The sequence below is a fragment of the Melanostigma gelatinosum genome, assembly GCF_949748355.1.
Source record: "Melanostigma gelatinosum genome assembly, chromosome: 18".
In the NCBI taxonomy this organism is placed as follows: domain Eukaryota; kingdom Metazoa; phylum Chordata; class Actinopteri; order Perciformes; family Zoarcidae; genus Melanostigma; species Melanostigma gelatinosum.
The window spans coordinates 22,263,401-22,335,489 of NC_136651.1; the positions used below are offsets into that span (position 1 = coordinate 22,263,401).

General features: G+C 42.3%; 3 protein-coding genes across 3 annotated transcripts in view; 2 read left to right on the plus strand and 1 right to left on the minus strand.

Moving 5' to 3' along the window:
* Positions 1–10,859: 10,859 nt before the first annotated feature.
* On the plus strand, positions 10,860–24,887 carry derl2 (derlin 2). The gene is made up of 7 exons (XM_079288787.1): positions 10,860–10,995; positions 19,728–19,793; positions 22,108–22,181; positions 22,404–22,497; positions 23,623–23,818; positions 23,933–24,023; positions 24,350–24,887. The coding sequence occupies exons 1-7, from the start codon at positions 10,903–10,905 to the stop codon at positions 24,453–24,455; spliced, it is 720 nt and encodes a 239-aa protein (XP_079144913.1). The 5' UTR covers positions 10,860–10,902; the 3' UTR covers positions 24,456–24,887.
* A 1,238-nt stretch (positions 24,888–26,125) lies between these two features.
* LOC306792834 (SWI/SNF-related matrix-associated actin-dependent regulator of chromatin subfamily B member 1-like) lies at positions 26,126–42,911 on the plus strand. Its single transcript, XM_079290174.1, has 9 exons — positions 26,126–26,256; positions 29,534–29,645; positions 31,219–31,327; positions 31,774–31,911; positions 33,319–33,446; positions 33,577–33,743; positions 34,773–34,963; positions 35,174–35,305; positions 40,687–42,911. Exons 1-9 carry the CDS (start codon positions 26,167–26,169, stop codon positions 40,724–40,726), a joined length of 1,107 nt encoding a protein of 368 aa, XP_079146300.1. The 5' UTR covers positions 26,126–26,166; the 3' UTR covers positions 40,727–42,911.
* Positions 42,912–52,630: 9,719 nt separating this feature from the next.
* Positions 52,631–72,089, minus strand: part of LOC306792207 (stromelysin-3-like) — a 72,261-nt gene continuing 52,802 nt past the window's right edge. The window contains exons 6-8 of the mRNA XM_079289254.1: positions 56,750–56,954; positions 53,858–54,118; positions 52,631–53,739 (exon numbers count right to left, since the gene is read on the minus strand). Coding sequence (XP_079145380.1) covers positions 53,612–53,739; positions 53,858–54,118; positions 56,750–56,954 — 594 coding nt within the window. The 3' untranslated portion in view covers positions 52,631–53,611. The remainder of the gene's footprint in view (positions 53,740–53,857; positions 54,119–56,749; positions 56,955–72,089) is intronic.

The window sequence follows — 72,089 nt, forward strand, 5'->3', positions numbered from 1 at the left end:
TTTTTTAAATTGCACAAAGCTTAATAATTCAAAAAGTTGAAAGATTACAAATATGAAGTCATATCACACCTCTCCTGAAAGAGCTGAACATTTAGATATTCTAACGGTTTCTGTAGTTTAAAAGAATTCCAGCGGTAGTGATATTTGTTGTAGTAGTAGTAGAAGTTGTATAGTTGTAGTATAAGTATTATTAGCAGTATAAGTATTAGCAGCATTTGAATAAGTACTAGTTGTAGCAGTAGTGATATTTGTCGTAGCAGTAGTAGTAGAAGTTGTAGTCGAAGTATTAGTAATTAGAAGAAGAAGTAGTAGAAGTAGTAGTATCAGTCGTCATAGTAATAGCTGTAGTAGTGGTTGTAGTATTTAATATAACAGTAGTAGTAGAATAAGTAGTAGTAGTAGTAGTAATAGTAAAGTCAGTTTTTGAAGTAGCAGTAGTAGTAGTACTAGTCTAGTAGCAGTCGTACTAATACCTGTAGTAGTATTAGTACTGGTAGTAGCAGTAGTAGCAGTTTTGGTATAAGTAATAATAGCAGTGGTAGTGGTAGTAATAGCAGTAGTGGTAGTAATAATATTTATGGTAGCAGTAATAGCAGTAGTAGTAATAGTAGCAGTAATACTAGAAATATTAGCCGCAGCAGTAGTAGTTGTCGCAGTATTATTAAGAGCATTATCTCAACAAAAAAGCCTAATTTTGAGCTAAACGTTTAAATACAGTTAATCCATGAGGCTTTTATTTTGAAAGGGTGGGACTGGGTGGGGGAGGGAGGGGGAGAGGAGACATATGCAGAAAGTTGGTTTTCCTCTCAATTAACGGCTTCTGTGTCAAATGTGGAAATCTGTGGGATTCCACAGTACTTTTTCTACGACAAGGACAAGATTAGCTACTTCTACATCCAGAAATGATGCATGAAGAGTGAAGATTGTGGACACAGTGGCAAAATACAAATGTTTTTTTCACAAGAATCTCAAGCTGCTCTTCACTCTAGTGGTGACGTCACGCACTCTAAGCTGTGCAATACACATCCATTATAAAGTCAGAAAAGGGTTGAAAAATCATAAAAGTTAAATTGCTGCAGTTCAAAAAGTTTAAAAGATATCAGAAAGCTGAATTATGCGGCAATAGTTCAGGGTTTTCTCAACATTTGACAGTTGAAATGGTGTCTGTAGCTGAAAGTATGAGGAAGTTGAAGGATTTGAAAGTTGAAGAAGTTTAAGAGGATTTGAAAATCTTCTCCATAGAAACCCATTAAAAAAAAAGTTGCTAAAAGCTTAATAATTCAAAAGGTTTAAAGGTTAGAAATATGAACAGATATGGCACCCCTCTGCTGAAAGAGCTGAACATTTTGATAGTTGAACGGTTTCTGTAGCTTAAAATATGAAGGAGAAGAAGAGTTTAAAAAAAAGGGGGACGGAAGAAATAGTGGAACTAGAAAAAGCATTTCCTGCTGAAAATGCGTTGGAATGCTGAAAACTGAAATTAATCGCAAAAATATTGCTGAAAATAGATATCCAATTCAAAAACAAATTGCAAAAAGCTTAAAAATGTGGCTGGACTGGCGATCTAGAAATGGGGTACCGTGTTCTGTGGAAGATGTTTTTGAAGCAAAATTTAACATTGGTCTCTATGGAGCAGAAAGTTGGTTTTCCTCTCAATTAACGGCTTCTGTGTCAAATGTGGAAATCTGTGGGATTCCACAGTAATTTTTCTACGACAAGGACAAGATTAGTTACTCCTACATCCAGAAATTATGCATGAATAGTGAAGATTGTGGACACAGTGGCAAAATACAAATGTTTTTTTCACAAGAATCTCAAGCTGCTCTTACTCTAGCGGTGATATCACGCACTCTAAGCTGCGCAATACACATCCATTATAAAGTCAGAAAAGGGCTGAAAAATCATAAAAGTTAAATTGCTGCAGTTCAAAAAGTTTAAAAGATATCAAAAAGCTGAATCATGTGGCAATAGTTAAGGGTTTTCTCAACATTGTAACGTTGAAATGGTGTCTGTAGCTGAAAGTATGAGGAAGTTGAAGGATTTGAAAGTTGAAGAAGTTTAAGAGGATTTGAAAATATTCTCCATAGAGAAAATAAAAAGCTTAATAATTCAAAAAGTTTGAAGGTTAGAAATATGAAAATTCATAGCACCCCTCTGGTGAAAGAGCTGGACATTTTAATAGTTGAACGGTTTCTGTAGCTTAAAATATGAAGGAGAAGAAGAGGTGGGACGGAAGAAATAGAAGTTGAATAAAGATTCGAAGAACAATAGTTGGAATGCTTAACAGCATTCCAACAATTATATTGAATAGATCAGCCCTGTTGTCACTGTTACAATACAGCTATTTGTGTCAGTATCGGCCAGACATCAGTATTGCTGTCAGTGCATAGTTACTGTACAAACATGGACACTGACTGTGAAAAAGATCCGCTCCGTGTGTAGATATAAATAGCCCATTCTAAGCGAACGAAAAACACGATTCTTATTTTCTATAGATTATGCACTCAAGGAAACACTTAAATGTTATATTTACCGCTGCCAGACCCCTCTAAATATTCATCCAGCAATCGTGGCTATACGTACCTATGAAAAAGAATGAGTCGTAATTCGTAGATTATTAAGATAAGATAAGATAACGGCACATCCGTAGTTATTTTATTCCAAAGGACGATCTTTTCCTAAATCTAAAAAAGTGTTTCTCGATTGCTTCCCGGATCTTGTTGCTCAAACCCAACAGAGTTGTTTCCTGTGAAGATGGAAGTTTATTTTGAAGACTGTATAGATGTAACCAGGGGAAATTGACATGCGTCACTGGCTTTCTTCGGGAAATGCACGAAAAATTTGTAACTTTTCGTAGGATATCAAACCAACCGATGTAGGAGGTTACATTGAAATGTTACACACTGTTCCTTTCAGTCAATTTGGAAATGTTTGAATTGTTGGTGGTATTTTGTCAGTTGGCTGGAGTAGTGTGAATGCAAGTCTTTGTATGGGGACAGCCCATGTGTATAGTACTGAGCACATGCTCAATGGACAGCAATGGTGAGCCTAACTTGTTTGTAATGTTGAACACGGTGGAGGTTTTGCGAAATCGTGATGTCTCTACCGGCAAAGCCGTGGTTAAATCAGGCATATGACTCTGAGGCTCTTATAAGATTGCACCGGGTAGACAGACAGGCTTCTGTTGTCCAAAACCCCTGTTGCACTGATGTGTACGGGTGGGCGCACACTCATTCACCTATACACACACACACACCCACACACACCCCCAGGCGTGCTTCTCGGTTCATGAGAAGGGCAAGGGGAAGCCCGAAGTTCAAGCAGAGGGGGCGCCACCATGTCGGCCGGAAAGAAAGAGGCACTAAAGCAGGTGCCGGACAGGGGGGCAGATTGCACTTACGATTCATCCGGGAGGCCGGGGGCAGAGGCACTCGAACACGTTTGGGCCATTAAAATAGTTAATCATTATTCTAGAGCAGGGATTCCCAAAGTGGGGTGCGCGCACCCCTGGGGGTGCGCGAGCTGCCTCTAGGGGGTGCGCGAGAGGAAAAATGTAATGGCGGTGCAGTCCTGTCTCCTAAAAATTACGTTCCCCCAAAACTAAAATGCATTCTCAATTACGTTTTACCACGAACGTATTTTCTCCCTGATTACGTTTGTGTTTGACGTACAAATACGTTTCTCATCAACATATCTTTGCTGTACTCCAGTCTTTATTATTTTTCTGTGATCTGCCTCGCCTCTACCCCGCCACCCACAAGTTATTGACCCGCGGCCTGTTCCGAGGGCTGACAGACCTGACGATCGGGTGCCTCACGGCGGGGACGGCTGGAGACCTCGCGTCCCAGCGCCAACGAGTGAGCGCCGCCACTCGGAACCATAAAACCAAGTCCCGGATTTCACCCGGGGGACATTCTGGAGGTATTGTGACCGGGTGATGTGCCTCGTTGCTGGGGAGGTATGAGCCGAGAGTGGCGGGGTGTTATGGAGGTATATATTACAACTCGGTGTTGTTCCCGTGCGTGGATGAGCGCATTTCTGCCGAAGACAGGCGGCGTGTTGTGGTAGTATTCTGACCGCGTAATAGGGAGAAGGAGAGGCGGTGGTGGAGAGGGAACAATGTTAAAGAGATGGTGGAATGTATGATTGGAGAGAGAGAAGCGAAAAAGTTGGACGTGATCCCGGTGTCCAACAACACTGTCGCGCGCATCGATGCTTTGTCCGAAGACATCCTGGCTACATTAGTCGGTCGCGTGAAGAAGAGTGAGTTTTACTCTCTGCAAGTAGACGAGCCTACAGATGTGGCCAATCTGGCCAATCGTCCGTTACCTTCGTAACGTTACGTCTGTTACCTTTTCGAAGGCACGGTGCAGGAAGAGTTTTTGTGTTTTTTATCTTGTAAACAAACGCCACGCGCGAGCAAACTGTTCTCTCATTCGTCCGATTTTTATGCGGCTCTGTTGCTTTTTTTTTTTTAAGGTGTGTGTGTGTGGGGGGGGGGGGGGTTGGGGGTGCGTGAACCCGGTCGGGATGTAGAAGGGGGTGCGTGGCCTAAAAAGTTTGGGAACCGCTGTTCTAGAGAATAGTAAGGGAACTTCCAGACAAAGTCACAAGACCGAGTCAGCAGTTCTAGGAAGATGGTAGGGCGTTAAGGTCATTAGTTAGGCCCCGGGGTACATATAAATAAACTTACCCTTGACAGTGAAGTCACGGAAAATGCTGACGGGTTCATATAAAAACAAAAGAATACCCGGCTTTCTGAGATTACGCTGGAGTAAGGGGTTTTTTGGTGTAATCAATCAAGTGATGTTTGAAATTCTGTTTGAAGATATGTTTGATGTGATGTGTAGGAATCCGTTTGAAGTCAGAGATCTGAGCCCCGGACGAGTATAAATAGGGGCAGTATTGAAACAGCAGAGGAGTTCGGGGTTGTGAGGAGCGGTGAGGAGTTGTGCGGAGTCGTGTGAGCGATCAGGCTTCTCCGTGCAGGCAGAAGCCTGCACGGAGGTAAAACTTTAACTTTTTGCAGATCTCCGGACTTTGAGAGTCCGAGTTTTTAAGAATACTTAGAAGATTTTTTGAAGTTGAGTCAGGAGAGAAAGCTCACTCGGTCTATTCCTGCGCTGGGTTAATCATTAACTTTTTCCTCCGTAGGCTACACAGCCAGCCAGTCTGCTGGCTGAGTGAGTTTTTAAAGATCATTTGTCTGTAAACTACTCTGAAGGGGTTTTTGAATACTTAAGTGATTTTTCTTACATTGTGATTAACGATTTTTTCTCTGTATTTTGGACCAAGATACTTGTACAAGATACAAAATACTTTGATTTAAATGCAAATAAATAAATAACGAATTAGTTTCTTCGACCAAGTCCTTTTCTTCATATTTTCTTGAGAAGCCAGCCCAGAGAGGGGTTACGCGTCAGCAGATCCCCTTCGGCCCCTGAGGTAAGTTGTGTTTGATCCAGCTCGGTACACTACTGATTGCATTCTTGATATGCACAAACCACACGGATAAAAATAGAAATAATACAAAAAAAAAAATTAATTCATTCATTTTTCAATTTTTTTTATTATCGAATTAAAAATCGTGAGGGGTCACCCCCCAGATTCACGTAACAGTAACCTCATAAAACCCTTTATTCACGAGCTATCACTAGTCCTCTACTGTTTCAAAGAAGTCCAAATATTGGCAAACTGCACAGGTGTGGAAAAAATGTGACTCAGCTAAGCACAGGATTAACCTCGTTGCACCCTCCACCCAAATCTCCGACTCACGTTTACTGCTGCTGGAGCTCTTCCTCCTCTTGTTGTTCCTCCTCCTCCCCCTTTTACTCATTCCTAATGCACCACAGTCTCACATTAACTGCAAAACAAGGCATAGAAAATAGAGGGGTTTTTACCTTAACATTTTTATTACAAATTTACACTTGCCAAATTGTTTTAGAATACACATTTTCTCAGGATTTAGTTATGGGAAAGGGTAATGTCCACAATTTTACATGGAAATGAATGCACCCTGGATAAAAACATTAATAATACGAACGTTAAGGAGAAATATGTCCTGTGTAAATAATGGCCTAATGTTGCTTTTCTCAATATCATATGAACACAGTTCTTGGGGAAACACAGAAAACGTATTTCATCAAAATGTTTAAACAGCAATATATTATAGAGGTGCAATCAAAGAGCTGGCACGTTACTTTGTTGTTGGAAAGGATATTAAAATGCTTGGATCTCTGAGGGCCATATTGACCTCTATACTTTGCACATGCAGAATAGAAATAATTAAAAAACAGCTGACTTACCTCTAGGTGTCAAGTCCTGATAGTTGCCATCAAAAAAGTATCATGTATGAAGAAGACAGACCAGCTGCTGCTATTTCACAGACTGTGCGCCTCAGACTGCGCCACTTCTTATTGTTTCTATTCTCAACCTAAAGCAGCTTATTACCTTTAATCTCATCAGCCACTGGTGATGTCAGTGAGGTTTGTTTATTCAGAGTCAGTGCTTTTCCACTGGCAAATGAGGCCAGCGTACACCCATACCTTACCTTGTAAGAGCAAGCACTTTTCCAACATTTATTCATAAAATTCTACAGCAGCAGAAAACATGTTACAACAACTTTCTGTAGTGTAGGTTTATTCCCCAAATATCCAAAGTAAGAGTTGGGCGCCAGACAGTCAAATAATCACAATTCTACATTGACTCTTAAAAAAGATGTTACTGTAAACCAGTTGGCGAGATAGCCTGAATGGCCCGCTATCCTCGTTACAAAATGCAACCCAAATGATAGTAATCAAATCAAAAGGGTATTGTTCAGACTCAAAGTACATCTTTCACACAAAATGCCCATTAAATCATGAGAAACACATTTTAAATTCTGTGACCAGATGTGTCCCTTAAGTTATTAACTTAAATGAGGACTCCAGAAACTGAATTAACCTTTAAATTATCTCCACCTTTAGCCCCTTTCACTCCTCTGTTCTCCTCCCTGCTGCTTTGGTTCGTTGATTTTCCCTCGCTTGGGGCAGCGTCTCACTCCTAACCTGGAGGGTGCAACCCACCATTTTCCAGCAGAAAACCATGGCCTCAGACTTAGAGGTACCGAGTCTCATTCAGACTGTAAAATGAAATAAACATAAAAAGGTAGTAAAAGGCCCATTTGGGTAAGAGTTACCTCAGCCATTAGAAATGAAAGGGGCAAAAAACAATAACATTAATTCATTTTATACAGCCCAAAATCACAAATACCCCTCAGAGGGCTTTACAATCTGGACAAATAAGACATCCTGTCCCGGGACCCTCACATCGGAGCAGGAAAATCTCTCCCAAAAACCCTTTGACGGGTAGAAAAGAGGAAGACACCTTAGGGAGAGCAACAGAGGAAGGATCCCGCCAACGGTAATGATTAGTGGAGACAAAAGGGCTGGACCCAAATGCAGGGAGACATGGGAAAGGAGGGTAGGATCAATGTAGATTTAATGGTAACAAAACTGTATTAGACACAAAAAAACATGTGAATCAAAATTCACAAAAATTCCACGAAAATAAAACATCCAAAAAAAAAACCAAGGAGCACAGCAGAAGCGAAACAGGGAACATACTGGGGAGAACTGGCAGGCAGACAATCTGGCAGGCAGACAATCTGGCAGGCAGACCAGGTAACACCAAAGACAAACCATCACTGAGCCAAGGGACACACAGGGTTTAAATACACAGGGAAGGTGCAGGTGATTCGACACAGCAGGTTTCAATTAAGGGCGGGGCAGACGATTACAGGGGTATGACATAGACAAAGGCAGGAAATAAAGTGCAAGACACAAGAGGCAGGGACCATCTAAATAAAACTGAATAAATAACTAGACCAAAACATAAATCGTCACACTATCAGGATGGACAGAACTGTGATAAATGTCATGTGTACAGAATGAAGAACATAACAGAGTTACGACACATTCAATGCATATGACAGAACCACGGTAGGAGGCAAGGCCATGGTCCAGATATAACCAGGATCCACGGAAACCTGCAAGGTGAAAAAGCACAAAGACTGGGGAAGAAGCAAAGTCAGTAATGTGCATTAATGGGGCATGGATTCATACAGAAGGAGAGAGAGAAGAGGAGAGAGGAGCTCAGTGTATCCTAGGAAGTCTATACCTATAGCTGCATATCTAGGGGCTGGTCCAAGGCAAACCTGAGCCAGCCCTAACTATAAACCTGAGCCAGTCCTAACTATAAACCTGAACCAGCTCTAACTATAAACCTGAACCAGCCCTAACTATAAACCTGAACCAGCCCTAACTATAAACCTGAACCAGCCCTAACTATAAACCTGAACCAGCCCTAACTTATAAACCTGAACCAGCCCTAACTATAAACCTGAACCAGCCCTAACTATAAACCTGAACCAGCCCTAACTATAAACCTGAACCAGCCCTAACTTATAAACCTGAACCAGCCCTAACTTATAAACCTGAACCAGCCCTAACTATAAACCTGAACCAGCCCTGACTATAAACCTGAGCCAGCCCTAACTATGAACCTGAGCCAGCCCTAACTATAAACCTGAACCAGCCCTAACTATAAACCTGAACCAGCCCTAACTATAAACCTGAACCAGCCCTGACTATAAACCTGAGCCAGCCCTAACTATGAACCTGAGCCAGCCCTAACTATAAACCTGAACCAGCCCTAACTATAAACCTGAGCCAGCCCTAACTATAAACCTGAACCAGCCCTGACTATAAACCTGAGCCAGCCCTAACTATGAACCTGAGCCAGCCCTAACTATAGACCTGAGCCAGCCCTAACTATAAACCTGAACCAGCCCTAACTATAAACCTGAGCCAGTCCTAACTATAAACCTGAACCAGCCCTAACTATAGACCTGAGCCAGCCCTAACTATAGACCTGAACCAGCCCTAACTATAAACCTGAACCAGCCCTAACTATAAACCTGAGCCAGCCCTAACTATAAACCTGAACCAGCCCTAACTATAAACCTGAACTAGCCCTAACTATAGACCTGAGCCAGCCCTAACTATAAACCTGAACCAGCCCTAACTATAAACCTGAGCCAGTCCTAACTATAAACCTGAACCAGCCCTAACTATAGACCTGAGCCAGCCCTAACTATAGACCTGAACCAGCCCTAACTATAAACCTGAACCAGCCCTAACTATAAACCTGAACTAGCCCTAACTATAAACCTGAACCATCCCTAACTATAAACCTGATCCAGCCCTAACTATAGACCTGAAACAGCCCTAACTATAGACCTGAACCAGCCCTAACTATAAACCTGAGCCAGTCCTAACTATAAACCTGAACCAGTCCTAACTATAAACCTGAACCAGTCCTAACTATAAACCTGAACCATCCCTAACTATAAACCTGATCCAGCCCTAACTATAGACCTGAAACAGCCCTAACTATAGACCTGAACCAGCCCTAACTATAAACCTGAGCCAGTCCTAACTATAAACCTGAACCAGTCCTAACTATAAACCTGAACCAGTCCTAACTATAAACCTGAGCCAGTCCTAACTATAAACCTGAACCAGCCCTAACTATAAACTTGAACCAGTCCTAACTATAAACCTGAGCCAGTCCTAACTATAAACCTGAACCAGCCCTAACTATGAACTTGAACCACTCCTAACTATAAACCTGAGCCAGCCCTAACTATAAAACTGAACCAGTCCTAACTATAAACCTGAACCAGCCCTAACTATAAAACGGAGCCAGTCCTAACTATAAGAGCTATCAAAGAGGAAAGTCTTAAGCCCACTCTGTAGTGAGTGTGTCTGCCCCTCGAACTGAAACAGGAAGCTTGTCCCACAGAAGAGGCGCTTGATAACTGAAGGCTCTGGCTCCCATCCTACTTTTTTAGACTCTAGGAACCACAAGTAACCCTGAATTAATGGAGAGCAGCTCTCGAGTAGGATAATATGGTACTATAAGCAGCTTAAGATATGATGGAGCCTGACCAATCAGGGCTTTTAGGTGAAGAGAAGGATTTTGGATTATATTCTAGACTTTACAGGGAGCCAGTGCAGAGAAGCTAATACAGCAGTAATATGATCTCTTTTCTTAGTTCTTGTTAGTAATGTGCTGCAGCATTCTGAATCAGCTGGAGAGCTTTAAGAGACGTATTAGAGCAGCCTGATAAGGAATCGCAGTGATCTAGTCTAGAGGTAACAAATGCATGAACTCATTTCTCTGCATCGCTTTGAGACAGGAAGTGCCTGATTTTTGATATTTGCTCCCCTTGAATAAGTCACTCTTAATAAAGGGTTGGTAAGTTGTAACTATTGGCTTTATTGACGGTTTACTGATGCTTATGGTGTTTTATATTTATACATGTTGGTAATCCATTCATAAATTATTGTAGGTTTACAGTTAAGCCATTTTAATAAGTCATTGTTATGCGCTCATAGTGTTGTCAACAGGTTTTTCCAGCTCAAGAATCAACCTCAGCTAAACCTGGCAACCCAACACACATTAATAAATGATTTAATATCCATAAATACCAAAGCCATTGGTTAATAGCACTTTAAAAACCTTTAAAAGTGGTATCTTATAACAGGTGTATAAAGAGGAAGTGGTACCAAGAGATCAACTTAACCTAATTGATGCATTCCTTTTGCAGGACATTTAATTTCCCATGTGAAGAACATTATTCAAATTCCAAAACCCAATTTGTCTTTTCATTTGACGTAGGTGGCTAATTGTATGATCAATTGAAAATGCATATCTTTTTTTATTCCACTTCATCCATGCACATTATTGTGCCAGGCCCGTTGATATCTTGCAAATGTGTCGAACGTGCATGAACGCACCACCCTTCGGCTTGTGGGATGACGTGTCAACAAAGTGCCGGAAGCTTCCAGTCTGTCCAAAATGGCTTACCAGACACTACAACAGGAGTACCTACAGATTCCTGTTGTTACCAGGGCATATACAACCGCCTGTGTCCTCACAACTGCTGCAGTGGTAAGATACATTCACCGTGTTGGCTCGGGCATAGCTTGTTGTTGCTTAAAATAGCTAACGTAACGTCGTTACTTTGCTGCTAGCTCGACGGGTTAGCTAACGCTATAGCACCTGTGAGAAGGAGACGTGTCGGAATCTGGTTGTCCAGGATGTTAGCTCTCTTATTCAAGTTAAGAAAAAAAACAGAAGCGGAGCTAACGTTGCCCGGCGCGTTTGATACATTTTAACAAGGGATCCAAAACTGTAAGGGCCCGTTAAGTTGCGTTTCTATCGGGTGACAGTTTACGGAAGGCTCGTCAGCTGTTTAGTCTTTTGCAGATGCTGCTATACAAGATAGTTAGCTACTCTAAACCCACACTAAACTTCTATCACAATCAACTTAAACATAACTTTTCTGTTTAGCCAGTATGTGTTCGTATTCCATAAAATATAATCCGGAAACCAATTTATTGTGTTTATGTCATCTGTTATTAGATACGTATTGTCTATCTATCTATCAGTCTATTACAATGCAACATATGTTAAAGCTGATCATATATTTGCGTAAAATCTGAATCTGCAGACGAAGCTGTCAAATAGATAGAATGGAGGTAAGAAGTACAGTACATCCATGTATCACATCTCAAGTTACATTCAAATACCTGAAACCTGTTCAGTGCTCAGTTAAATGTACTCTGTTCATTTCCCTTTTTACCACTGAATCATAATGGGGACAGATGGATTGAGTAATCTATTAAGACAAAGTGTGTGTGTGTGTGTGTGGGGATCATAAATAGACTGTTCTCATTACCATAGAACCACACTGGGACTAGTGTGGAAACGTAAAGGAGGTTTTGGTACCAGTGGTGGTGTTGTAGTCATAGTGTTGACTTTCTGAAGGGTTGATCATGACCAACACTACAATGAATTCTAACGTCTTAAATGTACGTAACCATCATTTGTCATCATCAGATAGATTGGAGTCCATCAGGGGCCAGTGTGTGTTCTGTTGAAGACATCAGTCAGTCCCTGGACTAACTACAGCACAGCCAGACGCACTTATTGTTGGAATGCTGTTCGAATCTTTATTCAACTTCTTCTATTTCTTCCGTCGCACCTCTTCTTCTCCTTCATATTTTAAGCTACAGAAACCGTTCAACTATTAATATGTTCAGCTCTTTCACCAGAGGTCTGCTATGACTTTTCATATTTCTAACCTTTAAACTTTTTGAATTATTAAGCTTTTTATTTTCAATGGGATCTCTATGGAGAATATTTTCAAATGGCTTTAGGCACACAGGTGTTCGCGATTAAGCCAATTAGTGATGTTGATAAACTCACAGACACGTGCGCACATACACTCCTCTCTCTCGCTCTCGCTCTCTCGCGCTCTCTCTCTCTCTCTCTGTGTGTGTCTCTCTCTCATACAGTCATTCAGGTCTTAGGGATCTTTAGAGGTCTTTCCCCCCTCCTCCACACACACACACACACCCCATTTCAAAATAAAAGCCCCAGAGAGTGAATTCTAACTGAACTGCTTGTGATGAAGCCTGTCATTTAATAACCTCTGTTTATGTGTGTCAAACATTATGATTATGTCTCCTCTCCCCCTCCCTCCCCCACCCAGCACCACCCTTTCCAGCCATTACTATTACTACTACTGTGATATTAAATACTACGACCAATACTACAGCTATTACTATGACTACTGATACTACGTCTTCTACTACTTCTTCTAATTACTAATACTTCTACTACTAACAATACTTCTACTACAACTTCTACTACTACTATAAATATCACTAATACTACTACTAGTAGTTATTCTAATGCTACTAATACTTCTACTAATAATACTTCTACTACAACTTATACTACTACTACAAATATCACTACTACTACTACTACTAGTACTTATTCTAATGCTACTAATACTTCTACAAATAATACTTCCACTACAACTTATACTCCTACAAATATCACCACTGATGAATTTTTTTAAGCCACAGAAACTGTTCAAATATCAAAATGTTCAGCTCTTTCAGGAGAGGTGTGGCATTTCATATTTGTAATCTTGAAACTTTTTGAATTATTAAGCTTTTTGCAATTTGTTTTTGAATTGGATATCTATTTTCAGCAATGTTTTTGCGATTAATTTCAGTTTTCAGCATTCCAACGCATTTTCAGCAGGAAATGCTTTTTCTAGTTCAAACACTTCTTACACACAGCAGCACAGCGAGTAGACCCGTGACCGGGTACAGTTCAGCTTAGTTTACAAGGCAAAGAATAGTGTCAAATCAAGCTGCTATACAGTAGAAGTGCTGTACATCATCAGGAGATTCATTTAGAGGCAGCACCTCAGTGTGTCAAGTTGTTCTAGTCGTACATCTGAAATGCCTCTATGGATGAATTAATTGATAGAAAAGTAAATTGTGAAGGTGTATGAGGGCTTAGAACATTCTGATGGTGGTATATGATGCCAATGCTCAATCATACCTCATTATTTGTTGCGGCATTTTTTTGGTTGATTTCATTTGTTACACAGATTTAGTGCTACATTTTTAAACATTTTTTACCACTCAATTTGATAAAGAGTGATCAAACATCCCTCCAAAATGCCATACAATGGCAGCAAGACCTTGAGGAACACATAAAGAAAGACACGCTCTGATTTGGTATCAAAGGTTTGACATTTGGGGAGGTTTTGGTGATTGAATTGTGAGCACTTCTGTTCTGGAAACTGCTGAGAAGCCCTCTCCCCCCTTATCGTCCGTATAGCTGGAGACAGCAGACGTCCTCTTTGGCCCCAGGTCTCTGCTGTGATCATCCTAAAGGTCCCAACAGCTCATTGTATACAGTGATGTCAAGTCTAAAAGAATATTCTCACTACAATGAAATGGCTACTATGGGGACTAACATCATCACACATCCAGTCATTCATTTAATTCCAAGACGGTTGAGAAAAATTTAAATACACCATTTTAGTAAAATTGTAGAACATCTACTCATGAAGTGGGCGTGTCTGTAAAGGGCAGACTTGTGAGAACCCATAGAACCATTTTCATTCAAATATCTTGAGATGAGAGGTCAAGGGACCATGCCAGTGTTTCCTTTGCCAAAATGTAGCCACACTTTGGATCCTTTTAGGCTGCTGGTTAAATGGGTTCCTTAGGTTAGCACCAGTTAAGTCTTCTGTTGTACCCTTCCATAGACAGATAGGTCAAATGTTTCTGTTGTACCCATCCATAGGCAGATAGGTCAAATATTTCTGTTGTACCCTTCCATAGGCAGATAGGTCAAATGTTTCTGTTGTACCCTTCCATAGGCAGATAGGTCAAATGTTTCTGTTGTACCCTTCCATAGACGGATAGGTCAAATGTTTCTGTTGTACCCATCCATAGGCAGATAGGTCAAATGTTTCTTTTGTACCCTTCCATAGGCAGATAGGTCAAATGTTTCTGTTGTACCCTTCCATAGGCAGATAGGTCAAATGTTTCTGTTGTACCCTTCCATAGGCAGATATGTCAAATGTTTCTGTTGTACCCTTCCATAGGCAGATGGGTCAAATGTTTCTGTTGTACCCTTCCATAGGCAGATGGGTCAAATGTTTCTGTTGTACCCTTCCATAGGCAGATAGGCAGATAGGTCAAATGTGATATCTTATATGTTAACACAAACACACCATTCATAAGTTTGAATGAAGACATTTCCATGTGTTCTTGTTAAACCAAGTGATAAGAGTTGGTTTTGGCAACAGTTAGTGCATGTTCACTCCTTCAAATATTTAGTGAATGAAGGTACTTGTAAACACTTCAAACCCAGTTTATATTTACCAGAGTATGCATTCATAAGTTTGAATGAAGACATTTCCATGTGTTCTTGTTAAACCACTGTTTTTGAAAAAAATAATTCTTGTTGTTATAAGTCCAAGGTACATTATCCAATCCGCACAAAACTTCTTATGCATGATGCTACTTCAAGCTTGAACATATTTCAATTGAAAAAAATTCAATAACTCATAGCGCCGCCTACTGGCTGAAGGAAATGTCATATTTTATATTTTTCTTCATACCTCCTAGCCAGGTGACCTGATGAGTTTCAAATTTGGTAAGAATAGCCTTAAGACATTGATGATGCATCATCATGAATATTGTGAGTTTTCGTTGCACGGTGTTGCCATGGCAACGCATCGGTGATAAGAGTTGGTTTTGGTAACAGTTAGTGCATGTTCACTCCTTCAAATATTTAGTGAATGAAGGTACTTGTAAACACTTCAAACCCAGTTTATATTTACCAGAGTATGCCAATCGCCTGTATTTAGAAAAACAGTGGGATGAACTCTATTTCCAATTTCAGTAGTCGACTCAGTGAAGAAACTGGCTTCTTTATCCGGCTTGACCAGGATACGACAAACATAATCACAACGAGCAATGGAATAGGAGTTACTTCTTTGAGACTAGGGTTTAATATATATTAGGGCTGCAACTAACGATTATTTTAATAATCAATTAATTGGGTGATTATTTTTTCGATTAATCGGATAAAAAATTAAAATAAATAAAAACATTAATTTCCAACCCTTTATTGAAAAACAGAACCGATCTTCAGAAAGTGCACAAACAGGTTGCTCCTTGAACATCCCTGAGCTGTTAAAGTAATAATTAAAAAACATACACATGTGCACAAAAATATGTACATTTTTGTTTAAAGGGACCTGAGCTGTCAGAACAATAAATAATTTATAAAAAATAAAGAAATACAAACCAGAAAACTTAACAGGATTTGTTTGAATGTCAGAACTTGTTCTCTACACTACACGCACAAACGGTCTGTTCACGGTAACAGTTGTTAAACTGCAGTTTTCAGGAAGTAAAGTGTTCCGTTCAAAACCAGACGTGTTTGGTCGTCAGTAGAAGCTCCACTTCACAGCAACCTGTGCTCCGCTCTGTTTTTCCTTTTTTTTCTCAAACATCTCCGCGACTTATCGAGTGGCGTAATAATCGCGCGACACAACGAATCGATAATGAAATTTGATAATCGATAATGAAAACAATTTTAATAATCGATTATCGATTCATTGTTGCAGCCCTAATATATATATATATATATATATATATATATATATATATATATCTATATCTATATCTATCTATCTATCTTTCATAGATGTCTATCTATCTATCTTTCATAGATGTCAATCTATCTATCTTTCATAGATGTCAATCTATCTATCTTTCATAGATGTCAATCTATCAATCTTTCATAGATGTCAATCTATCAATCTTTCATAGATGTCAATCTATCAATCTTTCATAGATGTCAATCTTTCATAGATGTCAATCTTTCATAGATGTCAATCTTTCAATCTTTCATAGATGTCAATCTTTCAATCTTTCATAGATGTCAATGTTTGTCAAAGCTGGAACCTTCATCTTAACATTATTAGGGCCCGGGCAACCGACGTCGGGCCGGCGAGGCCCTATTGATATTGTAAACGTTGGAGGACTTGCCATGCATGAAAACTCACCAAATTTGGGGACTTGTCAGGCCTGGTGAATATAGCCATCTGAAAAATAATGCATCTTTCTGTGTCCAGAAATGGCTCTCTAGCGCCCCCTACAAGTCGGACCGGCGACGCCCCTCTGCCAGTTTGTCCCATTAACTTGAAATTTGACACACATGTCCACTTGAGCTAGAGCTACAAGAAAGCCAATCAGACCCCTAAGCTCCGCCTACTTAGATTTTCCGCCATTTTGAATTTAGTGTAAAACACATTGCTGCGAACTCCTCCTACATGCTTCGTCCCATTACTACCAAATTTTCTGTGGATCATTACTGGATCTACCTCATCAAAAGTTCTCAAAAGCTTTCTGATATCTCTTAGCGTTTATAAGATATGGACCAATAAACTTTGTAGGGGCGTGGCTAAATATCAATACACAACTTCTCAACAGTTTGTCCTAAAATTGCAAATTTTGCAGCATATGTGCACATCGCGTGCTGTAACATACCCTGAGAATTGTTTTGCATTAAACCACTAGGGGGTGCTACAGCAAACCCGTGCTTTTTGTCACTTTTTGCCGATTTCAGCCTTTGTATTTTAACGAACTCCTCCTAGAGAATTTATGCTATCAACTTTTCCTTTGGTCAGGATGCTCTTAAGATCTTTGTGATTAAAAGTTATCAAAATCTCGCGCTTTCATCGAAGAACCTTGACGTGGCGTGGCGGTCATTTTGCCTCACTGTTTTTGAAAAAAATAATTCTTGTTGTTATAAGTCCAAGGTACATTATCCAATCCGCACAAAACTTCTTATGCATGATGCTACTTCAAGCTTGAACATATTTCAATTGAAAAAAATTCAATAACTCATAGCGCCGCCTACTGGCTGAAGGAAATGTCATATTTTATATTTTTCTTCATACCTCCTAGCCAGGTGACCTGATGAGTTTCAAATTTGGTAAGAATAGCCTTAAGACATTGATGATGCATCATCATGAATATTGTGAGTTTTCGTTGCACGGTGTTGCCATGGCAACGCATCGGTCGCCATGAAAAAGGAAGCTGATGGTTTAGTGTGTTGGGCCGTTTTAAATTGCTTCTATAGCGCCCCCTACAATATTTCAAAAGAGCAGCCCCAGCGCTACATTTTGGCTACATGTATGAAACGTGGTAGGCACATGTATCCTATGGCGACTTAAAAATAAGTCTCTTGGGACCATGCTCTAAACCCTACCGGAAATCTGCCATTTTCAATTTTGTATGAATTTATACAAGATTTCGACGACGCAGCCCTCGCGGTACTTTTCACTATCTATATATAAAATTTAGATGTATAACATTTGGTATACAGATGTATCACATGTAGACGGACAAAAAAGCCCATGGAGCTCTAAGCTCTAAACCCAACCGGAAGTCAGCCATTTTGACTTTAGTGAGGAAAAAAACACATTTTTGCAAACTCCTACACGCTGGCTCCGATTTCTATGAAATTTGCTGTGGATCTAGATCAGGGATTCCCAAAGTGGGGTGCCTCTAGGGGGTGCGCGAGAGGAAAAATGTAATGGCGGTGCAGTCCTGTCTCCTAAAAATTACGTTCCCCCAAAACTAAAATGCATTCTCAATTACGTTTTACCACGAACGTATTTTCTCCCTGATTACGTTTGTGTTTGACGTACAAATACGTTTCTCATCAACATATCTTTGCTGTACTCTAGTCTTTATTATTTTTCTGTGATCTGCCTCGCCTCTACCCCGCCACCCACAAGTTATTGACCCGCGGCCTGTTCCGAGGGCTGACAGACCTGACGATCGGGTGCCTCACGGCGGGGACGGCTGGAGACCTCGCGTCCCAGCGCCAACGAGTGAGCGCCCCGCCACTCGGAACCATAAAACCAAGTCCCGGATTTCACCCGGGGGACATTCTGGAGGTATTGTGACCGGGTGATGTGCCTCGTTGCTGGGGAGGTATGAGCCGAGAGTGGCGGGGTGTTATGGAGGTATATATTACAACTCTGTGTTGTTCCCGTGCGTGGATGAGCGCATTTCTGCCGAAGACAGGCGGCGTGTTGTGGTAGTATTCTGACCGCGTAATAGGGAGAAGGAGAGGCGGTGGTGGAGAGGGAAAAATGTTAAAGAGATGGTGGAATGTATGATTGGAGAGAGAGAAGCGAAAAAGTTGGACGTGATCCCGGTGTCCAACAACACTGTAGCGCGCATCGATGCTTTGTCCGAAGACATCCTGGCTACATTGGTCGGTCGCGTGAAAAAGAGTGAGTTTTACTCTCTGCAAGTAGACGAGCCTACAGATGTGGCCAATCTGGCCAATCGTCCGTTACCTTCGTAACGTTACGTCCGTTACCTTTTCGAAGGCACGGTGCAGGAAGAGTTTTTGTGTTTTTTATCTTGTAAACAAACGCCACGCGCGAGCAAACTGTTCTCTCATTCGTCCGATTTTTATGCGGCTCTGTTGCTTTTTTTTTTTTAAGGTGTGTGTGTGGGGGGGGGGGGGGGGGGGGTGCGTGAACCCGGTCGGGATGTAGAAGGGGGTGCGTGGCCTAAAAAGTTTGGGAACCGCTGATCTAGATCATCAAAAGTTGTCTCAATCTTTTTGATAGCTCTTTGCGTTTACAAGATATGGACTAATACACTTCTTAGGTGCGTGGCAAAATATCAATACACATAACTTCTCAACCATTTGTTCTAAAGTCCCAAAATATTCAGCATATGTGCACATCGCATCCAGTAACATACCCTGAGAATTGTTTTGCATTCGACCACTAGGGGGCGCTACAGTAAACCCACAAAACCTACTGGCTAAAGGAAATGTCTTATGTAACTCAGCTGGACTTGTTCCAAACGGTCCCAAACTTCACATGCTTGATAACACGCATGGCCTGAGGATGTCTACAAGCAAATTTTCCCTAATACTCACAGCGCCACATGCTGGCGAAAGGAAATCTGCGTTTTTTGACAAACACCATCCGATTTACGTGACTTTTACACAATGTGGTTTACACTTGATATAGAGCTACATAATGCACGCGTTCTGTAGCACCAGACAGAGGACGCAGGAAGCATCGGACTATTTGCAAAGCATCATTTCCAGCATCAGGCGGTCCACGCGGGATTAAACACGTCTCGCTCGCGGACGCGCAGGCCGGAGTCCCGCCGGCACCCCGACGCGCACATGACGAGGGCCCGTTCATCGCTGCGCGCAGCTTTAATTATTGTTTGTTTTGTCGTCTCTCACAGCAACTAGAGATCATCACACCATTTCAGCTATACTTCAATCCGGATCTGATTCTAAGGAATTACCAGGTGAGTAATGCGACCCTCAGGAGGGTTCAGGGTGCACACTGTAACATCTGTGTTTCAGCTGAAATGAGTAGTTCACAAGTTCAGCAGAAATGAAATGGCTTTTATTGGTCTGTTTGCTGTATATCACCTGTCCTGTGTTCTTCTCTTAGAAAAACCCAAATGGAAGACATTTATTGATCACATCTTTGGTTTAATGGTGGAGCCCCTATTACATTGGCAGAATACAGTTGGGTATCTGTCTGCGTAGATGGAGACCTTATTTTGAACCAGCCAATCAAATCTTGCATGAAGCAGTGAGGTCAACATTATATTCTAGGCAGAGCAGGTGGTCACACAATGCAAGAGCCAGACTCCAACACAACCACCGTGGCTCCCCTGCTCACGTCTCCTCATCTGACTTACAAACACTTCATATGGATTAAGTATGAATCAATAGATGTACAAATGAATTCATGAATAAATAAAAAAAAGAATAATTAAATGCTGAAATCAATGTTGAAATAGATAAATAAAGGTATAAATAAATGCTGAGATAAATACATTAATGTATAGATAAATAAATAAAAGTTGATAATCAAACGGGACATAAAGAAATGCATATCATATATTTATTTCTACATTTCTGTTCACCTACATTTATTCATTTATGTGTCTGTATGCTAATGAGGTGGGAGGTCTTAACCTCTGTCTAAAGCAGGATTGGTCACAGGAGTGTGATGGCTTCTGGTCCACTACTTCTGCCTTGCACAGTAACGTTGAAGTTGGCTAGCCCAGTGTTGCCAAATTAGCGACTTTCTCGCTAAATCTGGCGACTTTCCAAATCCTCATGGAAAATTATTTTGTCAAAAGCGACTAGCGACAAATCTAGCGACTTTTTCTGGTGTTATTGGAGACTGTGACGTGAAAACCCGTATCGTTCTGCAGTTACTGTCCTCAACTGCCGTGAGCCCATCCGCCGTCCCAAAGCACTCACAGGTCAGTCTCACAGCAGCCTCGCGCAGCAGTCCAGCTGCAGACTGAGCATAAATACAACAAACTATCGTTTTTGTATATATTATATAACTATATATACAACTTTATAAGCTGTGATATCAAATAGCTTTTGCGGCTCCAGATGAATTTTATTTGGTGGAAAATAGAACAAAATGGCTCTTTGGATAGAAAAGGTTGCTGACCCCTGACCTACCTCATTAACATACGGACACAGAAATACAGAAATGAAGGTGAACAGAAACGTAGAAATAGATTTATTTATTAATTTCCTGTTTAGCCATCAACTTTTATTCATTCATTTCTGTATTTATACATTTATGTATGCATTTATTTATTTATACTTATGACATTTTTCGTCCTCAATAACTTATCACCGTCAGCTGCTGTCAATCAGACACACCCTCACATCAGACACGCCCTCACATCAGACACGCCCTCACATCAGACACCCTCACATCAGACACCCTCACATCAGACACGCCCTCACATCAGACACGCCCTCACATCAGACACCCTCACATCAGACACGCCCTCACATCAGACACGCCCTCACATCAGACACGCCCTCACATCAGACACCCTCACATCAGACACACCCTCACATCAGACACGCCCTCACATCAGACACACCCTCACATCAGACACGCCCTCACATCAGACACGCCCTCACATCAGACACGCCCTCACATCAGACACACCCTCACATCAGACACACCCTCACATCAGACACCCTCACATCAGACACGCCCTCACATCAGACACACCCTCACATCAGACACCCTCACATCAGACACCCTCACATCAGACACGCCCTCACATCAGACACGCCCTCACATCAGACACGCCCTCACATCAGACACCCTCACATCAGACACGCCCTCACATCAGACACGCCCTCACATCAGACACGCCCTCACATCAGACACATCAGACACACCCTCCACCCGGCTGAGACCAAAAGGAGCATTTCAGATTTGTCTTCTATTTAACAATAAAAGTGTTTTTGACTACGAACAGGATGAAGTGAAATCATTGTTGTGTGATGTTACGTCTAATCTGTTAGAATATATTTTTTGTCGAAATAAGAACAATTTATCTTGTGGTTTTCTGAGATTGTGGTCTAAGTAAATATGAATAGTTGTATTGATTTTTCACACAATGAGCTGTGTTTTGATACAGACTGCTCTGATCGTCCATGTCATGTGACCTGTCTCACACCACAGTGAACAAAGCCTCTAGCACGACAGAAAGGTTGAACATGACCTGGATCTGTGCATCTTACTGTGTAAGTTGTGTACAGCTGAATGTTTTCTTTTTCTAGGTATGGCGACTAATAACCAACTTCCTGTTTTTTGGTCCAGTTGGCTTCAATTTCCTGTTCAATATGATTTTTCTGTATCCTTCTCGGTTCCATGTCTCACTTCATCTGGCATGTGAAGTGTGGTTGCATACGTTCTGTTTGGCAGGGGAAGGCTCGATGTGATGGGATGAGGACACGTGTCACATGATAGAGATACCTTCTGTAAGATGCACAACACAAACAAGGATGATGGGCATTTCTTTAGTGATGATTAAATGTGTGAAGTCTGTGTCGAGTTCCTTCACCGTTGCTTCCAGGTATAGATACTGCCGGATGCTGGAGGAGGGCTCCTTCAGGGGACGCACGGCTGACTTTGTCTTCATGTTCCTCTTTGGTGGCCTTCTGATGACTGTATCCTTCCTTTTAATGTTCCATTGAGAATCATCTCCATATGCAGATAGTGAGCGGTTCAATGACCACTAAATCATTCATTACTTCTGTTCACCTCAACATTGACTACGTTTACATGCACACTCTTATTATTCACATTATTCCCAATATGATAATATTCCAAACTTGATATGGTTCAAAGACATCATATTCCGTTTGGATGTTGTGAAACGGAGCGTTTTCAGATGATGTGTTGATGTTCTTCAGCTGTTAGGCGCATTCTCAGGACATGCCTCTCTCCTGAGTACCAGCAGCTCTGTGAGATGAACACAAACCAACTCGGCAACAGTTTAAAGCTGCAGTAGAGGAACAGCCTCCATCTGTGGTTGGAAGGAGAAGCACAGCTACTTTAAGCATTGTGAAGGACTTGGATATCACTTCTCCATAGTTTGATGTGATCGACATGTTGTGGCCTCGACTCATCAAACAGCCCAGAATGATGGGGCTGAGTCACGAGGTCATTTTCCGTTCATCAGAATACACACGGCTGCATGTCAATTGGAATATTTGTTTTCATCAGCCATGTAAACAGCTTATTAGGAATATTTTCTTTTTTGGAATAAGGGCAAAAACCGGAATATTTGGTGCATGTAAACAGAGTCTCTTGTACAGCAGATGGTGCCCTTTTAACTTTCACTAATATTGTGTGTGTGTGTAATGGCGTTATTGTGGGCCGCCTGCTGCATCTCTTCATTGCTCCTTCATTATGGGATACCAGGCCGGTAGCTCCTTAGCTGCACTGCACTTGTACTGTGTAAAGGAAAGGAAGATTTAATGAGACGTTGCACCGGCATCTTTGCCGCTAAATTGAAAAAGTGGTTTTCTGATATGCTGCTGCTGTGTGCAACACTTTTGTCGCTTTTCATATTCATATACCAGTGGTGTACCATATGCCCATTGGCCACTTCTGACCATCACTGACCTCATGATAACTAACACGTACTGTATATTTCTCGTTAAGAATCATTTCTTCATCTCATCCAGACTGAGTTAACTATGTTTGTGGAGTAGCTCTCCTTATTTGGCACCAGCATGGCGACACAACAATCACTTTGTTCATAGACATGTTCTTTAACAAGGTGTCAGATATTTGGCACATTTGTAAGCCTGGTGTTTCTGGGCCAAGCCTTCACCATCATGCTGGTGTACGTGTGGAGTCGGCGAAATCCAAACGTTCGCATGAATTTCTTTGGCCTGCTGAACTTCCAGGCCCCCTTCCTTCCCTGGGTGCTGATGGGATTCTCACTTCTGCTGGGAAACTCCATCATTGTTGATCTTTTAGGTACCTATCACTTTCCTCTGCAGTCCTTCTGTATTATGTGCTGAAATGGAACTGGTGTGGTTGTTGGTGTACAGTGTCATACTGTGTGTTGAAATGTTTTTTACCATTCTTGAGGTATCGCTGTTGGCCATGTGTACTTCTTTCTGGAGGATGTTTTCCCCAACCAGCCAGGTGGTGGAAGGTGGCTCAAGACCCCGTCTATCATGTGAGTTTCTGCTTTCTTCTCACAGTTCTGCTGAATAAAGCCTAAAGCTGTAAGGTTCAACATACAGTTTGAAAGTGTATGAATGAATGAATTGACCTGCATGTATTTTGTCCTTATGGTGGCTAGAGGAAAGCTTGCAGAGTGTCCACAATGAAAAGAGTCTGTCCTCTGGGCAGCCTGGACCTGCTTAGGGAGTTTCATGGCCATCTGCAATGAGATTTTGTGCACAGAGTATACTTTGGCTTGATGGCGGCACTAGATCGTGGGTGTTCAATCAGAAATCTTTGGAAAATCCCTCATGGTCCTCCTTTGCGTGTCTCCCACAGAAAGATGCTGTTTGACACACCAGAGGAAGATGCCAACTACAACCCTTTGCCCGAGGAGCGCCCGGGAGGATTTGCCTGGGGAGAGGGACAGCGCCTTGGAGGTTAAATATGGCCACAGATGGTGTCTGATTGTCAGGTCACTGTCAAGGACATTCCCTCAGAGAGATGACGTGGACGAACAAGCTCTTTGTTTTTGACTTGTTTCTTTAGTTCTGGATGAAGATTGCCAGATGTAGAGATGGCGTCTGGTGTCTCTGTATATGGGCTTATATCATCCCCAGAAACTCTTCTTGATGCCAGATCCTCGCTCTAAGACTCTTTGAGAGAACACAAGCTCCTGATGGAACTCTGGATTGTGAGCCTTTGGCCTCCGCTGATGTTTTTTTCAATCTAAAAAAAAAAAAAAGGATACAAAATAACTGTCTTATAAAGAGAAAGCAATGAGAGCAGTAAAATATCTACATGAATCTATTCAGATGGCGAGTGCATTCTTTTTCTCATTTCACTTTTTAAAGAAATAAATGTGTGTGGCAAATGATGCTTTGGTTTCATCTCTTTGATCTGTAGAAGTATTGCTTGAAACCAAAAACATCTCAGACTGATTGATACGTACAAATAGCATTGTTGTCTTGTAACTGCATTCTCTGTTCTCACAGCAGCTCATTGTGATATCAATATCAAGATTTGTACTATTTTCTCAACTCCATCTTTTCCTCTATCAGGTGAAGCTTTCACAGCTGTGCTCCTTTGTGTTGTATTTGATACAAACAGCCTTAAATCAGATATGTGTAGTTACGTCATACAAAGGGGTGAGTCTTGCCAATGCTATTGTTTGTGACAACCCCTCTGGGTTTTTCTTATGGATTTTCCACACATTTTGAATTCTGTTTTGTAAATGTTACCATGTGATCTGGTTTGTGGGAAATGGATTATGAATCCTGGTAGATCATATTTGACCTGTTTGTTGCTCGAGAGAAGAGATAAAAGAAGCGAATGAGATTAAGTGTGAAATGCATGTCAAATTAGGAGGATTGAAAAGCTTTGAATTATGCTTGCACTGGAACAAAAAATACATACAGTATATGGGCCTAATTTGAGTTTCTACTCATCTGTACTATTGTATAGTGGGTTGAGATGAGTAATGGACTGTAGTGAAGTCATAGGTTTTTATCTATTACAACTGGTTATTCTGTTGTATTTTGCACTTCTCAATAATCTTAAAACTGCTATACAAATGGAGTTGTAACCAACATAATGCACTGTATTTGAGTGTAACGTTAACATTCATACATCTAATTCCTACATGTGTGCTTGATGTTTTATTTTGATCTCACTAAATATTAAGTATTTATTGTAATATAGCAAATGGGATTTAAAAATTGACTAATCTCCAATGATATTGTCTGCGGATAAACGTGGGTTAAAGCTAGTCTCACTTTAGATCAGTAGGGGGCGGTAGTGGTCTTTGGAAATGGTTCCTCTACATTGAAACGAAGAGTAAGACCGATGGAGCGTTCGTTATTTTCGAGAAAGAACTTCAACAAAGACTTAGAAATCCACATGACAGATGTGGATCAATACCCTTTCTAAAGAGGGACGTGTCCAGCTTTGGTTGTAGTCTTAGTATGTTTTGCTTTCTCCTTATGCAACTATACACCTATTTGGTCGACATTGTCCTTGCTGGGGTTTTTTAATGCAGAAAACTGAAGTGAACGCAATTGTCTCGGACACCCTGATTTCCCATTTTTATCACAGGTCACAAACGCATCTGGAGAAGAGAAGGCTGCTTGAAATAGCTGCTGAATGACTGCGTGAAGATGCAATTGGCTCTTAGTAAAACGTTTGGCCAGAAACCAGTGAAATTCCAATTGGAGCAAGATGGAGACTTTTACATGGTTGGGTCAGAGGTATGTGACTATCTATTCATTTACTCTGAAAGCTTGGTACCCTAACGTTAGCCTCAGTTATCTATTCGTCTGGCTAGTTGGTGCTAGCATGCTAACCCAGCCCCATTGATGGTTTCTTAACAAAGAAATACCTAAAAGCGAAGAACGGGGTATTATTGGCTAAAGTACGGCCAGCACCCGGCAGGTGAAACAGCATTTATATGTTCAAAACCAAATAAATAAGTTAACGGAATATCGTGTGCTGTCTTGCAGTAACGTTAACTTGTAATTCCAGTCTAGTATAACGTTAGCGCGTTGTTTTAACGTTACATCAACATGAAGTAACGAGCGAGCTCCCTCAGTCCCTCAGTCTATTTGAACATATCAATTGTAAAGCTGAACCATGTGTGTACAGTAGTGACGCCTCTACGTCACTGTGTTCTACTACCACGGGGTGTTTGAGAGCAGGAGCGCTGACAGACCAGGTCTTGGGCCATTAAAGAGTGAGCATTAAAGGAGGTCTACCCAGTCAGTGATCTGAGTCTTTGCTTTGAGGTGCTCACTGTGTCTCACTGAACTACATGCTCTGGAACAAAGAGCTTCTTGAACACTTTGATTTGTGTTGACATCCACAATATGAGAAGAAGGCAGAGCCCCAGCACCCCCACCATGAAGCGTGGCGCTGCTTCACTGCAAGCAGGCCCGTGAAGGCTGAACGCACAGAGACACTGGCGATGTACCTGTGTCTGTAAGAGGACTTCAACTGAGGAGGAGGTCCACCCGTGTACAGCTGATTGAGACCTATGCACATAGAATCAAGGCTGGAACTGCTGCCAAAGTTGCCTCTTCCAATATTTACTTGAAAGGAGGCCGACTCTTATTTAACCTTTTTATAACCATCTGTCTTTTTCTCTGGTGATCAGTGTAAAAAAAGACTTATTATAGAATATAAACCATGACAGGGTCAGAGGGGAGTTGATACTTGTATAGTATTATATTTGCATCATATTTAGCATGTTTGTGTTGTCCCGTAAGACAGACAGGAGGGTGTCACTCGTTTCAATTTGATGTTCCAATCGGATTTGATGAGCCAGAAAGACGGGCCTCAAAGTGGAGAGCCGCGTCTACAGACACGCATGTCTTCTACAAATAGAAACAGGACTGTATGCTTCTCTCATCATTGGATAACAAACAAGGTGATTCACAATTTCAATACTTTTCGTCCACATTTTTAAAAGAAATTTCAAAGAGAGCAAATTAGGGAATTTCTTTCGACCCCAAATTTGAATTTGGTGTTCCTGATCCTTCTCTCTGCATCGAGCTGCCAATCTGCCCGTCTGGTTGTAGAGAGAGTCTAGGTTTATCCAAGGTGGTTTTATTTTGTCCCTTGTCCTCACTCCGCCGATCACCTAGCTGGCCTTCCTTAACCGCTTATTGAGAGACTGGTGACCTTCAGGTCGTGATGCAACCACCTGGTCACGAAGAACAGAACACCGAGTACTGCAGCATGATGGAAGACCTGTAGGAGCCTGTTGCAGAAAGAACAGTCTGCTCTGTCCCACCCTGAAGAGGGCTTCAGTGGTGTGAGTCCAGTCCAGTTTACTGATTTGTACCCCAAAGTTCTTTCACTTCACTTCCTCTCCCTGGTAGCAGCACAGGGTGCTCCTGTTCCTCTGTAGCGCATAGCTTTTACTGATGTTGAGCTTCAGGTGACAGAAGCTCTCCATCAGTCCTCTGTACTTCTCTGTCTCTAAGTGAAGACAGCGTGTTTTTGACTGGAAAAGATTCACTGTAATCACACACGTCAATATAGTGATAACTTCCAAAACCATACACTTACTACCTTTTTTTTTAAATTCAAATCCTTCAAAGTCTTGTAATATGAGAGGCCTGACGGACGTGGATGTAAACTGCAACTTCACTGGTTGGCGAAGGGGTTAGGGTTAGGGTAGTGAGGGGTCAGCCACTTCTCTACAGCCCCAAGTTCCATGTTGTGCCCACTGTCGGTTCAGCAACAACAGACCAAACACAGACTCCACATTGTTCCTCTTTGCAAAGGACAATATCTCAGCTGCTGAAGTTGAATACTTCACAATATCCAGTAACCAATAACCAGTAAAACTGCTTTCTTTGTGAAGTCTGTAGATTCGTCCATTTGTAATGCAGAATGACCTCTTGCCTTAATTCAAGCTGTGGTCTGTTTGATGTCATCCGACATGTTTTCAATTTGTCTACTTAGTATCATTTGACAGAGGTCGAGTCTTCAGTTTATCCTCTGCAGATATTAGCATTACAAGCCATTAACGCCAAATATTGTTAAGGAGGGGCTGCACGGTGGTATAGTGGCTAGCACTGTCACCTCACAGCAAGAGGGACACGGGTTCGATCCCCCGATCCCGGGCGGTCCTTCCCCGTGGCAGCGTGGGTTCCCTCCGGGTTCTCCGGCTTCCTCCCACACTTCAAAGACACGCAGCTTAGTTTATTTGGAGACTCAAACTTGTCCGTAGGTGTGAATGTTTGTCTGTCTCTGTGTGGCCTGCGGTAACCTGGAGCCCCGTCCAGGGAGCCCTGCCTTCACCCAATGTCAGCTGGGATCGGCTCCTAAGCGGTTTGGATAATGGACTGGAATTGTTAAGGAGTGTGAATAGACTGCACTCCGCTGCATAAAAAATCACCTTCAAAATAAAAACACAGGATTTTTATTTTATTTTTTCAGGCAATGACCCACTTTTGGGTCGCGACCCACTAGTTGAGAATCACTGTCCTAACGGGAAGCTCTTTACCAGGCACGAGGAAGCTTCATCACTTTCAACCCATTTCCCGTTTTGCTCAGCACTTTTTACATTTTTTTAAAAATGTAATTGTTAATGAATAACTTCCCTAACCCTATATTAAACAGTAACAATATACCAAAAGTATTGAATTAGTAAATAAGCGATAAACAGAGATCCGTACTGATAAGTTTATTTTTGAAGAAGATATCTGTATTTACGGGGGGTGGTCATCCAATATGAGGGCACAGTTGGTTATCGTGGTTCATCAAACCACATTACAGCACGCGCTCATATTGTCAACTTGTAGGCAAAGAATGGGGTGAGGTCAGAAAGTGATGTTTGGTTTTGGTGGAAAGCCCCAATAAAAACATGTCTTAGAAACTTGTAGCACCACAAAACCTGGATGGTTAGTTTATTCTGAGGCCTTGTGTGCAAATATTAAAAACAATTTAATCTGCAGAATGCTTTTTGTCGTTTACTTCATTTTGGTTGACTAAAAGTAAAGATCTGCCTTTCTTCCCCAGGTTGGAAACTACCTGCGCATGTTCAGAGGCTCTCTGTATAAACGATATCCTTCTCTATGGAGGAGGCTGGCCTCAGTGGAGGAGAGGAAGAAGATCGTAGCGTCATCACATGGTGAGTGGTGTCTTTGTTTGTTTTTCACCTCTGGACACGTCTGTAATGTCCATAGGTTGTGTAAGATAAGATAGACTTTATTGTCCCGAAGGAAATTTGTCTTGGAAACATACATACAGTTTATAAGGTTTATATTTAATAATTGCAGCTGTAAACAATTTTAACAAAATAAATTTGAAGGAGTGACCACTCTGACTAGTGACTGGTCAACGTAGGTCGTGGTCACCTTGCTGACCCCTGCTGTCTGAGTCCTGTTGAGTTACTGCTCATGAAAACCATCAAAAGATCTTGAATAAAGAAAAGGACAGGGGATGCCGACTGTCAAATTCAGTGATGATGGCGAAACAACAGAACTGGAAAATCCTCCTGCTCACCTTGAACAAGTACAACTAGTTTGTAGGCTGGAGAACATTTGGAGACTGCAGCAGTATGAAGGCAAATCAATGTCAAACTCCGTGAGCATGAAGGAGATCTGTGTAGAGGTTCCTGCAACTCAAACAGCAGCTCACGCAAATCACCTTTGCAAGTGCGAGCTAACTTAAAGCCTTAAGGCCCAAAGCATGCCGAGAGCAAGGAGCTCCTGGTGCACCACGTCCATCGCTCGCTCGCCGCTTTCTGTTTCACACTACGTGGGCGGACCCAGCCGCCATTCTATCATATCTATCCAATTGAATTGGTTACAATCCTCGTCGTTGGATATCACTCCAGACACAGATGCTAGGTGGCGCTATACAGGTGCTTTTCAATCCGCCATTAAACACAACTCAATTACATCTCAGAGGTACATGTTGTACTTTTTACTCCTCTACATCTCAGAGGTACATGTTGTACTTTTTACTCCTCTACATCTCAGAGGTACATGTTGTACTTTTTACTCCTCTACATCTCAGAGGTACATGTTGTACTTTTTACGCAATTACATCTCAGAGGTACATGTTGTACTTTTTACTCCTCTACATCTCAGAGGTACATGTTGTACTTTTTACTCCTCTACATCTCAGAGGTACATGTTGTACTTTTTACTCAACTACGTCTCAGAGGTACATGTTGTACTTTTTACTCCTCTACATCTCAGAGGTACATGTTGTACTTTTTACGCAATTACATCTCAGAGGTACATGTTGTACTTTTTACTCCTCTACATCTCAGAGGTACATGTTGTACTTTTTACTCCTCTACATCTCGGGTACTTTTAATGTCCGTACTTAAAGTAATATTTAGCCGATTACATACTTGACTGAGTTTGTGAATGCAGGTGTTTTACTCGTAGTGTCAGTGATTTAAGTTTGGTTCATATACAAACCGTGTGGCGAGGGCGGCACTGTTCCGCTCTGCTACATATACTGGTGTTTGACAAAACACCACACAGGGACAACTGTCCAGCATACAGCAGAGCTACCATGTTTCACCCACCCAACAAAAAACATCCCAAACATTATGACAATGATAGCAACTGCATCAGTTAGACATCCTTCACAATTATAAACACAATGCATGTGAGATTCAGCAGTTAAGATATGAGTAAACGGTGACATGCTTCTGTGTTTCTGTCTTGGCCATTGTCCATCTGTAGCCACTAGTGTGACTCTGCTGAAGGCATCAGAATGTGAAGAGATCTTCGAGGGTAATGATGAGAAATACAAGGCCGTGTCCATCAGCACAGAGCCCCCGGCTTACCTCAGGTAACTTCAACGAGACTATGGCTCATTCAGCATTTGTTGTGTTCTTGTTGTTCTTGTTCCATTTTCATTTTGTTTCCATTGTCTCAAAAAGAATGTGATTTAAGATGCACCTTGGTCTCAGAACATGAAGGAGCAGATGTGGGCCAACAATACTTTTCACAGCACTGACATTAGTTGTACCATAGTTAGATAACAGTTCACCAATTTTACAAATGAAGGGAGTATTAAAAAATCTCAGAAAATAATCCTGATGAATTCACGGTGATGTCATCATCAGGGTTATCTCAGCGTGGGCTTGGAAACTACAAATTGATAACAGAAAGCCTGAGCCAGTCAGAAAAGTCAGGATCTCTTAATCTGTGTCTTGTGAGTCCCTCAATTGAGTGGAATCACAATACTTCATTTCTTGTCAACCCGCGTCAACCTTGTTTTTTTCCTTCTATAAGGGAGCAGAAAGCAAAGAGGAGCAGTCAGTGGGTTCCCACGCTGCCCAACAGCTCTCACCATCTCGATGCTGTGCCTTGCTCCACCACCATCAACCGCAACCGAATGGGCCGTGACAAGAAAAGGACCTTCCCTCTGTGGTAAGAAAGCTTTACAACAGAAAGTGCAACTGTGTGGCACAAGCTCTGCATCTCTGTTCTGTTGTGAAACAATATATCCTCAGGCTGAAGGTGCTCCTAACTGGCCAAGTCAGGAGAAAATCTCTTTCTAGAAGGATTCCACCTGCGTTTGTGGCCAGATAAATAGGTCTTTCAATGCACATATGGGCATTTGAGAGTGATATTAAAGGAATAATTCACCCACATAATGAACATTTGTATGCCAATTACACTCACCCCGTGTTAGCTTGAATTCTTGAAGAGAACTTTTTTTTTTTTGCATACCTCCACAGTTAACAAAAAAGACAAAATCTTGATTAATTGAGGTAAATGTGTGCAGCAAAATTGTATCAAAATATCTCTCACACAACTCTTGCAGTATAATCCTCGTCTAATTTATCCTGCGTAGGCTCATTACCTCCCAAACACACGCATCTGTGTTGCGGGAGGAAGCTTGTTAACATTGGCTGTTAGCAGCACAGCCCTGCAAAGCTCATGCTATTTCAGGTTGTTTTGAGCTTCATAATGATGCGTTCAAGAGACTATTTTGGTTATGCTGTGGAAACGCTGTGGACATACCCCGATGTCACGTCACATGGTAGCACATGCAGGTTTGATGACAATACATATCTTTGCTTTCTTCCCAACTGGTTTTGAATGGTTGAATAATGTTAAATTGGTTTGAATGTTAGGTTCTGTTGCTAAAATGTACGCGCTTGCTAGCTTGTTTCAGCTGCAAGGTTAAACATTTGTGATTGGGCAGTGGTTTGATATGTGTGTTGGGCCTGGTTGAGAGAGTTTGATAGTAGATAGGTAATGAATGGGAAGTCAGTCAACACGATGAATGGTAGCCCTAAATACTGGCCAACAGTACTTTTTTACTGTGCTAGCATTGTCCTTTAACAGCAATGCTACATTGTTATGGTACAATTCAGGCAGCAATGGTTAATTTAATTTATAAGAAAAAAAGAGGATTTGGTGTATGTATCATACCAGCTAGATCCCTGAAAGTGATCTCTAGAGAAGAGTAGGAACCCTGACTACGTCTTGGTCCTCTCACGTTGGACTGAGGACAGACTGAACGCTACAGTGACTCACTATCGCCTCTTGAGGTACAAATGGTATGAAAAGACAGGATGAGCCGGGGCTAGCTGGTTAGCATGCTCATTTCAGTAGATATCTCATCAACACAATACATAGCCATCCTTGACATCATGTCAACTGCAATATCTTCACATTCCGTTGATGATGTTAGTTAAAAAAAAATGTTTAAACCAAAATTCTGGCCAATCTTACACATTGCATCTTTTTTTGAAGACGATTCATAATTCCTCGGATCCACAATAATAATGCAACATTGAGGTTTTCTGTGTCTTGTGTCTTGCTCAGCTTTGATGACCACGACCCTGCAGTGATCCATGAGAACGCAGCCCAGGTAGAGGCGCTGGTTCCCATTCGTCTCGACATGGAGATTGACGGACAGAAACTGCGAGATGCCTTCACGTGGAACATGAATGGTTAATACATACGTCAACTAGCTTACCAACATCCAAAGCATACAGTATTGTCTACTGTTTAATTTTTCTGTTATGTCAAGTTATTCAATTTTAGAACTTTCTCTAACCCTCCCAATCTGTCCCTCTTTAGAGAAACTGATGACCCCAGAGATGTTTGCAGAGATTTTATGTGATGACCTGGACCTAAATCCTCTGGCCTTCGTCCCCGCCATTGCCTCAGCCATCCGTCAGCAGATTGAGTCCTACCCCACTGACAGCATACTGGAAGAGCAGGCAGACCAGAGAGTTATCATCAAGGTGCGTGCTGAACCAAAGGAACAACTATTCCTCAGGGAGTAGCAGGAACATACTAGACCAGGGTTTGTTAGGTCATTGACTTTAAGGAGAGAAGGAACATTCCGCTACATGAACAATAGTAACACTATATGAACATGAAGACCTTTCAAATGTGGAGAAAATAACATGTAAGCCTAATAATTACACTGGAATGTATTTCGGATACACTTTACTCAAATAACGTTCTTCAAGCCAAATTCTCTCCAAGATGGAGAGCTTGTTGTTCTCCAACGTTGTCTAAATATCTCCTCCCACTTCTCTTGTGTGATTATCAGATCAACCCTTGTTTCCCATTTTGTTTTAATGTTGATTGTATTTTCTTTGTTAAGTTACCAAAAGCTCAAGTATAGGTTACAACAGCTATTCCCAGCCACTGGCCCGGGCTCAGTAGTTGTCAGCAGAGTACCACCTAGAGGGCTGTGAAGGTACTGCCAAAGGCTTGTGTTGAATTTGAAAACAATACACACAAACAATACATTATTTTTTGGTAATTTACAAAACTAATTATTTTCATATATCAATGTGCTCAGGAATGAATAAAAAACATAGTACTTCAAATCAACAAAACATAATTGCAATGACCAGTTAGGTGAGAACATTGCAACACACCATCAGAGACGAACATGCTTTGCTGTTGGCTTGCTAAAGTTCCCTTTAGCAAAACGTGATGTGGGAGACAACCCTGCATCTTTTAAATGCTCCAAAGCATGTGGTGAGGAAATATGACCCTGAATACATTCAATTAGGATTCATAATGGCAGATGGGGATCGGTGATGGTAAGAAGAATATTTATATTGCAGCCACCCTCCAGTTCTCTCTCAGGTCAACACTGTTAGCTCTGTCTGTACTATCGCCGTTGTTTCAAGGTTACCACCGTTGACTGTGAGCCGCCGGCTCGCCTTGAATCCACTGTCATTTTGAAGACATATTGCTAACAGAGGATTAAATTGGTAAAAAACATGTAGTATTTGCTTTTCTCCATTCCTCAGCTGAACATCCATGTGGGGAACATTTCTCTGGTGGACCAGTTTGAGTGGGACATGTCAGAGAGAGAGAACTCGCCGGAGTCTTTTGCACTGAAGCTGTGCTCTGAGCTCGGTCTGGGCGGAGAGTTTGTCACCACTATCGCCTACAGCATTCGCGGTCAGCTCAGCTGGCACCAGAGGACCTATGCCTTCAGGTAACTCAGCCACTCACTGAACACACTATGATTAAGGTAGACATAGAATGTATTGAAGAGGTTTGACTTCAAATTAATACTACAAACTTTCATTGACGTTGGAGGACATACAGTCTTATTCCTTATTTTCTATACCCATTATGAGCTGGTGTACTTTGGTGTATTATGTTGGACTGATTCAGTACTGCCATGCTTGTAATGTGCTTGCAGTGAGAACCCACTCCCGACAGTAGAGATCGCCATCCGCAACACAGGTGATGCAGACCAGTGGTGCCCCCTGTTGGAGACCCTCACAGATGCCGAAATGGAGAAGAAGATCCGAGACCAAGACAGGAACACAAGGTGACGCAGTCGGATACAGATAGATTACTTCATTCATATATATGCACTCCATATGTACCTATTGCTACACGAGGTTTGTTGTTTCAAGAGCTGTTGCTTAAATGGCATTTAACAGAATAAAATTGGCCGCCGTATATTGCTGGCTGCTTGAAGAAGGATGTTCTTTTGTAAACAGAAGGTCTAGTACAAGAATGCTCAAATGTAAATTAGATGTCATTTGGATGGTCAAGTATTGATAGGCATAGTATTGAAACAAATGGTGCAATGACTAATTTGCAAGGTGCAAGTTAATTTAGTTGGTTTAACAAACTGAGTTCACAAACCGCAAGATATCTATGGCAAAACAATACCAGCATGCTCATAAGTCAATCAAAAGTGATTTTGGTTGCTGTAATTGACACTTCGCTAAGCTCCACACACGCAGTGAACCGCCACATCAACTGTTAGGTTTCAACCTAACAACCTGTGAAGCTAACGTGTATCACTATTGCACAACGTTTAACCAGGAACCAGCTCTAAATCCACTAAAGCAGCCTGAACATTACCAAAATCTGAAACCATTGATGACAGTCTATGGAACGGAATTGATAGTTGGAAAATATTCATTTAAAGAATAACAGTCATGCATAATTACTCAAATAATTACGTCATGATAATAATAATAATATTAAAAAGTTAAATAAACCACATTTTGCATTAAATATTTCTATTTTTAATGCAATCTGTAACTGCCATATATTGTCAACTGCTCCAACAACTACCTCCCTAAAATTGTTAGAGGGTGCTTAACCAAAAAAATATTTTAAAGGGGGTACATTATTGATAAAACATCACACAGGGACAAAGAGAACTACTCGTATAAAGTATGTGGGGGCAGGACAGATACAAGTTATCATACTCTCGTGTGTGTGTGTGTGTGTGTGTGTGTGTGTGTATGTATATATATATATATATATATATATATATATATATATATATATACATATATGTATGTATGTATGTATTGTTACGTGAATTCTGGGGGGTGACCCCTCACGATTTTTAATTCGATAATAAAAAAATTTGAAAAACTAATTAATTAATTTTTTTTATTTATTATTATTTCTATTTGGGTTATTAAAACTAGATTCCTTATGTAAATGTTTTCAATTCATCTGGAAATAATTAGTAATAAGCAAATAGGAGGCCTTTCGTGTGAAACCCACAAAAGTTTGAGCCGACGGGGCTCCGTGTCAATCATTGATGCGCAGATGACAGGACAGCCGGCTGGCGGTGCATCAACCCTTGCGATACACCAGAGGGACCCAGACTCCACGTGACTCTTGCCCGGCGGAGCTGGCCCCTCTCTGCATGAACCCCTGGTGCCGTAAGAGGTGGCGAGAAGGAGGGGATAGGCTTTAATCCGTTCCCTATATGATTTTCACACCTGACCGTGCGGGAGATATTGGGGAAAAAGGGTTCCCGAATTCTTCTCCCTGTTTTGCCTCGCGCACTGCTTTACTCTTAAGATTGACCTTTACCGGGCTCTAATATTGTACCGAATATTCTTTAATTGCTGACCACCAGCCCGGTCGAAGGCTGGCTTACTGTCTTATCTGACTCGATCCGCAGTAACTCACATGGACAGTGTAGTCTGTCGCTCTGACTATCATTTGGTTTTATAAGAGTCCAGTATTTACTGGTCTTTTCTATTTACTTTTTGTTTAGATTTTTCTTAATCCTTTCGTAATTGATAAGATCCTGCTTGAGAGCCCAAACAGATATAAAGCTCTTTCAAACGCAAGCCGGTCTCTCCCGGGTGACTTCTCTTAAACTAGAGCGAAACTAATTTGAATAAGTATCAGTGTGGTTTGTGCATGTAAAGAATGCAATCAGTAATGTACTGAGCTGGATCAAACACAACTTACCTCAGGGGCTGACGGGGATCTGCTGAGGCGTAACCCCTCTCTGGGCTGGCTTCTCAAGAAAATATGAAGAAAAGGACTTTGTCGAAGAAACTAATTCGTTACTTATTTATTTGCATTGAAATCAAAGTGTAATCTCTTGGTCCAAAATACAGAGAAGAAATCGTTAATCAAAGTATAATCTCTTCAGAGCAGTTTACAGACAAATGATCTTTAAAAGCCCTGACTCAGTCAGCAGACTGGCTGGCTGTGTAGCCTACGGAGGAAAAAGTTAATGATTCACCCAGCGCAGGAATAGACCGAGCGAGCTTTCTCCCCTGACTCAACTTCAAAAAATCTTCTAAGTATTCTTAAAAACTCTGACTCTCAAAGTCCGGAGATCTGCAAAAAGTTAAAGTTTTACCTCCGTGCAGGCAGAAGCCCGCACGGGGTTCGAGACTGCTCACACGACTCCGCACCACTCCGCACAGCTCCTCCGAACTCCTTCCAACTCCTCTGCTGTTTCAAAACTGCCCCTATTTATACTCGTCCGGGGCTCAGATCTCTGACTTCAAACGGATTCCTACACATCACATCAAACATATCTTCAAACAGAATTTCAAACATCACTTGATTGATTACACCAAAAAACCCTTACTCCAGCGTAATCTTTGAAAGCCCGGGTATTCTTTTGTCTTCATATGAACCCGTCAGCATTTTCACTGACCTCACGGTCAAGGGTATGTTTATTCATATGTACCCCGGGGCCTAACTAATGACCTTAACGCCCTCCTGCCTCTTTCTTTCCGGCCGACATGGTGGCGCCTCAGTCTTCCCCCTCTGCTTGAACTTCGGGCTTCCCCTTGCCCTTCTCATGAACCGAGAAGCACGCCTGGGGGTGTGTGTGGGTGTGTGTGTGTGTATAGGTGAATGAGTGTGCGCCCACCCGTACACATCAGTGCAACAGGGGTTTTGGACAACAGAAGCCTGTCTGTCTACCCGGTGCAATCTTATAAGAGCCTCAGAGTCATATGCCTGATTTAACCACGGCTTTGCCGGTAGAGACATCACGATTTCGCAAAACCTCCACCGTGTTCAACAGTATGCATGTATGTATGCATGCATGCATGCATGCATGCATGCATGTATGCATGCATGCATGCATGTATGCATGCATGTTTGCATGTATGCATGTATGTATGCATGCATGCATGTATGCATGTATGCATGTATGCATGTATGTATGCATGCATGCATGTATGCATGCATGCACATACACATACACTCACTACGGTCTAATCCCGTGTCTTACCATGGAGGGGCTTAGGACCCAGGGGAATGTAGGTGGAAACAGGAAGTGACGGAACGGAAGACACGCCACACAAACAGCTGTTCACTGCTCGCTGGCTGGCCGTTTCTTCTCGCGTTAATTAATTAATGCTTTAACGTGAAAAAAAATACAGTGATATACCGTGAAACCGCCAGAGTCTTACAAAATACTGTGATATGCATTTTTGGTCATACCACCCAGCCCTAATTGGTATGGTTATGGTGTGGGTATAGTATTGGTATGGTGTTGGTATAGTGTGGGTATGGTATTGGTATGGTATGGTGGTTGTATGGTATAGTGTTTGTATGGTATGGTGTTGGTATAGTATTGGTATGGTGTATGGTATGCGTGCACAGAAACTGAAATAAGAGCAAGGGACAAAGAAAACAAACCTGAACAGATACAGTTAAGAATCGCAGAAAGTCTTTCTATGATTGTAGTTGTAAGTATTTTGTCTTAAGTTGCTTCCTGCTGCATTTTGTTCTGATAAGGTTACTGCTGAATAAATACATGTATGAATCATGTCTTATTTATAATATATAGCAAGATTTGAGCACTTCTTTTAATGAAATTCAAGTCTGGTTATTGATTAGTGGTGAATAAAACGTAGTCGTGTTAATTATTGACTCTTCTCCTCAACTCAGGCTCCTTCACGACTGCTGCTGTGTTCATAAAGAGAATTGTCATAATATTCTGCATCCACTCACATTAATATTTCTATAAATCCATTGCGTTCAAATGGAGGCTCTGCTTCTTAGTTATCCGTTGCCATGGTGAACCTAGAACAGGGGTGGGCAAACATTTTGGCTCGGGGGCCACATTGAGTTTTAAAATTTGACAGACGGGCCGGGCCAGTAGCAGATGAATGGAGTGTTTGTGTGAACTAATATAAATTACAAGTAAAAGCCATGACCTAAAAAGTAACTTGCATTTAATTTCAGTGGGAACAGTGGTCACCATTTTTAACCAGTGCGTCAACGTTTGGTTGTGGCAATTCTCAGAACAGATCTGAGGTGTTCATCAGTTAACTGGGATCTTACACGGTATTTTTTTATTGCATAAATGCATATTGTATCATGCACTTACTTAATAAGCAGTCATTTTTGACACAGAGTTTTTAGTGTACAGGTTAATGACTGTGGTCTTTTTAGCAGTTTGATTCTTTGAAGGGATCATAGAAATATTTAACTGTCACATGTAACATGATCAGAGCTCTGCTGTGTAAAGTCTTTCCTTGTCTCTCCCTCCTGTGTCACGGTGTGGGTACATCTCACTGGCGTCAGGAAACACCAGTGAGAATCACTGGTCTGCAGGATGGTGACGAGCGGTGAACAGCTGTTTGTGTGGCGTGTCTTCCGTCTCTTCCCGTTTCCTTCGCCTACATTCCCCTGGGTCCTAAGCCCCTCCCTGTACAGCTTCTTATTCTTTGCACCAACGTACATTTATACGTCTGTCTTTGTTCATCCTGCATCGCTCTGTTCTGTTCTTTAATGTAACGGGCCTGGAGCGACGGAGCCTCTCCCAGCTGTTAGCAGACAGTTGTGCTCGCGAGCAGGCTCGCGAGCTGTGCCCAGCATGCAGTTCGGCGGTGAAATTTTATAAATGTACAATTATTAGTTACAAATTGTTTATGTGTCACAGACTGTTGTGTGCTGTGGTGTTTTTCTCTGTTAAAGAGCGTTAGTTGTGGGTTGGTAATTGTTGTGTTATAAAGTTATGACCATGACTAGAGTTCCCTCTCAATACATATAAGACAACTAGCGCTGACTTCAACAAAGAATACATTTAGCAGTTGTTTCTGCTATGCACCGGTATAATGGTGTGTGAAGAATTCATATCATACCGGAAATAAAAAACCGGTATACTGCCCAGCCCTAGTTTATATTATAGTTTGGGCAATTTTGTAACAATATCTGACGGGCCGGATTAAAAGGCCCAACGGGCCGTAGTATCTGGCCCGCGGGCCGTAGTTTGCCCATGCCTGACCTAGAGAGAACACTCACCGGTTTCAAAAAAATCAATTTTTGCATGTTTATTTATTTAGTCCTCTTGTGTAGTTCCTCTACATAATATTAGTCTTGTCTACGTAGAGAACCATAATCCAGATTCTGAGATCATTCCTTTTTGCAGAATTCTTGAAATAACGTGAGCAAAATGTGTTTTTCTAGGCGCATGAGACGACTGGCCAACACCGCTCCCTCCTGGTAGAAAGAGACATGAAGCTGCATCAGACAGACGGGGACACGGATGTGTCTTCAGGAGACTCCTGTTACTCTGAAATAATCAAGTAAATACTCAGTTCCACTCACAGACAGGTGGTCCGTCTCCATGGACCCTCACTGACTGAACGCAACACACGCATCCAGGCATTCCTCCACGCACAGTACACCGTGATCATCTTTCAGTCATAGCACTTCAAATCTCACCAACATCAGTGTTTGTCATTGAAGGAGGTTTACACAAGTCACTGTCACACGCAATATTCACACTAAACGTATCAAGTCCACACACTTGGCATTACAGTGACTGAGTTTCATACATCTGTATGAATACGATATAGACAGCGCAACTCTTCAGACCTTTATCACATCTGTTACAGAGCTCTGTCATTTCCTCTGTCTGCCAACATCCCCGTTGAAATGACCAAATGATCGACGCTTGAGCAGTTTAGGTCCTGTTCTGATTGACCTCTCGTACTGCACTGGGGGTGTTTTTCACAGCAGACATCTTGAACACATTGGAAAGGAAAGGAGACTAACATTACTGTCGGCTCTGTGTCCCAGTACTGACTTATTAAGCTACATAGAATGAAGTGGTTAGTAAGATTAATGACAGCTGTGCTTTTCCAGCCATGACCAGTCACAGATCTGAGAGCAGTCTGTCTTTGTTTCCCCAGCTACATGTAAGTTAGGGTCCAGCAGTAGGTGGTATACTGGTAACTGCTATTATGCCAGAAAAGAATAACTTCTGCACTTTAGCAGTCTGGTTACAACAGTAGCTAGCTTTAGTTATCAATTATTCATAGGCTAACACAAACATATGTATGAATCTCATTTATAAACTATGAGGCAGAATTTGTAACCCGCCCACACAGATTCTGTATGTTACTGTGTGTGGGGAAATGGCCTGGTCTGTTTTTCTTTGTTGCTTTAATGAGAGCGAGCGCTACTCCGAGTGTAACTCAGGAGGACAGAGGAGACACACCTGGATATCTGTCAATAATCAGACAGTGAGTGGATATACCTGCATATCCACACTTTGATTTACACATGTTAAAGTGAAGTCTCCTCTGGAGATGGTTCAAGCGATCCCATTTAAATCTGTCTTGAATGCTTCTATGATGCATTGCGACACCTTCCTGAGTTATCCGATCTGCTCCAGACCTATGAACGGCGTAACTGTCCATTTAAACAAGTTCTGTTGGGAAAAACCCGTTAATTTTGAAGTTCCACATGACCATCGGTTGGGATCACCTGTAAATGTATCATGACATGTTTTGATAATTGATAAATCGTTTGAGTCATTTTTCATATTACCTGGTTGAATATCATTGTAAGATGAATATCTTTGGGTTTTATTCTGCTCACATTAGACATTGTGATGGGCCTTTTTCCCCTGTTTGTATTATTTTATAGACCATTCAATTCATACTGGCCTTGCAAAGCAAACCTTTGTCGGTGGACGATCCCTCAGATATCGTACCAAATTCCCCCATGTGTTGGGTTTGAACATTTCTGGTGGTGGGAGAACCCAAGAAGATAAAACAAAGTCCCAATTCTCCTTGGGATGGTGTGACTTGTCAAGAAACACAAACTGTCCTGAAGCAGAATCCTTTGAAAGACGCAGTCACACACGGCCTTTAATACATGCGAGCGAGCCACAACGCAGTGTTTTGGCTCCTCTGGTTTATATCAGTCGGGTAAAAACAAACTACAATCCCCAGTGTGCACTGCTCACACAGCAGCAGCGGCGCAACGCTGTCAAGTGTTTGCAGCCAGTTAGAGAGTTGTAGACTCTGGTTCTGACCTTACTTACCAATTGCGATCAGTTCTGTGCACCAGTGTCCATTTGCATGCTGAAACATAGGTAGTTGATACTGTACCCTGTGCATGAGGGACTCATTGCTCCTGTTGTTCCTGCTGTTTGCACCATGCCTCACATTGCACCAGTATCAGCAGACTGGAACTGTTTTGCTGGGAGTGTTTTTGAGGAGCAGACAAGAACCAACGGTGTCTTCTAAAGTGCTGATTTTCAACTTGAACATGCTCCAGATAATTATGTTAACGTATGTACCGTCGCTTCTTGTTCTCTTCTTTTGTAAAATGGCTTTACCTTTTATAGTGGACTTGTTTTTTATATGAAAAATAACAATAAAGAGAAGTTGTTGGAAATATCTTGTTTTGTTAACCTGTGTATTTATTTTTTTTATATTATATTGTGCTAATTTCTCTGAGCCATGAGATGAATAACTTTGCATGAAAGGTACAGATACAGGAGTGTATTTATTTAGTTATGAGTGAAAGTACACATTATCTCACAGTATGTGTGAAGTCGCTAAGAGTAACATATTGTATGAATATAAAACATAAGCATTCATAAACATTCTGAAGCGATCAGACTTGGTCTCCGCTCCCATTTTATTTAAGAAAGCTCCAGAAATCTATAAAAAGGTTGAATCCTTCCACTTAAGAGCATTAAGTATAAGCATAAGAGTCCTTCAATCAGAGGGTCGGTGGTTCGATCCCCGACTCTGCTACTCGTATGTCCATGTGTCCTTGCGCAAGACACGTAGCTGTAGACGTGAATCTGATTTCTCTTTGGATAAAAGCTAAATGACTGTAATGTGATGTGATGTAAATATGGAATCACGCTTACATGTCAGTGGGTTTCCACCACATCTGCAAATAGAAGAATTTTGTTGTATATTATAGATTTAGTTCAATAATATCCCACCCATTATATCTGACAGTCAATATCATTTAGAATCTCTCCTTCAATCTTTCAAAAATATTGACGCACTGGTGCAATGAATCATGGGTAGTCATTCAGAGAATTCATCATGACAAGCTGTGATTACAAGCATGTCTTAGGTCCTGGGACAGGATGTCTTATGTGTAGATTGTAAAGCAAATCTGTGATTTGGGGTTATACAAAATCTATTTAATTGAATTACTGATGCTGCCTGCAGCGCATGAGGTGGGGCATTATGGGTAGACCGATTTGGATTCTTATTATACGTCACTGAGGAGTTGCTGCAGTCGGCACTGAAGAACAACACTTTGACTTTAGCTTCTTAACACAAAGCCTCTCCGGCTCTTTTCACAGAGAATATTCAACTCATTGGTCAAAGTGTGACCACTGAGCAGCATTTCATACATCCCACTCTTCTCTGTGCTTCAGGGAGCTTTAGGTGCAGTGATCAGCATACAGACATTGTTCAAATGATATCTTAAATGTAGTAGTTCACTCACATTCCTTTTTCTTAGTTTTCCTGATGTCAGTTTGTGTATTTCAGTATCATTGAAAACCAGTACCTCCATACAACTGTTAACTATTATACACTGAATGTCCAGCCCAAGACACAATCTGTTGCATTCCAATCTAACCACAGCAGGTTGACTGAAACATGACTCACAAGATATGGAAACAATCAGCATTTGAAGTAGACTTTGTCACTAGACATACAGTGCACTATGTGGACATATATTTCTATACCTTATCCCTCAGGTCTTTTCTTTATAGTGGCTGATACCTCAGTGGTTGACATTTTAGTCTGAAACAAACACTGGTCTAACCTGGAAAGACCTATTTTTCAAAGCAATAATAATCTTTATTATGTATATGTGTATATATATATTAGTGCTGGGCAAGTTAACGCGTTATTATCACGTTAACGCATTCATTAATTAACGCCGACAATTATTTTATCGTGCGTTAATGCAGTTTATTTTTTATTATTAAGCGGGAGAGTGGTGAACAGCTGTTTATGGCGTCTCTTCAGTCTTCCTGTTTCCTTCACCTACATTCCCCTGGGTCCTAAGTCCCTCCATGTACAGCTTCTTATCACCCTCTATGTACCAACATACATTCATAATAAATACCACACATATTACGGTAATCAGCGTTATGTGTCTGACCTAAATACCAAAGAAAGCAAAAAAGAAATGATTCATTTAAATTATTTTTTTAGAGTTTTTAAAGTGTTGTTTGTAATATGTATAATAAGCATAATTTAGTTATCACTACTGAGAATTTAACAAACATAAAACATAAAAATAACACCGGCTGAATATCTATGATCAGAATCATTATAACTGTGTTATAACTGCTGCTGTGTAAAGGGAATACTGCTGCTAACAACAACCTGATGTGTTTAAACCAAATGTTATTGACCTTTTGTTCATAGAGCAGCACTTTAAAATAAAAGTGCACAATACACTACTTTTGAATCATTATTGAATTTTGCGCATAACAATCAGATTAATCGCAAAAAAATCATGCGATTAATCGCGATAAAAGATTGTAATCGTTGCCCATCACTAATATATACATATAGATATGATAAAGATTATTTTATACAGAATGTATGTATATATATATATATATATATATATATACATACATTCTGTATGTATATATATATATATATATATATATATATATATATATATATATATATATATATATATATATATATATATATATATAGATATATATATATATATATATAGATATATATAGATAGATAGATATATATATATATAGATATATATATCTATATATATATATATCTTTCCTGAGGTTTAAATTAGAGGCAACGTTTTTCTCTTTTTCAGTTATTTTGGACTAAAAACAGCAATAACTGTTTCCCTATTTAGTGTGAGGAAAGTAGCATCTAAATGTAGCAATTTGAACTCGAATATTTGCATTTCCTGAGAAAAATGGGTGTGATCGCTGCATGTGCTGCTGTCGGTGTTTTTTTTTTAACTGACTTTTTATTTAGTTTTCAACAACATAACAACATGCATTTTCAGACAGTTACTTTCTTTGTCCGTGTTTCAGCTGTATGTAGTCTTGGTGCACATGGTATTCAGGTACAGTGTACAACGCACAGAAGGAACAACATCAGATGGTGCTCACTCCAAGAGAAAAAGAGGGGGAAATAATAATTGATTACATGCATCCATGAAAATAAAATACAAATAAAAACAAGGGATGAAGAAATAACAATTGTCCACTCCTGAATGTAGTATTGTAGGTGCTATATATGCTTTTCAGAGAGGATGGTGTATAATGTGTGTGTGTGTAGAGAGCGTTAACAGGTTTCAGTTCAACCAGATCAAGCAACATATAGTAATAACCCTCATTGTATTAATAATGCTATATGACAGGACCCCATCGTTTAGTAAAGATATGCTTTTGGAGGCTTTTGGAGCCTTAATGAATATGTGATTCGCTCCATTTAATAGATGTCCCATACCTTTTGGGATATATCATACCCATACCTTTTACATATATCATATGTAGGGGGATCCGGTTTTAGCCATCTGTTGGGTATACCCTTCAATGCTGCTGTGAGTACCGGTAGTATGTTCAGGAGGTATTTTTTGGCCCTCCCATCCAGGCCTTCAGGTATCGCTCCCAATAGTGCTACTGTGGGTCTTGCTGGATGTCCTATTGCAGGGATTCCCAAAGTGGGGTGAGCTGCCTCATATCTGGTCACAGAATAGCGAGAAAGGGGCTACCGCACACAATCGCCGAAGACGTGAGCTTGCCAGCTGCCAGAGAGATGGTGGAATGTATGATTGGGGAGAAAGAAGCAAAAAAGTTGTGCATGATCCCGGTGTCCAACAACACTGTGTCGCACCGCATCGATGCTTTGTCCGAAGACATCCTGGCTTCATTAGTCGCTCATGAATTGTAAATGAAATGTGATAATCTGCCTCTGAGCCTGTGCGTGTGTGCTCGCATCCGTATTGCTCTTTAAAAGTGACGCCTTGTGTCACTGAAAGTTATTGAAACTTTGTTGCAGTGTTTCAGGGCGTTTTCACACCTTCAGTTCGTTTGCTTTGTTCTGATTCAGGGATTAATATGATACAATGTTGCAGTTGCTCCTTTGTTCGGTTTGTGTTCACACTGCAACATTTAACAGCGGACTAAATCTTGTAAACAAATGCCACGCGCGAGCAAACTGTTCTCTCATTGGTCCGATTCTTATGCGGCTATGAAGGCTTAAAAGGCTCTGTTGCTTCTTTTTTTAATTTTTTTATTAAGGGGGGCGGGGGGGGTGCGCGAACCCGGTCGGGATGTAGAAGGGGGTGCGCGGCCTAAAAAGTTTGGGAACCGCTGTCCTATTGGAATATCTCTTTGAGGGCGTCAAAGACGTCTCTCCAGTATGCATTTAACTTAGGGCATAGCCAGAATATGTGTCTGTGATTGGCAGCATGTGTTCCACAGTTCCGCCAACACAAGTTGGAATGTGTTGGGCCCATCGTGGCTACTATTTCTGGTGTTCTGAAGAATCCATTTAAATTCCCTCCAGGTGTTTGAGTTTGAAACTAGGTGTGCCTCTGTGCATATTTCCTCCCAGGTACAGCGGATCGACTCCAAGCTCCCTCCTGATGACCGAGCTCCTTACCCTATCTCTAAGGCTGAGCCCGGCCACCCTACGGAGGAAACTCATTACGGCCGCTTGTAGCCGCAACCTCGTCCTTTCGGTCACGACCCAGAGTTGGTGACCATAGGTGAGGGCAGGAACGTAGACCGACTGGTTGGTTACCATTCAAAAATCGTAATTGCATTACTTCTCTGTACTTATTCTAGAACGTTACCATATTTACTTTTATGAAAACTTTTTTTTAAAACCGTTTTTGATTTAAAAAAAAATTGTATTTATCATTTATTATTTATAGTAAAAAATGTACTGTTTTTGGTTCCGCCATATCCTTTTTTTTGGCCGCTTTGGGTGTATCTCAACTCAAATCTATTCTTGCTGTTAGCTTACAGTCCTTCAGGGGTGCTACAACAAGCTAACTGCATTGGCTAATGCAAGTTGCTACCTACTGCTCGATAAATGAAAGGAAAAGGTAAATCTGAAAAAATGAAATGTTATTTAGTGATTAAAATGTTACATGTTCTTTTCTATTATGCTACTGTATTCATCTATTTCTTGACTGGAAGTTTTTCCACACTCATGTACATGCAGTGGTAAAGAATTAAAGATGACATTTGTATATCATCATTGGACCGACGATATGTCGATTGTATTCTGATTGTTTATTAGTAGCGACCCACGGCAGGACATCCTCATCATTTTTACGTCTTTGGCCAAAAACAGATTAGCATGAAAAAAATGATTGATTGACAAGATAGATATAATAGGTCCCTCCTTAAGGGAGGGTAGCAGGAGCCAGTTACTACTTTCATTTTGTGTTGTTTGTGGGACTGTGGACCCATGTGGTAGTGTTTCTGAGCACCACTAAAGCACCCTTTAGAAAAGTCCTTCATTAACTGCAGTCTTCCCATGCCTCCCTTCCCTCGAGCAGGCCCACCTGCAGCAGCTTGGTGCTGGCTGAGAAGTCTGATCTTCTCCTGGCCAGAAGAGGAGCTGCTGCTGCTGCTGCTGCTGGGCAGCTTTCCGCCTCCTTACGGAGCTCTGACTGCAGGTCGATTTTGAGTCTGGTGCCATGGACGTGTAACGAGCCATCCTGTGCTTTTTGGTGCTTTTTTTGCTGCACACGTTAAAACAGAATTGCACTGCATTTATTAAATGTAAACTTTGGCAACCTGTCTGCACCGGCAAACATGCTGGTCATACTTTGTTCCCTAATCCTGAAACTAGAAGAAACTAGAGAACCCCCGAGCCAAGATAGAAAATGGGTATTTCTGTTTTTAATTTTTATATTCCACAGTTTTGGGACATAAAAACAGGAAGCAGCCTCACCAGTTATTGTGGAACTCATTAGGGAACATTTGAGGAAGGCATATGAACATACAATGGAGGACTTTCGTTTTTTATCTGCTTATTTTGTTCTGCACAACTATTGTGAAGTTCACAAAGAAACCTTAAAAGAACAAACTTATACATGCTCTCCAGTGCGACAGGGACTTCCAGCCACACGGCGGAGCTACGAGCTAAGAGATCAATATCTGGACGTCGATTGCCATGGCAATGGACGCGTCTTCGAAGCATTCGGTTCAGCCTTTAAGGTACCAGGCTCTCCACCTGTCCCTTTCACCCCAGGGTATCTCTGCCTCACGTCTCTCCCTCCTGCCTGAGAAAAACCCGGCTCTAAATGAAAACTGCTAACATGTAATATATTACTTGCAGAAATAGTAAAAGCTGGTTTTATTGTCACAAAATAAACGAAACAGATTTATTCACATATCAAATACATATTCACAACTGAATATAAAGACAAACAGATCAGTATATGTGTAAAGAACATCAAAGTAGATGTTCTTTACACATATACTGATCTAAAGATATACATCGCTGTCAGGACATGTTGACACTTTAAAATCACAAGAAGCAGTGATTCTATAAGTCAATGCAATAATCGGTGTCCTGCACTGACTACAAACAGTAACACCATGAATACAAATAACCAAATATAATATCCATAAAATAAGTATACAGGATGTCAACCCATAGTGAAGTTCTGTCTCATTTCTCTGATTAGGATAGAAACACATGATTTATACTCAAAAACATTATGTCAGCCAATTATTATGTGCTTTTTAAAATGATAGAGACTGAAGACACAATAACAACCAGAGAGCTGAGACAAAGCTCTTCAACACATGATGACTGTTGTATGGCTCTATGAAATGCACAAAAAGAATACATCGAACAGTGAAAACCAAAGATTTGTGTAATATATGAGGTACTGGTTGACCTTGACTGAAGAACTTTGAATAGCACCTTCAACATTCAAAGATGTACTCTGCTTCAGTCATCCACCGACTCAAGTCAAAGGAAACTGAGGAAGCGGTCGAAGCACAGATCAGATTAAGTGGTTTCGGAATTTACAAAAAGGCCAAGATATGTAGATATGTAAGGCCAGAGGTAAACTGTATGTCTCCAAAACTGCAGAGTATTCTTCTGTGTAATGCCAAGGGAGTGACCAAACTATGGTAAAGCATAGTGATAGTCATCGTTGGGAAAGGGCTGAAGATAAGGACTACTAAAGCCTTACAACGCTCACATTTGCTGAACTTGCTGCCAGTCTAGTAATTCTGCTTGCACTGCCAACTTGTGGTGGTCATTACAATACAGCACATTGCACTATAGGGCACCACTACACACCTGGCAACCCTCAGAGGTCAGGGCAGCAGTGCGGCTCCTCTTAGATTTCGAGCGGAGTTGCTCTTTAAACGTGAACTAATTCAGGCAACATGCCAGTGTGTTCTGGGACCAAAGCCTGAGGAAGAAGCTCTGTCACGACTCAATTTCACCAGCTGTCTTCAGATGCGTGTTCTCAACTCACATTGGCATCCAATCCAATGGACATTCCGGTAACACTTTACAATAAGGGACACCAGGGACCAGATGAGGAACTAACTAATAGTGGACCGTTAGTTAATGAGTAACTCATCCTTCTAAAGAGCTGGTCTGAAGTAATGAGTTTTTGAAAATAAGTTAAAAGAAGACAATGTGTTGTCCTCCGGCAGGTCATTCCTTGACTGTGGGGACCAAACCGTGACCTTTAGTCTTAAGGTTTGACCAGGAATGCTCTACCAGAGGATCTCAAGGTGCATTCAGGCTCGTAGGAAGTCAGGAGGTCAGCTATATACTCTGGTGATAACCCCCTACACCAGGGATCATTTCCATTTCAAAATCCACTCGAAGACGACTGGGAGACAATGAAGTGATTTGTAAACAGGTGTGATGTGTTCTCTCCTGTTGGACCTGCTGATTAGTTTAACTGTTGATCCCATCTACTTACTGATATCTGCAATGCCCAAGTGGAGGTTGATTGATTCGTGTCAAAGGAAAGATATAATAGTGTATCATCACCATTGAAATGGGAACTGATATGTCTTTTAATAATATTATCAGGTGGTAGTATGTAGATGGCAAATAGCAAGGGCCAAGAATGAATTCATGTGACTCCATATTTTAGCGGTACTGAAGCAGATTGATAAGTCCCAATTTCCCCACAGGATGACCTTTCTGAACGTTGAGAACAGAACCAATCAAAACCAAGTCTGACATGCCAAACAATGCTGTCATCAGTGTCAGAGGCCGCAGATAGGGATTCCTAATGAACTCTGAAGCAGCTGCTGAGCCGCACACATCTTTCAAAGACTCATTCATTACTGATTAGTTTACCATTAATTACCGTTTTGTGATCGAGTATTGTACTTTCATAAAATTGAGGGACATGTAAAAGACATATTTTAAAAGAACTGTTAAAATGGAAGCATCTCACCAGTTGTTTGACACAGGTAGTGTTGAGGCTGAATAAGGGATCAGATCATTTCAACTTGTCCATCTGCTGGCCCCAAGCAACAATCAATACCTTCATGTTGCCTTCAATCCATTTCAAGACATTCAGACACTTTGAAAAGACTGTCGCTGTGCGTCTGAATGAAGCGTGGATGTTCGTAGCAAAGCGCTCTGTTGGCTCTGCTGGAAGTAGGCGGGGCCTGTCAGACAAAGTAGGTTACTGCAACGGTGCAAAAACAGTAACTAATGGGAAAGAAATGAGTAATTTATGTGTCGTCAGCTTTGGGCTGCTCAGCAGCTGGTATAGAGTCTCAGGAAAGACTCATGAAGAAAGTGATCAGTAGAATGAATTCACAGATATGTATTAACTAATCATTACTTAAAAGGTGCAAGATGTAAGATCTGGCCAAAAAATGTGTTTAAAACATTTTTAAATATGAACATCATCAAAAGAATGTAAAGAGAAAACAGTTTTGACGTTATGCCAAATACGACAATGTCTTGTGCTGAAGGGAATTCTACTGGCAAGCAGCAAGGTCCTGACTGTACTTTCTCCTGCAATACCATTTGTACCTGCAGAGGCAATAGTGATTCACTGCAGTGTAGTCAGCCCTCAGTCCAGAGGAGGAAGAAGTACAGCTGCCCTGTCCACACTACATCGTGGTACATGTGCGTTTTGATATTTTGTTTATTGCAATAAATACAAAGTGGCAGAAATGAGAAAACTACTCACACCCTCGCCTCATCCTCAGGAGACTGATTGGCCGGGGGGAGCTCGCATTCAGCCAGTGCAAAACTGAGCAGCGGGAGTCTGGTCCCCGCCAGACTGTTCCACAGGTTAAAGCCAGCGCTCCACCAGCCCGCTGGGGCTCCCAGCGCTCCACCAGCCCGCTGGGGCTCCCTGCGCTCCACCAGCCCGCTGGGGCTCCCTGCGCTCCACCAGCCCGCTGGGGCTCCCAGCGCTCCACCAGCCCGCTGGGGCTCCCTGCGCTCCACCAGCCCGCTGGGGCTCCCAGCGCTCCACCAGCCCGCTGGGGCTCCCAGCGCTCCACCAGCCCGCTGGGAGTCCCTGCGCTCCACCAGCCCGCTGGGGCTCCCAGCGCTCCACCAGCCCGCTGGGGCTCCCAGCGCTCCACCAGCCCGCTGGGAGTCCCTGCGCTCCACCAGCCCGCTGGGGCTCCCAGCGCTCCACCAGCCCGCTGGGAGTCCCTGCGCTCCCCCAGCCCGCTGGGGCTCCCAGCGCTCCACCAGCCCGCTGGGGCTCCCAGCGCTCCACCAGCCCGCTGGGAGTCCCTGCGCTCCACCAGCCCGCTGGGGCTCCCTGCGCTCCACCAGCCCGCTGGGGCTCCCTGCGCTCCACCAGCCCGCTGGGAGTCCCTGCGCTCCACCAGCCCGCTGGGGCTCCCTGCGCTCCACCAGCCCGCTGGGGCTCCCAGCGCTCCACCAGCCCGCTGGGAGTCCCTGCGCTCCACCAGCCCGCTGGGGCTCCCAGCGCTCCACCAGCCCGCTGGGAGTCCCTGCGCTCCACCAGCCCGCTGGGGCTCCCAGCGCTCCACCAGCCCGCTGGGGCTCCCTGCGCTCCACCAGCCCGCTGGGAGTCCCTGCGCTCCACCAGCCCGCTGGGGCTCCCAGCGCTCCACCAGCCCGCTGGGGCTCCCTGCGCTCCACCAGCCCGCTGGGAGTCCCTGCGCTCCACCAGCCCGCTGGGAGTCCCTGCGCTCCACCAGCCCGCTGGGAGTCCCTGCGCTCCACCAGCCCGCTGGGACTCCCTGCGTTGGGCTTTTGCTGGCTGACTCGGAGTTACTGTGGCACTTGACTCGGTGGTCGTCTCCTGGAGCTGTGCCAACTGCTCTCCTCACAGTCGGGTGGTTTCCTGGCTGGAGGGCGACATGGCAGTGAAAGTGTTTTTCTAGTTTCTACCACCTTGGATTTAACCCAATAAAAAAAAACCTATAAAGGCATACAGCGGCCATAAAGCCCTGTTAGTGGCCCAGTAAGCATACATTACATGTAGCATGAATTATAGGACAACACCACATGTGAAGATAGCAGTGTATCCAATATCACAAATCAGCCTCAGAGAGCTTTACGATCCGTACAGCGTACGACATCCTCTGTCCTCAGACGTTCACATCGGAAAAGAAAAAACTCCCCCAAAAAACTCTAACGGGACAAACATACGACAATAGAGTCCTCCATTAGGAATTACTAGATACTTATTAATGCTTCATCTATTATCAAGTCATTCCCGACGTGTTCCTCACTCATTTGTCAATTAATTAATAATTTACTTATTATTTGATACGATATATAATTTGATTAGGTGCTATTCATTAACTAATGCTTGATTAGTAGTTAGTTCCTCTTGGTTCCTCATTTGTTCCCTGGTAACTACTCAACATGTTCTCTTACTGTAAAGCGTAAAAAGTATTTTCATATGCAAATTCATTGTTCACAAAATGTGGTGCAGCTGGCAGTGACTTTGGCAAAAATGTCATGTATTTATATGAGTTTTGATTTATCTTACTGAAATACATCAGCTTTACGTTTATTTCCAAAATAGCTAGAATGTTCTGTTTGGGGAATTAAGATGAAAAATCCATCCACTGATTCACAAGTCTAGTAGATGCATATGTATGAACTTATTGAGACAGAAGGGCAGAACAGCCAAAGAAATCCATGCCGATGCTGCGGGGGTAGCCTTCTAGCACCTTCAACGCCACAGGGTCAAACTTCCAATAGTGCAGCCCACTCAGGAAATTGGCATAGCCTGTCAGAGGGCAAGAGAAGGCAACAGTCAACTGTGGGCATTTACCAGTCACTAGGCCAGAGGCAAAGGAAATAATGTGGAAGTTCAAATGTAGCCTTTTCCTGGTCCCTGTTCTCACCATATAGGTCCCGAAAGGCTGCATCAATATGGCCGGGCACTCCTCCCCACTTGTGCATGCTGCGAGGATGAACATCATCGACTCGATTCACTTGAGGATTGAAGGGCCAGTAGGAAGCCAACTTGAAGATGTAGACTTTCTCGACGCGGTCCTCTTCCCACATCAAAGCTGCTTGGATATCTATAACAGGAAGGCCCAACTGCCGCACTGAATCTGGTCCTGTAATCTTCCTTTCAGCATCAAACACCCAGTAGCTGTCACCTGTGTGGTAGAAAGATATACATAAAACCCAGAATCGGACCTTATATGTTATAGACTACTGTCAATATCCTTTTTACATATTTAGGACAAAACATACAGCTGACCTCTACAGCAATACCAAATAATATGTATGTGTTGTAATAATAATATGTTGTCAGCAACAAACAAGGTTTTTACCTGCTTTTCAGTTCCTCTTTAACTATTTGTTCAGTAGAAAGATCTACCAATAAAAACTGTTGCTGGCATATTTTCTTGTCACCGTGTCACACGGCACATATGCAGTTTAAAATGATAAGAGTGGCAAATTTACAACCAAATTCAGAGCATATCTTTTTTCTTTTTTTTTAAGTCCTGATTTCACACAGAAGTGTAAAAAGCAGAGTCTGTCACAAGCTGATCAGCTGTAGCTAGCTAGATGAATGAATACCTACTCAGTTGGTTGGCTGAGAACTCTGTCTCCATTTTTAAGTGTTTCCAGTTGACTTATTAAAAAATAAATACCATGTATATATAAATCTGCACTTGAGCCATTCGTCCATTATCTCTTTCTGCTTATCCGGGTCACAGGGTTAGCAGGCATAGAGGGGTATTCCAGACATCCCTCTACCCAGCAACTCTTTCTTACCAGCTCCTCTTACCAGTTGGACATGCCCAGAACACTTCTAAGGGGTACAGGAGGGGCGTAGACCACCTCAGCTGGCCCCTTTCAATGCGAAGGAGCAGTGGCTCTGTTCCGAGCGCTCTCCGAATGATGAGCTCCACACCCTTACTCTCAGGCTGAGCCCAGCCATGCTATGAAGGAATCCCATTATTTTGGTGACTATCCAAAGTTCATGACTATGTTTCCAGACCAACTGCAGCCCTTCTTGCCAACCGTACTTGTCTGCTGTTTCCAGGACCCCTGTGATGGCAAAATATATTTTATTATTCCAAAAGACGAAGGCTAAAGCTGCATTACCAAGGCAAATCTACATTATTGCTTTGTATTTTTAAACAATATGTGTCACTTGTGCTAGAGGACAGTGTAGCCAATGTAACAGTATCTCAGGTAACTGGGATCGATTGCAGGAGTGTAAACTTCACTAAACCCAATCAAGAGTAGGACAGAGCCGCGAACATTAGCCTAAACTCTGGTATAGTCGCATGGTTCCCACACAGCGTGTCTGTCCAGAACAGAGCTTTTTGAAACATAACCTGTTACCACATATAATAACAGCTAATGATACTTGACGTTGCAAGTAATGCTTAGTTACTATTTTAGGTGTTGCATTGTCCATTCTTCACACTTTTTCTTGGTTTTTGTGTTTGGAAAGGGGATGAAAAAAAGACATGAGTCTTATTACAGACCAATGCACACTGCTTTGGCATGTGGATACATCTGCCATGCCTAGTCTGTGTGCTAGGGGTCTGATTCAAAGGGACTGCCCCGACTTCTCACCTAATCAGCAAACTTTTTGTTGCTGCCACTACATAGTCGGTGCTTGGGTTTGCGCTGGCTCCCAGAGCCAATGGCAAAGTAGTATCCTGATGGCGGGGAGAACGAAATGAAAATACAAATGGTCTTCACTGCTTTAATTACCCCTTCAATATCTAAACTCAATTTATTTTCAAATATGTCAACTGACACTTCAATCTAGGGCTGGGCAGTATACCGGTTTTAATTTCCCGTATGATATGAATTTTCCATATACCGTCATACTGGTGCACAGCCGAAACAACTTCTGTTGCTCTTCAACAGGCAGCAAAATATATTGTTCGCCGCTGAGAGCGTTACAGTCGGAGCTAGTTGTGTTAAGTGTATTGAGAGGGAACCCTAGTCATGGTCATAACTTTATAACAACAATGAACAACCCACAACTCACGCTATTTAACAGAGCAAAACACCACGACACAACAGTTTGTGACACAAACAATTTGTCAGACACATAATAATGCTGATTCCTGTAATATGTGTGGTATTTGTTATAAATGTACGTTGGTACATAGAGTGATAAGAAGCTGTACATGGAGGGGCTTAGGACCCAGGGGAATGTAGGTGAAGGAAACAAGAAGTGACGGAACGGAAGACATGCCACACAAACAGCTGTTCACCGCTCGCTGGCCGTTTGGCCGCCGGTTCTTTTCGGCGTCAATTAATGAATGCTTTAACACGGAAAAAGAAATACCGTGATATACCGTGAAACCGCCAGAATCTTACAAAATACCGCGATATGCATTCTTGGTCATACCGCCCAGCCCTACTTCAATCCTGTTCAGGTCCCAGATTATCACCTTTGTGTTCAGCTCTTTAGAGACACACAACTTTAAGTGTTACATTTTACTCCTAATGTTTTCGGAAATTTCAACTGACACTTTCAGCTGAATTATTTACCATACTTTTGATTAACAAAAAATACAACTTTATCCAGCACTTACACTTTGACTTAAAATGAAAGGTCTTTCAGCACTCCCATTTTGAGTGCCATTTCACCTTCTTTTGGTAGCCTATTGTTTCAAATCTAATTCGAGCTATGACTCCCAACTGTTATGGCATTTTAAATTTTAAATGTTTAAAGCGCAAGTTTTCAGCAGTGATCACAACATTGTCTTCAGAAAATTTCGTCTTTTCAAGTTGGCTTCTGTATGACGAACCTTGGAAGAACCAGATGTTGCCAGACTTGTCTTCATACGCAGCATCGATGTGGTCAGGAATGCCTCTCCAGTGGCGTGAAGCCAAGGCTGGATAGCCAGCTTGTAGCTGCCCATCACGGATACGCCAAACATACCGAGACTTAAAGAAGAACAGCTCTCCCCTGATCATGGATACAGCATCAAAGTTTGTTCTGCAGGCGTCCAGCTGGGGCACAACAACAAACAGAGCAGAAAGATTTGTCTGTGGACAAATATGTGTATTCAATACAAGACTGGTAAAATCTTGAAACCATTAGGCCTGTCCTGTCAACTAATTGTGTTGGACATTGTCATTCATATATATTAGAGACCAGCAGCGACAGAGCACAGAGCAGCAGCGACAGAGCAGCAGCCTGTAGTGTGGTGTGAACTGCAGCTGAGACAGCGTGGAGGCCATCGGATCACACACACCTCCACGCCTTTCACTCGCCTACCTACATACATTTGTTTGTTTGTTTTTGTGAGAACTTCTGAGCAGAGCTATCACCTTTTCCCTCTCATTTCAGATAAACCGGAAGCAGGAACTTCCAACATGGCCACTTGGCCAGGTCTGTGTGGAGACTGCAAACTTGCATACTCACAGTTAAGGGACGATTTTCACCGCCTGGAGTCTGAAGTCCGGAAAAGGGAACAGCTGATCGACGGATTCGTATCCGTAGCAGCGGCCCAGGCAAAGCATATCTCTATGCAATCTCAACTGGTCTCGGATACTGCGGCCACTATTCCCTACCCGGCCCTGCGGACGGGGAGTGTAGTCGGTCCTCCGACCACGAGCTGAGAGGACCTGCTATAGACCTGACCCATAGCTCCACTCCGAAACCGCCATCCTGGACGGAGGTGGACCGCCGCGGCCTCCCGAGAAAACCAGCTGGGGAGTTTCCGTTAACCCCCTCCAACCATTTTGCAGTCCTGACGGAGAATACTCCCTCCCGGGCTTCCTCTACCCTTCACCCCTACTCGTTGGCGCAGACGGAGGTAACGTTAACTCAACGGTTAGATGCAAAGGCTTAGCGAGATAGAAGTACGGCTCCGCACCATGGAGGCTAAGACGCTGGTGACTGCGGGCGTAGCCGATGCGGCCCAAACAGACGTGGCTCCCGCTAGCCGTCTCCCTGCAGCCCCCGAGCAGCCGGGGGGCCACTTAAATTAATTAAATAAAAAATAAACGATCGAGGAGTTAAACAAAATAACTTAATCCAAGTTAAAACTACCGCAACAGTACAACAAAATAGGATAACTAGAAAAAGCATTTCCTGCTGAAAATGCGTTGGAATGCTGAAAACTGAAATTATGAACCAAGCGTGAGGTGAGGGACTGCTGTGTTTACGTGTTCACGGAAACATGGCTCCACCACAACATCCCGGACTCCGCTATTCAACTGGACAAGCTAACATGCTACCGAGCAGACAGAGACATAGTTAGCGTGGGTAAGTCCCGCGGCGGCGGTGTGTGTGTTTACATCAGTGATGCTTGGTGTCGAGACACTATTGTTGTTAACCAACACTGTTCCCCGCTGGTGGAGTTTATGGTTTTAAAGTGCCGTCCTTTTTACCTGCCGAGGGAGTTTTCAGCCATTCTACTGGTGGCTGTTTATATACCTCCGAGCCCCAACAACAAGGACAGAGAGGAGGCACTCAGTGAACTTTACAGAGCCATCAGTGAGCAACAGACAGCACACCCAGACGGCCTTCTCATCGCTGCTGGAGACTTCAACCATGCTAACCTAAAAACTGTTCTGCCTAAAATATACCAGCATGTTGATTTTCCAACCAGGGAAAACAACAAATTAGACCTAGTCTCCACATCGATCAAGGGAGCGTACAAGGCGTCCCCCCTCCCCCACATTGGCCTCTCCGACCACCTCACTGTCTTGCTGAAACCGGCCTACAGAGCAAGGGTAAAGGTTACCAAACCGGTTTCAAAACAGGTACGGGTGTGGCCAGAGGACAGTACTGCTGCACTTCAGGACTGCTTTGGTACTACAGACTGGGACATGTTCAAGCAGGCAGCCACCTACAACCATTACATTAACATTCAAGAATACACAGAGACAGTCACAGGTTACATCACCAAGTGCATTGATGATGTAACTACCACCAGAGCCATCACCATCCGAGCCAACCAGAAGCCATGGCTGACAGGGGAGGTCCGCACACTGCTCAAGGCTCGCGACACCGCCTTCAGAGCTGGAGACCCAGCTGGGCTGAGAGCAGCCAGGGCTGACCTGTGCCGTGGCATCAGGAAAGCTAAACGACTGTACACCAGGAAAATCACAGGACATTTCAAAGACAGCAGGGACTCACTGAGCCTGTGGCAGGGCATTAGGACCATAACGGACTACAAACTACCGCCACAGACCTGTGACAGTCACACCTCCCTGCTTAACAACCTCAATGGCTTCTTTGCACGCTTCGAAGCACAGAACAACACACCTGCGCAGAAAACCACCCCCCCCACCGACGACCAGGCTCTGTGCCTGTCCCCAGCCAGTGTGAGGAGCACACTGCTGAGGATTAATACCCGCAAAGCTGCGGGACCTGACAACATTCCTGGTCGTGTGCTGAGGGACTGCGCAGAGGAGCTCACGGATGTCCTCACCGACATCTTTAACACCTCCCTGAGCCAGGCTGTTGTTCCCACGTGCTTCAAGGAAACCACCATCATTCCTGTGCCGAAGAAGTCATCTCCAGTCTGCTTCAACGACTACCGCCCCGTCGCATTGACTTCTACCATCATGAAGTGCTTCGAAAGGCTGGTCATGAAGCAGATCAAATCCACCCTTCCTCCCTCCCTGGACCCGTTTCAGTTTGCTTACCGAACCAAACGGTCCACAGAGGATGCAATCACCTCCGCTCTACACCCAGCCCTCACACACCTGGACACTAAGAACTCCTACGTCAGAATGCTGTTCATAGATTTCAGCTCAGCATTCAATACAATCATCCCCCAGCAGCTTGTGTGTAAACTTACAGACCTGGGCCTCAGCCCCTCTCTCTGCAACTGGTTGTTGGACTTCCTCACAGAGAGACCACAAGCTGTTCAGGTCAACAACAACACTTCGAACATACTAACACTGAGTACGGGGGCCCCCCAAGGTTGTGTGCTCAGCCCCCTTCTCTTCACCCTGCTGACCCATGACTGTAAACCCAACTACAGCTCCAACCACATCGTGAAGTTCGCTGACGACACTACCGTGGTAGGTCTCATCAGCCAAAACGATGAGACTAACTACAGGAAGGAAGTGAACCAGCTGGTCCGTTGGTGCCAAAATAACAATCTCTTCCTCAATGTGGGGAAAACAAAGGAGATTGTTGTTGACTTCAGGAGAACCCACTCCCACACCCCCCTCCCTCTGACCATCAATGGTGCTGCTGTGGAGCAGGTGAGCAGCACCAAATTCCTGGGTGTGACAATCACAGATGACCTCACCTGGAACAGCAACACCACTGCACTGGCAAAGAAGGCCCAGCAACGCCTGTACTTCATCAGGAAGCTCAAGCGAGCAGGAGCCCCCCCCCCCATCATGCTCTCATTCTACCGAGGCGCCACTGAGAGCATCCTCAGCAGCTGCATCACGATGTGGTTCGGAAGCTGCACCGCCTCCAACCGCAAGAGCCTGCAGCGCATTGTGAACTCTGCCCAGAGGATCATCGGAGTCTCACTCCCTACACTACAGGACATTTACAACACCCGCCTCACCCGCAAAGCACTCGGCATTGCGGGTGACCCCACCCACCCCTCCAACTGCCTCTTCAGCCTCCTGCCTTCAGGGAGAAGGTTCCGCAGTCTCCGTTCGAGCTCTACCCGGCTGAGGAACAGCTTCTTCCACCAGGCGGTCAGGATGCTGAACTCTCTCCCTCCCTCTCTCCTCTCGCTCCCCCTCTCTCCCCCCCTGCCATCTCTGCCATCTCTCCCCTGACCTCTCTACCCTCCCCCTCACCCACCTTTCCCCACTGCCTCAAATGGAACATACCAGGACATCTACTCCCCCTCACACCCCTTCCCTCATCCAGCACCAGTCACTTTTTTTTTCTTTTTTTTTTATTCTCTGCTGCTACGAACATAAACCCCCCTCACACACCCTTCCCTCATCCAGCACCAGTCACTTTTTATTCTCTGCTGCTACTTGTTAATCCTTTATCTAAAATAGAAAAGAAAGTTAAGAACATAAGTTCTTAACTTTTTTTTCTATTTTATTCTATTTTATTCTATTATATGTTATATGTTCATGTCTATATTACACTGTGGGACTGCAAGAAACGGCATTTCAAATTTTCTGTATGCATAACACATGTGGAAACTTTGAACTTTGAACTTTGAACTTTAATCGCAAAAACATTGCTGAAAATAGATATCCAATTCAAAAACAAATTGCAAAAAGCTTAATAATTCAAAAAGTTGAAAGATTACAAATATGAAAAGTCATATCACACCTCTCCTGAAAGAGCTGAACATTTTGATCTTTGAACAGTTTTTGTGGCTTAAAAAAATATGGTGATATTTGTAGGAGTATAAGTTGTAGTAGAAGTATTATTAGTAGAAGTATTAGTAGCATTAGAATAACTACTAGTAGTAGTAGGAGTGATATTTGTAGTAGAAGTTGTAGTTGTAGTAGAAGTATTATTAGTAGTAGAAGTATTAGTAATTAGAAGAAGTAGTAGAAGACGTAGTATCAGTAGTCATAGTAATAGCTGTAGTATTGGTTGTAGTATTTAATATCACACTAGTAGTAGTAGTAGTAGTAATAGTAATGGCAGTAGAAGATGTAGCAGCAGTAGTAGTACTAGTAGCAGTCGTACTAATAGCTGTAGTAGTATTACTACTTTTAGTAGCATGAATAGCAGTAGTAGTAGTAGCAGTTGTCATATAAGTAATAGTAGTAGTGGTAGTAATAGCAGTAGTGGTAGTAATAATATTGATGGTAGCAGTAGTAGTAGCAACAGCAAAAGTTATAGTAGAAGTAGTAGTAGCAGTAGTAGTAATACTATATTAGCAGCAGCAGTAGTTAGAGCATTCTTTTTTTTAACAAAAAAGCCTAATTTTGAGCTTGTTTAAATACAGTTAATCCATGGGGCTTTTATTTTGAAAGGGTGGGGCTGGGTGGGGGAGAGGAGACAGAATCATAATGTTTGACACACATAAACAGAGGTTATTAAATGACAGGCTTCATCACAAGCAGTTCAGTTAGAATTCACTCTCTGGGGCTTTTATTTTGAAATGGGGTGTGGGGTGTGGGGGAGAAGGGGAGAGGAGACAGAATCATAATGTTAGATAAACACAAACCGGTTATTAAATGACAGGCTCATCACAAGCATTTCAGTTAGGATTCATTCTGTGGGGCTTTTATTTTTAAAATGGTGTGTGTGTGTGGGGGTGGAGGAGGGGGGAAAGACCTCTAAAGATCCCTAAGACCTGAATGACTGTATGAGAGAGAGACACACAGAGAGAGAGGGAGAGGAGTGTTTGTGCACTTGTGTCTGTGAGTCTGTGTGTTTATCAACATCACTAATTGGCTCAATCGCGAACACCTGTGTGCCTGTGTGCCATTTGAAAATATTCTCCATAGAGATCCCATTGAAAATAAAAAGCTTAATAATTCAAAAAGTTTAAAGGTTAGAAATATGAAAAGTCATAGCACCCCTCTGGTGAAAGAGCTGAACATTTTGACAGTTGAATAGTTTCTGTAGCTTAAAAAATGAAGGAGAAAAAGAGGTGCGACGGAAGAAATAGAAGTTGAATCAAGATTCGAAGAACAATAGTTGGAATGCTTAACAGCATTCCAACAATTAAATGTGTACTCTTAAATATCAGATCTTTGTCATCTAAAGCTGTACTAGTAAATTAGCTAATATCAGAGAACAATAGCCTCAGTATTGCATTTATCTCATTATTAGATTGGTTTCTGTCAGAATGTACAGAAACCCACTCACTGTTTTAACCACACTCTCGACCTGGTTCTGACTTATGGCATTCACATAGAATACTTAATAGTCTATCCACAGAACCCTCTTCTATCGGACCATTATCTAATAACCTTTGAATTCCTACTAACGGAGTGTACACCGTTAAGCAAGAGTTACTGCACTAGATGTCTATCTAATGGTGCCGTAGCTCAATTTAAAGAAGCGATTCCATCTGTATTTAACTCAATACCATGCTTCAATATAACTCCTGTGCTAACTTTAGTCCTACCCAGATTGATCATCTTGTCGACAGTGCTACAAACTCACTGAGGACACTAGACTCTATTGCTCCTTTAAAAAAGAAGTTAGTAAAACAAAGGAGGTTCGCTCCATGGTATAACCCTGAAACGCGCAAATTAAAGCAAACATCGCAAAAACTTGAAAGAACATGGCGTTCCACTAACTTCGAAGAATCTCGGTTACTCTGGCGAGACAGTCTTAAGACGTATAAGAAGGCCCTCCGTAATGCCAGAGCACCTTATTACTCATCGTTAATAGAGAAAAATAAGAACAACCCCAGGTTCCTCTTCAGCACTGTAGCCAGGCTGACAGAGAGTCACAGCTCTGTTGTGCCGAGTATCCCTATAGACCTCAGCAGCAATGACTTCATGAACTTCTTTAATGATAAGATTATAATTATTAGAGAGAACATTAATAATCTCCTGCCCTCGACCGATCTTTCCACAAATAGAGTAACCTTAGAAACAGCTGTAGGCCCTGATGTATGTTTGGCTGGCTTTGCGCCCATTGACCTTGACAAACTGACTTCAACAATTTTTACGTCTAAACCTTCCACCTGTCTCTTAGACCCAATACCGACTAGGCTGCTTAAAGAAGTGCTACCATTAATTAGCACAACTTTATTAGATATGATCAACCTGTCTTTAGTAACAGGTCATGTACCACAGTCCTTCAAAGTAGCTGTGATTAAACCTCTTTCTTAAGAAGCCCACTCTCGATCCAGAGGTGTTGGCCAACTATAGACCGATCTCTAACTTCCCTTCCTCTCTAAGATCCTTGAGAAAGCAGTTGCAAATCAGTTGTGTGACTTTCTGTGTCACAATAGTTTATTTGAGGATTTTCAGTCAGGATTTAGAAAGCATCATAGCACAGAAACAGCTCTGGTAAAAATAACTAATGACCTTCTAATCGCATCAGACAAAGGACTCGTCTCTGTTCTTGTCCTGTTAGACCTTAGTGCTGTGTTCGACACTATAGACCACTACATCCTGTTGCAGAGACTGGAACATTATATTGGCATCAAAGGAACCGCACTGAACTGGTTTGGATCCTATTTATCGGATCGATCTCAGTTTGTTTATGTAAACGATGAAGCCTCGATGAAGACCAACGTCAGTTATGGAGTTCCACAAGGTTCTGTGCTTGGACCAATCTTGTTCACCTTATATATGCTTCCTTTAGGCAATATTATCAGAAAACACTCTATAAACTTTCATTGTTATGCAGATGACACTCAATTATATATATCGATCAAACCAGATGAAACCAACCAGCTCGCTAAACTGCAAGTGTGTCTTAAGGACATAAAAACCTGGATGACCTGCAACTTCCTGATGTTAAACTCAGACAAAACTGAAGTTAGGCCCAGAACACCTCCGAAATCAGTTATCTAATGATATAGTTTCTCTAGATGGCATTGCGCTGGCATCCAGCAGCACCGTCAAGAATCTTGGAGTTATCTTTGATCAGGATTTGTCTTTCAACTCTCAGATAAAACTTATTTCTAGGACTGCCTTTTTTCTCCATGTAACATTTCAAAAATCAGGCACATCCTGTCTCAAAGCGATGCATAGAAATTAGTTCATGCATTCGTTACCTCTAGACTAGATTACTGCAATTCCTTATTTTCAGGCTGCTCTAATAAGTCTCTTAAATCTCTCCAGTTGATCCAGAATGCTGCAGCTCGTGTACTAACAAGAACTAAGAGGAGAGATCATATTACTCCTGTATTAGCTTCTCTGCACTGGCTCCCTGTAAAATCTAGAATATAATTTAAAATCCTTTTACTTACCTACAAAGCCCGAATTGGTCAGGCTCCATCATATCTTAAAGAGCTTATAGTACCATACTGCCCTACTAGAGAGCTGCGATCCATTAATTCAGGGTTACTTGTGGTTCCTAGAGTCTTGAAAGTAGGATGGGAGCCAGAGCCTTCAGTTATCAAGCTCCTCTTCTGTGGAACCAGCTTCCCGTTTCAGTCCGGGGGGCAGACACACTCACCACATTAAGAGTAGACTTAAGACTTTCCTCTTTGATAGTGCTTATAGTTAGGGATGGCTCTGGCTTGCCTTGGGCCGGCCCATGGACAAACTAGTATAGGCAAAACTACAGGGGGACTTCCTACACTGAGCACCTCTCTCCTCCTCTTCTTCACCTCCGTCTGTATGCATTGATGTCCCATTAATGCTCATTACTAACTTTACTTCTTCCCCGGAGTATTTGTGCTTTCTCGCCTCACAGGTTCCCATGACCGCAGTTTTATCTGGACACTGGTTCTTCAACCAGCCATGGCCCTGCTGATACAGACTACGATCTTCATTATTAACATTATTAATCCTATTACCGATACCATTAATGCACAGTACTGATTCTGTCTCTTCCCCGGAGTCCTTGTGCTTCCTCTCCTCACAGGTTTCCATGGAGCATGTTTCATCTGGACCCTTGTCCTTCCTCCTACCATGGCCCTGCTGACTCCAACTGCTAATATCACTTTTATTATTACTCACATTCCTATTTCATATTACCGATACAATTATTGCACATTATTGACCTGCTTCTTCACCAGAGTCTCTGTGCTTTCTCGCCTCACAGGTCCCTGTGTATCCGGGTTAAACCTGGACCAGGTCTTGCCTCCTGTCGTGGTTGTGTCATACATTGAATGTGCTGTAATTACATTGAATGTGTTGTAATTCACTATCCTGTTCTAAACATGACATCATTGCACTTCTGTCCATCCTGGGAGAGGGATCTCTCCTCTATTGCTCTCCCACAGGTTTCTTCTTCTTTCCTCCCCATTAAAGGTTTTTTTTTGGGGGAGTTATTCCTGTTCCGATGTGAGGGTCCCGGGACAAGAGGATGTCAAATGTGTACCTATTGTAAAGCCCTCTGAGGCAAATTTGTAATTTGTGATTTTGGGCTATATAAAAATAAATTGAATTGAATTGAATATATATATATATATATATATATATATATATATATATATATATATATATATATATATATATATATATATATATATATATATATATATATATATATATATATATATATATATATATATATATATATATATATATATATATATATATAAAAATAAATAAATAAATAAAGGTGTAATAATGCAAGTACACCCTTTCAAAAGAGCAATGGCATTTTCATTCAGTGAGCACCAACCGGGATTTCTTGTTGAAAACTGGTTGATATTCGGTCTGAACGTCTATGACCAATGTTCCCTCTAAGCTGCGCGCTTGAGCAATCGCGCACTGCTCGCACATTCTCAGCGCACAAGAAAATCTATGCAGCGCATAAAATAAAATTCAACATAAACGTATTAATTAATATCTAATATTAGTCCTAATCTTATCTAATCAATTAAACCAATAATAATAATAATAATAATAATAATTTTGTTTTCTGTACTATTTTGCAACGTAACTCAGTGAGTGACAGGTGTCCAGCCAATGATACGATTCGGTTCACTTACGCTACGCAGCCAATCATAGCATTGACACTATTGCCCTGCCCATTCGCGCCGTGCAGGTTAGCTAGCTAACAACAGTGCGGCGGAGTTACGAGACGCAAATGCCCCTTATCCCCCCTTATCATGGCGAAACGAACGGGCAGCGACATAAAGTCAAAGCAAGAAGCAGACGAAGCCATCAACCTGGACAAAGTGTACAACCATTGGAGAAGTGAGAAGGACAGACGTGAAAAATAAGGTAAAATTTAAGTCAGATTTGTGCATATTCTAGTGACATTTATTAAGATTTTTTACTTATGGATATTAATCATTAAATTATGTTACTACTAGATAATTTATGGGTAGTAGAAATGATAATAAAAAACTGAGTAATTACATATTTTACAGACAGAGTTACAGGAATTTACACTGTATCACAAGCTACAGCACACGTCATTGTGCAAAATGTGAATGTTTTAATGTGAACAAAATGTTATGTCTGAAAGGTGTATATGTATCATTTCTTCCAGAACAGGACCCTCACACAGGCCACAACAGGACCTCACACAGGCCAAAGCAAGACTCTTCCCATGGCCAAGCAGGACTCTTCCCATGGCCAAAGCAGGACTCTTCCCATGGCCAAGCAGGACTCTTCCCATGGCCAAAGCAGGACTCTTCCCATGGCCAAAGCAGGACTCTTCCCATGGCCAAGCAGGACTCTCACATAAAACATACTACACATCTCATGAACAACAAGATTTTTGTCTTTTTCCTTTAAAGTTTGTCAAATCACTTATATTAAAAGTAAACTAGTGAAAATTGCTGCTGTAATTTGATTATTTTAATAAGCCATGTAACTTGCTATGATCCAAGGTTTTGAACAGGTGTGATACTGGTGTGTGGCCACAGCGTGCACATCTGATGTTGCTCACAGTGGTCCTCAGTGTGCTCAGGGAGCTTGTGTGTATGCCCAGACACATGAAAAATTAGAGGGAACATTGTCTATGACCTATTCGTTTTAAAATATTGATTGTTTGTTTCGTTGCAGGTTGAAAGAGAGACGATATTAGTAACAACTTTTAAAGTTGCACTGTGCTGGATACTCGCCACCGGATTTGCAGAGCGAAGTGAATGAGCTGACAGAATAAATGTGAGGCTTCACACTAACTACATACTTTGTAAGTACTTGAACTACTTTATTCCAACAATGCAAACCTAAATTAGCACCATTAGTATCATTTTATGGTGCTCACGATGAAGGCGAGGCTGCTAGCTTGTAGTGTTAGCATGTTAGCCTATAGCGTTCTGCCGCATGGACCCACAGTAAACATAAACTTGTGTGTAAGTTAATGTTGGCAACTGTGTTTTTGGGCTGTTGCTGTTATACAATTGAGTTTTTAGGCCATTTCACGTAAAATACACGACAGAAAGCAAGAGGGGCTGTAGCTACACTGTTTGAATGGGCAGGAAGCAAGTAAAACAAAAGTTAAGTACAAATATGAAGAGGGTCAAAACATTGTTGCTTGGCATAGAGTAAAATGCAAATAATATAAAGTATTATACTGTGTAATATCCAAGTGAGCATCTTTCTGCTGAAAAACGACGATGGGCACCGGTGAAGACGTTCAAAACTGTTCCAAAAGTGTTCCTTGTTTTGGTTACAGATTTCCACCTGAAACCGGCTCCTTGGTGGCTTTGACAATGACATTTAAAGAAGTAATGGGAAATTTTGTTCAACAATCGAGTATTTTCTATTTCGTAGTTGTAAGTATTGATATTGTTGCTTAATAAATATGAATACATTTTTGCCTGTGTCACATGGTCTTCTTTGTCCTGTAAGTGGAAACTGTTGATGTATTACTATGACTAAGTATTTAATTGCTACATATTTTACTGTGAGCATTTTGAAGGTTCAAAAGACGTTTAAAATACGGTGACGCTTAAGACGTCTCAAAAGTTTTTTCACCGACTATTTGAAGACGATTAAATGTTGGGGATATACTATTATCAGCACAATGTGGAGGATGAAACATTTTAGTGTTGCAAATCCCATTGAAATATGGTCCAACTACATACTACAACGATCACCACTGTGTAAATAAAATATATTCATTTACTGTTAAATAATATGCGCTATACTTGTAAAGCTTATATTGCGGAGTTGTGAGGTCACTGTAAGTAGGTCAAAAACGCCGAATGGGGCATTCCGTCACCCGTTCGTACAATAGGAACAGATACAGTGGCCCTGAAAGTAACGCTTGCTTAAACCACCAGATTAGGGCAGAAACTGCCATCTTAGAGTAGGAGAAGAGCTCTTTTTATCTATTCACACAGAGACTTCGAAATAGTTTAGAACTGCACCCTTTCCTTTTCTGCACCTTAAGTGTTAACAATATGCTGTACCCCAACATCTCACACACACTGACGTTCCAGAGAAGGCAGGTTCCGGACGTGAGCCAGTGTGGGCGAAGTTGCCCAGTGCTCCATCAGGCTATTTGAATGCTAGAAACAAATCCGCCTCTGCTTTGATTTTGACCAATGGCTCCACAAGGAGAACCAGATGGACACGCCTGCTTACTCTGTATAAGCACTTTTAGGTTTCACTTTTGCACTCTTTGCTTTTGCTAGGGTCCGTGCACGTTTAACTGCTGGACATAATACTTCTGTCACAAATAAATGTTATTGCTTGAATTGAGCTAAACGCCTCGATCTCAGTCTGTTAACTCGATCTTCATTCTTAACATGGTAGCAGAGAATGGTTATAACGATCCAAGACTATTTTTTCATCGAGTAACAGACTTTCTTCTGTCGACAGAAAGAAAAAAGGGCGTTTTCCCCAGAGGCTGGGAAAGGCCGGAGGCCTACCGGCGCCATTCTGCTCAACTCTGAGAAACTGATCAAACAGCGCGCTGAATCAAAAGGTAAAGCAGAGCCTATTTAAATGAATTCTGCAGATTGTATATAGAAAAAAACTAAATTGAATTGATCGGAAGTACTGGAGTTTGAGTAATGAATTGCATTGACTAAATTTCTAAAGATAAACTATGGAGCATTGTGACAGAATTGTTATTACAGCAGTGGGGGTTTTTAGCATAGAATATGTGTGTGAGTGGATCTAACAGAAATTGATGGTTGTTAACATTGTATAAGCTGCCATTGTGTTCACCGCGTAAGTTTTGATTGACTGTTCAGAGGTTACACAGCCGTGGCGAAAGCTTCGGTTCGCTGACAAATGACGGTCTGAAAGACTGAATTCCGGGCCACACTGTTGATTTATGCGAAGTTGCAAACTGAGGTTTGGATCAAGTATATAGAAATTGTTGTTGAAATACGCTGATGTGAAAGTAGTGTGTCTGGAGACTGCACAGCGCCATTTCCTAAAGGGACCACGTTCATGCATGTTGTACACTGTAAAACGAAGATCCATCCAGAGAATTTTAATTGAGAAAAATAAATTGATGAGGTTAAATAGGAGGTTGAATTGATGGTTTGTGTACCAGTATTGCAGAAGTGGCAGTGTATGGTTTTGCATGCAGCATAGATGTGCTCTGGGAAGACATCGATTCAATTGTAGCACAAGATATCGCCATTTCCTTCGGGACCGTATTGGCACAAGGCGTATACTGTAAACAATAAGGTCAATAGATCTTCCCTGACGAGGTCTGTGTGCGATTATTTGTGGAATCACGGCAGTGTATGGTCGATTGAGTGTTGAGTAATGCCTCAGGGAGGTATCCATTTCCTTCGGGGACCGGGCTCGTGAATACGCTATAAGGACAGATCCATATGTGATTTGTGCGTATTTCAGTGACGGCAGTGTATGGTTTCAATTTGGTATGGATGAGAGTGATTGCGTGAAGCGTACATGTGTGAGAGACAGCTGAGATTTGGAGTTGGAGTGTGCAGAGGCTCGTGTGTGTTTGCCAGTGATTGACGGTCAGTGGAGCAGAACACGCATGAGACACAAACTTTGCATTCAACACAGGCACACGAACACGAGGATAGAAGAGGAAAGCTGAGGGTTAATATACGTGTCAGTTTTACTGGTGTAGTTACAAAGATTACAGATTTATTGGAAATTGTGTTCCATAGGGACCGTCAACAAATTTAGAAGCGAAGACAGAGCAGACATTCAGACAGTCAGAGAGACACTGGAAAAGGGAGTGAAAATTTCAGATAAGAAACCAGGTGCAGCTCTAAGGGAGTGTAGTATCTAGGCCAAGGTCAGAGGGCTGAAGAAAATTTGGGAGAAGCTTTGGCTCCCTCTGGTAGCACTACAGGAACTGCAGAAGAAAATTTGGGAGAAGCTTTGGCTCCCTCTGTTGGTACTTCAGGAACTGCAAGAAGAACATTTGACAGGAGTTTTGGCTCCCTCTGTGGGTACTTCAGGAACTGCAAGAAGAACATTCGACAGGAGCTTTGGCTCCATCTGGTGGACATTCGGGAGTACTGCATCCAAACATTTTATATTGAAATTTTGAAATTTGAAATTTGAAATTTGAAATTTGAAATTTGAGAAAAAAAAGAAAAAAAAGAATTTTGAAAAAAAAAGAAAAAAGAAAGAAGACGAAGAACACAAGAAGACATGGCTGGAGCTGTGGCTCCATCTGGTGGCTACTCAGAAGTACTGCGTGCAAAACTGAAAAAAACAGTAACAGAGACTGGAGGCAGGACTGCATGGAAAAGAGACAAGACACATGAGGGATGGTGGAAGGCGGCCAGTCCACTACCTCCATCAGCCAACAACCTTCGGCTCTTCACCAACGATTTGACAAAACGAGTGGCTCAAGCACAGACTGCAGAGAGAAATCAAATGACAAATCAAACCAAGCGATGGGGGTTCGCTAACCCACTGAAGCAAGCCCGCAAAGACAGAGAAGAGGAACAGCGAGTGGCAATGATGGCACTAGGGATGGCCATGACAGATCGGATGCAGGTGGACATGCCAACCGGAAAAGAAAAAACCTGGTCCCGTCTGTCACTCAACATCAACCCCCTGGACGTCACCCCTACCACTCAAGCCCCGGTAGGTCTGGAAAAGGCTGCACAGGAAACGAGCCAAACATCTCTGGCCCCGGTTCCTCCCCCACCCTCAACTAGCCTGTATCCAGCACTTCCTCCGGTTCCTCCCCCACCCTCAACTAGCCTGTATCCAGCACTTCCTCCGGTTCCTCCCCCATACTCCCATAATAATCCATTCATACAAGCACCGGTGAGAACAGTAAAGGGAGGACTGCTCTCAGGAGCATTCCAGATGTCCCTGGATGAAGGGTGCACCATCGACACAAGCTCCACTTCAACAGAGCGAGCGATGAGAAACATGATGGAGAGGGTGAGAACATTGGAAAGAGCTTTGACAGGAGTCCCCATAGACAAAGAAGATCCTGCGACAACAGAGAGAGGCCAGCAGCCCGAAGAGAATGAAACAGAGGCCCAGCAACAGAGACAATTCGATCAGGGCTGCATTCAGCGACTTGACGACGACCTCGCTGCCACAACACTTTTCCCCATGCACTCAGAAGAGACCTATGTGACAAGCAACCTGTACTATGATCCTGAAGCTGGAAGACAGCCATCACAAAGGAACCCAAGCGGACCAACCACATTGGAGAAGCTCTCTGTCCTGCTAACAGAG

Bases quoted from the DNA above. Each gene is read 5' to 3' on its own strand.
- derl2 (XM_079288787.1), top strand. From the start codon at position 10,903: ATGGCTTACCAGACACTACAACAGGAGTACCTACAGATTCCTGTTGTT. The intron at 19,794-22,107 runs GTGAGTAATGCG...TTCTTTTTCTAG, and splicing joins TGATTCTAAGGAATTACCAG to GTATGGCGACTAATAACCAA. The intron at 22,182-22,403 runs GTATCCTTCTCG...CGTTGCTTCCAG, and splicing joins CTGTTCAATATGATTTTTCT to GTATAGATACTGCCGGATGC.
- LOC306792834 (XM_079290174.1), top strand. From the start codon at position 26,167: ATGCAATTGGCTCTTAGTAAAACGTTTGGCCAGAAACCAGTGAAATTC. The intron at 33,447-33,576 runs GTTAATACATAC...GTCCCTCTTTAG, and splicing joins CTTCACGTGGAACATGAATG to AGAAACTGATGACCCCAGAG. The intron at 35,306-40,686 runs GTGACGCAGTCG...GTGTTTTTCTAG, and splicing joins GACCAAGACAGGAACACAAG to GCGCATGAGACGACTGGCCA.